Raw genomic sequence first — 72,089 nt, 5'->3', positions numbered from 1 at the left:
TCAAACAAACTAACAACTGCATCAGACCAAAATCCGGAAACTACTGCTACTAAACGGGCCGGCATTGTGGCCTTAGACCCGTTCCTACTGGAAGGAAACTCATCTCACACTGCTGAAGTCCCGCAGACTCCACCCCAGTTGGTGGCTGACAGATTCCCGAACTGTCAACACCAAATAACACCTAATTAATAATTGGGTTCTAACACATAACTAAAAATACATGCTTTGGATAATTACTACATTACCCCTAGCTTGGCTTTCCCAAGCCCAAGGCCCAATCCATAGGCCCAAAGTAAACTAGGGATCAAAGTCCATCATATGGCCCAATTGATCAGTCCAGTCCAACATGTATCATTCTAGGGCCCAATATCATACAACCATCTAGGCCCCAACTATGGCCCATCTATGGCCCAATTTTCCAAATTGGGCCCAATCCTTCATATGGGCCTTACCCTAACGCCCAACTAATTACTCTAGTCCATTTGATTATTCTCGGATGGCCCAATACAAAGCCCAAGTGAAATTAGGGTTTCACATCAAATGATAACTAAGGTTAAGTGTTTCTTACTTAACCCACTAAGGACTTAACACACTAGGGACTTAATCAATTAAGGATTTAATCCATTAAGTCCATTATTGCTTAGATTAATTTCTGCCAAAGTTTATTATTTAATATTCCAAGTTATTACATAATTCTCGTGTGTCTCGATTAATTCCTCAAAATTAGGGTTTTGATGGCATTAAGGTTTCCAACCCAAATACTAGCCCATTTATTAATTTATTGGCCTTTTATGTCAATTAGGGCCTTATGGGCCTATTAATCCCACTAAAATATTATTAAGCCCATTAGGGTTTTATTGGGTCCAATAGAGTCCATTAAGCTTCATTAGGCCCATTAGAGCTCCTTTGAGCCCATTAGGGTTTCACTAAGCCCAAACGAATCAATCACAAGAGGCAAATCGCACCGCCACCCGACACGACGGTCGGTGGCGGCAGCCACCACCTCACGGTGGTGGTTATGGTTTCTTTCTCATTATTCCATTTTCTTTTACAATTTACAAGGAACTCACTAAAAACACACACACACACACTATACTAAATGAACACACACCCGCAACCCCCCTTATGGTGGTCGGTGGTGGAACACAGTGGCAGCCACCAGCTCACGGTGGTGGTGGTGCCTTGAACCTAGAATTCCGGCCAAACACACACTAAGGAAATAAACACACACACAAAATTAACCCATACATCAGCATACACAACCGCTATATCGGTCCTTGAGGTGGCAACCACCATGGTCGACTGCCATGGTGGTTCTTCACAGCAACCATTCGACATAACCTACACACAAACACGATGGAACGGTGATTCACACACCATGATAGCATACGAACCACACACACCCATATCTCCTTCTTGAAAAAGAATCCAACCATCCACCTGGTGGCTAAATGCGACGACACCGATTTGAGAAGGCGACACCAGCAATGGCTAACGGTGGCGAACAAAGGTGGCGAAGGGCACTGACTTCGTATTCTTCACAAAAGCATTGCAGCGGCGGAGACGATCACAGTCGAGCTCAACAATGCAAACGACGGTTGATGGCGTCGGTTCCAGCTTCATCGACGACTGTGCAAGGCAGCAACAACGAGTACAGCGGCAACTCGGTGGTTTACGCTACCGGTTCTTGTTCCCAACCTTGGTGGTCGGAGGTAGCAGCGGCGCCGGAGATTGAAGATGTGAATGGTGGCGGCTGGAGGGAGGTATAAGGTGGGGTGATGGCTGCACATGATCTCTAGGGTTTTTGTGTATAATCGGGTTTATATACCCGGTTCCTTACAAACTTACTCCCATGTTTACACATACAGTCCCTCCTTCTCTATTTTCTTTTAAGATAAATCCCAAATAATTACCATGGAGTCCCTAACTCGAAAAATTCTTTATAATAATTCGGAAATCATATTTTTAACCCCCTAAACTTTCAATTATTTATCTTAGGCTTATGATTCGTTCATTAATTTATTTATTTATCTAATAAATAAACAGGGTTTTACACATAAATCACTAAAAACCGAGATATACTTTATGTTAAATGATACTAACATAAAATATGCTACTACATACAAAGTATACCAAGAAAAATAGCTAAGTGGCTTAATAATACATACTTTGGGCTAAAAACTCATTTTTTTAGACATAAATGTTAAAAATACAAAGTTGAAGGGCCCAAAATGAAATATTTCGAAATCTGATGGGTGAGATGAGTCAAAACAGTTTCCATAATGTATTTTCTGAAAATATACTCTTTTGGTGGATTAAAAACATAAATTTCAAGCTTAATGGGCTAAAAATGACAATTTCGGCCCAATAGGGCCCATTATGCGAAATTTTCTGTTTTGGAGGGCCAAAACTGTTTTTCTGTAAAACAGTGGACTACTAGTGTTACAAGTACTTTTCAAAGGTTTAAAATGCTTTTCAAATTTAAAAAGGACCAAAGTTGCAAAATTTTTCCAATTGGGGCCAAAATTGTAAAAACTGCGAAAAAGAAGGGTTATAACCGAGAAAACTGCAATTTCAGGGACTTAAACTGTTTTCAATGAAAAATATGATGAAAAATATTAATTTCAATAATTTTTGGTGTTAAAATGTCAAGAAAAACGATTTAAGGACCAAACTGGAGAGTTATTTAATTAGAGGGTGGAAAAAGTAAATTTTACAAACAATGAGGGGCTGAAAACAGAAAACATTCAAGGCTAATTCAATACACACAACTTGATCAAATATTGTCACCGCGACTACCAACACAATACACAACAATACCAAAAATCGTTGTTAAACGAATTGATTCGGTCTCGAATCAATAATAATCCGAAACTACTAACACAACGATAACTCGACTCATACACGAAAACATTTGGTAATTCAATACACACGAGAGAGTGCACAGACGTCTACGCACCATCCTTGGGCCCCAAAGTGTAAAATCTTGTTTGTTGGGCCTGGCTAGCCCAATGACCTGATCTTATGGCCCGAAGACTTCTACCTTACGAGTTGTTGGGTCTTACATGATCTAACACAGTGTAAAAGGACTTTCAATGGCATTTATATTATTGGTCCCCAAGGGTCCTATGGTATTGCTAGTAAAGTCGGTATTTTATGCGAGGCGGGTCAAGGGCCCCTCGTACCTTTTTTTTCCCCAACCGGTTAATGGAGTCATCGGGGTCTTCGTGTCCTCTTTCGCTTCGAATGTGGGATTACTCGAAGTCAGGGCAGTCGGATAACGTGATTAGTACGGACGACGCCTATGGGGTCGTTAGTATAGTTATAAACGGGTCGTTTGTGTGACGCGTGTTTATAGCAATTAATCATGCGCAAAAATAATCCGATGTCGCCTGGGATTAATGACTTCACGCGCTGCAACGGTTTTATCGTTAACTTCATGGAATTCAAAGAATTAGGAAAACATCGGGTTTTCCTAGGGTTTTTCAATACACACGTTTTTCAAAATGCACACAATTTTGATGAACATATTTCTTACAACTATAGAAACAAACAAGCATACCTATGGATCTTCACAAACGTTTTCAAAAGCTCTTTTCAGAAAATATCGGATTTTCTGGTGGTTTTCAAAATGATACAAAACATTGCGTTTCAAATACCGCTTATGAACTCACCAACACTTCACATGTTGACGTTTTTCAAAATACTTGTATTCTTAGGTAAACAGTGATTCAAAGGAAAAATGTACCCAGTGATGGCTTGCAGTTTACTTATTAACGAGTCGAACAATTTATTTTTGGGAATGTAATGTTTAAACAATGTACTTCATGTAAACTTTATCGGTTGTACTATATTAATGCATGGTGATGAATGTTGTTATGTTCCATATATATTCAATGTTATGGTATTCAATTAAGTCACGACAGCCCTCGGACGTTTCCGCCGTCTGGTTCGGGGGTGTGACACGATGATTATGTGACAGGTGCATTGAAGCCTCCTCAATCAATTTGTTGCTATCTATGTACCTGATGAAGTGATCCAAAAGATACGTTCTTTGTTATTCTCTCTGAAGATTTTCAAGCTGAAAGTGCTGATTTTCAAGAAGCCTCCTCACCCAACGTGCGTTCAAAGTCAAGTTTTAAAGAAATGCCCCACATTCAAGATGATGTCACTCACTTAGAAGATTCATATGCTCATCTTCAAGTTGTGAAGAAATCGAAGATGAATGCTAAAGTCAAGCTAAGAGTGAAGATCTAGAAGAAATGCAGGCTACAATCCTAGGGGGATTTTGTTAGATAAAAAAGAAAAGAAATCTATAAACCAAGGGGGAGATTGTTGGTCAAAAACATGGTTTTTACTTTTGGTTTTCTAAGAATTTATTGTTTTGGTCTTGGGCCGAAAATAATATTTGGTTTATTTGTAGCTTGGACCGAAAACACATTTTTTTTGGTCTAGCATTGGGTTTGGGCCTTGAGTTTGCGGTATGTATATATATATATATATATATATATATATATATATATATATATATATATATATATATATATATATATATATAAATGTAAGGGTGATGAGTCTAGAGGAGCATTCATTCACATCTTATGCTAGAGAGAGAAAGTAGAGAGAAGAAGTATGTGTGTGTCAATCTCATGTGTATGGAGCATCATTGAATATTCATCAATACATCATAGATTTATCAAGTTCCTCTTTTTCTTCTTCATTTGATCTTGCATCATCCGCTTGAGTGGGATTCTGCACGATCAAGCGGATTGGATTGATACATCAAGCATATTTTCGGACTTACAATTGGTATCAAGCGGATCGGATTGATACATCAAGAAAATTTTAGGACTTACACTTGCTTTCAGAGCTTGGATGAGCGTTTTTGCACTTTTTCTTAAAGGATTTTATGTTTTTGGATAACTTTTGTAAAGATATAGGGGGTTTGATCTTCGTGTTTTTCATGAAAATCAGTTTTTTATTGAGTTTGGAGCTAAAAAGGTGTAAAAATTACGTTTTTTGGTCGTAACCAGCAAGGGGTGTCGGCGGTTTGCGGTCAGCAGCTAGGGTTTGCGAGGGTTTGCAGCTGGAAACTCATTTGCGGTCCGACGCATTTACAGCTAAAGCGTTTACATCCGTGATACGTTCTCGGCTTCAGACAGTTTGTGGTTGTGCACATGTTCAGTCTGAGTTCTAGCACATGTTCGGTCCTCGTTTGCAGCCATTAGCGAATATTCAAAAGTCTGCGACGTGCAAGGATTCGAAATCGCGCCTCTTGCATACTCAACCCACTCCCTTACCAATTGATCTAGCAAGCCATATGCTTAACATCATGCCTGGTTAAATCATATAACTTCGCTTTTTCGATTCTAATTTCGGAATTTTGACAATTTTAGCCCAAAAAAATCATTTTTTTGAATTTTTAAATTTCGTTTTCAACTCAAAACTTGGACTTTTAATGTAACAACGTGATTTTTTTTAAAACAATTTTTTTTTTCATTTTTGCAAACATCAAAAACCAACATTTAACATTCTGAAATCATATGTGTCACAAATCTCGTTGTAAAAAAATACATCCCATGATCATAAAACAGTTTCTTCGTCAGTGTGTACAATCACGTCGACGCCTTCCCACGGTCCTCGCTAATTCCTGAAACACATAACACAAAAACTGTAAGCATAAATGCTTAGTGAGTTCCCCAAAATACTACTTACGCACATACACCTTTCCAGGCCCTGACCTTCCAGTCCATGTGTCTCAGAGGACTTCCGTCCCGACTCGGTAAACCTTCTGGTCCTACCTGCGTCAACCTTATGGTCCACATCACAACGCCTTCTGGCCCATATCATATATGCCTTCCGGCCCATAACATAATGCCTTCCGGCCCATATCAAACATAGCATACATAGCACATACAAACAATTAACTTATCATATACAACACATAAAACTCATAACATATCTGACCTTCCGGTCAGACAATAAAACTCTTCCAGGTACAGTATAGTGACAAAACTCACCTCATGGAAAGTCTAGAATCTCGCGTACTCGTTATCTCCAAATCCCAACGAAGACTCAACCTCGCTTAATCATAACAAATATTATTTTAATTAATATAGACTTCCACAACTAGACTTTACCCCTTATCATCATTCCTTAGAGGGTAAAAGACCATTTTACCCTTCCTTAACTCAAAGTCCACATGTTGACCAAAACCCTAAAAGTCAACAAAAATCCACCATACAGTACGCGGGGCGTACAGATTGATGTACGCAGGGCGTACATCGCCAACCCACAAGTCGGGGTCTCCACGCTGCGCGTACTGGGAGTTACGCCCAACGTAACCTTCAGTCAACACACTCTTCATTTAAGCATCTTTTCCCATAAAGTCGAAACCTTTAAGCCTTGGCATGGCTGTAAAGGCTCCTACACTCCTTAACATCTTTCTATTCCAACTCAAGGATCTAGATCTCATGCATGGTTAAGCATTCATGTCCAAGATTACATTTTTATGAGTCTACAACTCAAATAGACCAGAAATATGATGGATCTAAGCTAATGGAGACCATTTGCTCACAAAGTCTCCACCTTTAGGACCAAAACCCTAGAAAATGGTACTTAAAGCATATCACAAGAACTATATGTCAAGATCCGAACTTTTTACCATAGAATGAAGCTCCAACCTCTGCAAAGCCCGGATCTACCCTTGAACACGAACTTCTAGCCTTCCCAATGAACTCTTCTTCTTCTTTGCTACCTTGAAATGGAACCACCAAGCTTAGAACACTCACAAATGGACTTGGAACGAATAAGCACTCTCTTAGGGTTTATTTCTGAGGGATGGTGGCTGAGGAGTCAAGCCAACACATTCCTTTTATAGCCAACCAAAATAATTAGGGTTTTTGTGTCTGGACCAGTTACGCCCAACGTACCCAAGGGTGAACGCGTTTAAATGAAGCGCACGAGTACGCGCAACGTACTCCTTGTACGCCCAGCGTAGTCGCCCAACATGCAAAACCCTAAATGGAAACAATTCAAAGATGAAGGGCTAAAAAGAAGGGTACCTGGATTTCGGGCTGTTACAATTCTCCCCCACTAGAACCAGACTTCATCCCTGAAGTCTCACACTGAAAACAATTCCGAATACTGATCCCGCATCTCAGACTCGGACTCCCAGGTCAGCTCGGACCCCTTCCGATGTTTCCACTGCACTTGTACCAAGGGTACTTCCTTGTTCCTCAGAACCTTAACCTTTCAATCCCTGATCGCCACTAGTCTGTCAACATAGTTCAGGCCTGCATCCACCTAAATATCATCTAATGGAACCACTGTCGACTCGTCGGCAATACATTTCCTCAACTGCGAGACATGAAAGGTGTCGTGGATCTGTCCCAACTCAGCAGGTAGATCCAACTGGTAGGCTACCCTACCTACCCTAGCGATTACCCTGAAAGGTCCAATATATCGGGGTCCCAACTTGCCCCTCTTCCTGAATCGTATCACTCCTTTCAAAGGAGAGACCTTTAGGAGCACAAGGTCACCAACCTGAAACTCGAGCTCAGACCGACGCCTGTCTGCATAACTCTTCTAGCGACTCTGCGCGGTCAACAATCTCTACCTGACCTGCTGTATCTGCTCGGTCATCTGAAGTACAATCTCCGTGCTACCCATTACCCGTTGCCCCACCTCTCCCCAGCAGATGGGGGTGCGACACCTCCTCCCATACAACAACTCAAAGGTGGCATCCCAATGCTCGAATAATGGATGTTCTTGTACGAAAACTCTGCTAAGGGTAAATAGGTGTCCCAACTCCCTCCAAAATCCAAAACACATGCTCGGAGCATATCCTCAAGCGTCGGAATCGTCCGCTCGCTCTGTCCGTCCGTCTGCGGGTGGTATGCGGTACTGAAATGCAGCCTCGTACCCAACTCCTGATGAAACTTCTTCTAAAACCTAGAAGTAAATCGTAACATCGGAACCCCATGCCGCGATACCACCTCCCTCACATATAACTCTGCTAACTTCTCCACAAAAGAGCTCTCACTAATGGCTACAAAATGAGCGCTCTTCGTCAATCTATCCACAATCACCCAAATTGCATCGACCCCCCTCGCAGTCCTTGGCAATTTGGTGATAAAATCCATGGTAATCTGTTCCCATTTCCATTCGGGAATCTCCAGTGGTTACAATTTACCGTGCGGACGCTGGTGCTCGGCCTTGACCTGAAGATAAGTCAGGCACCTCTCGATGAGCCATGGAACATCCCTCTTCATACAGGGCCACCAATACTCCTTCTTTAGGTCCAAATACATCTTAGTATCCCCGGGATGGATCGAGAATTTCGATCGATGCGCTTCCTCCATCAAAATAGTACGCGTACCGCCCACAAACGGTACCCAAATCCGACCGTGAAATGTCATAAGTCCCCGACCATCCGTAACGAATTCCGATACCTGACCGACAACCCGCTCCCTCTTCTGGTTTTCTGGTCTCGCAGCCTCAGCCTAGGCTCCTCGGATGGTGTCCAAAATCGGAGTCATCACTGTCATCCTCATACAAACGTCTTAGATCGGGGTGCTTTCCGCCCTACGGCTCAACGCATCAGCCACTACATTAACCTTGCCCGGGTGGTACAGGATCTCACAATCATAATCCTTCACCACATCCAACCATCTCCTCTGACGCATATTCAGATTTGGCTGATCCATCAAGTACTTCAGACTCTTGTCGTCTGTGTATATGGTACATCGAACCCCATAAAGATAGTGTCGCCAGATCTTGAGGGAAAACACCATGGCCCCCAATTCCAGGTCATGGGTGGGATATCTCGACTCATGAGGCTTCAGCTGCCTCGAAGCATATGCTATAACGTGTCCCCTCTGCATAAGCAATGCCCCTAATCCAGATATAGATGCATCACAGTATACCACAAAATCCTCCATCCCTTCCGGGAGTGCAAGCACCGGGGCCTCGCACAATTTATGACGAAGGGTCTCGAATGAGGACTGCTGCTCCGGACCCCATGAAAATGCAACACCCTTCCGAGTCATCTTAGTAAGTGGCACGGCGATCTTGGAGAAATCCCTGATAAACCTTCGATAATAGCCGGCCAATCCCAGAAAGCTCCTAATCTCAGCGGGCGATCTCGGCACTTCCCATCTCATCACCGCCTCGATCTTGGCTGGATCGACCAATATTCCCTTCTGGTTAACAAGGTGTCCTAGGAACTGGACCTCTCGTAACCAGAAATTACACTTGGAGAATTTGGCGTACTGCCTCTCTGATCTCAATACTCCAAGAATCTCCCTCAAATGATCCTCATGCTGCTCCCTAGACCTCAAATATACCAAAATATCATCAATAAATACGATCACCGACCGATCCAGCATCGGCCTGCACACCCTATTCATAAGATCCATGAATGCAGTCAGGGCATTGGTGAGCCCAAAAGGCATCACCACAAACTCGTAATGCCCGTAATGAGTTCTGAATGCAGTCTTCTGGATATCTTCATCCCGAACCCTCATCTGATGATAACCCGATCTCAAGTCTATCTTAGAGAACCAAGATGCCCCCTACAACTGATCGAACAGATCATCGATCCTAGGTAACGGATACAGGTTTTTAACCGTCAACTTGTTCAACTCCAGGTAATCGATACATAACCGGTGTGAACCATCCTTTTTCTTGACAAATAGAATCGGCACTCCCCAAGGTGAGCTACTCGGTTGAATAAACCCCTTTCCCAACAGCTCCTGAAGCTGCGAGGATAACTCCTGCATTTCTGGTGGAGCAAGGCAATAAGGCGCCTTGGCGATGCGCGCCGCTCCCGGAACCAGATCAATACGGAACTCCACTTGCGTTTCCGGAGGTACACCTAGTAGTTCTTCGGGGAACACATCCGAAAACTCGCACACTACTGGAACCTCGTCAACCAAATTTGGCCTCCCTGCAGCTACTCGAGAGTCCATCACATAGGCTATGAATCCACTACAGCCCTGCTACAAACTCTGTCTTGCGCTGGCAGCCGAACAAAACGCTGACCCACACCGGGTCCCCTCGCTATACACAGTAAGCACTCCCCCACTAGGGTCTCGTATAGTCACCAGCTGTCTCTCGCAGTCAATGACTGCCCCAAACTTACTCAACCAGTCCATGCCCACGATGATGCAGACATCTCCCATCGCTATAGGAACCAAGTCTATAGGGAACTTGACACCAAAAATCTCGAGCACACATCCTCGAATCACATCAATGGCGTATACTGCTTTCTCATCAGCTATGGAAACCCGCAGGGGTCGACTCATCACCTCCCAATCAATACCGATGTGCTGACGAAAAGCGAAAGATACAAAAGACCGACTCGCACCAGAGTCAAATAATACCAAGGCAGGTACAGAATTCACGAGAAAAGTACCTACGCATATCATAATATAAGCACAATATCTCAGCATAAAAGTAAATACACGAAAGAATACATACCAGCCACGACATCAGGCACCGTGCAGACCTCCTCCGCAGTCAACTGGAAAGCTCACTCACGAGCCTTCGGAGCCTCGGCTTTCACCGGCCAAGTCTCGGTAAGCCTAGCAGTAGGCGCAGATCCCTGGTGAAGCTGAGGGCACTTGGCCTTCCGATGGCCGGTCTGGTTGCAATGAAAGCAAACCATAAATCCCTTGGGGAAATCCCTAGCGATGTGCCCCTCCTTGCCACACTTGTAGCAAGCACCTGATCGACATGCCCCCTCATGACCCTTGCCGCACTTTCCGCAAGTCCGGCCCTTCTGACCTCCCCTCCTCGAATCGGCAGATTTGGTTCGCTTGGCTACCGGCTGGGACTGAGCCAGCCGCCGATCTACCCGCTGAGACTCGGCCTCCTCCCTGGCCTAAGTCTCCAACTCGATCTCTCTCTTCCTGGAATTTTCCAAGAGCTCAACAACGGTCTGGTATAACGAGTTCGATACGAACTCCCGAATATCCCTCCTCAATACACCCAAATATCGGCTCATCCGAGCCTGCTCAGTGGACACCTACTCAGGGCAGAACATCGCCCTCTCATGAAACTTCCGAGTGATCACAGTAACCGAATCATTACCCTGCTTGAGGGTCAAGAACTCCTGAACCAACCTTTCCCTCTCCACCGGGGGAACACACTCATCTCTGAATATAGAAGTAAATCTCTCCCAAGTCGCGGCTGAAATCTCCGCAAGAGTGAAGTTCGCCTTCACGAACTTCCACCAATCCTTTACTCCCAGGCGGAGCTGATTCAAAGCGAATCGTACCCTCAGATGCGCCAGACATGAACATGTGTAGAAGCATCCCTCAATATCAACAATCCATCTCATCGCAAGCATCGGATCCTGCATCCTGTCAAACTCAGGTGGCTTTGTGTTGCTGAACTCCCGGAATAGCAACGAGTCACCTCCCTGTGGTCTGGCAGCGGCCACAGCTGCGATAGCTGCAGCGGCTGCGGCGTATCGCTCATCAAAAGTCTCCATCGGTGTGGTCTTGATAGACCCAAACATCTCCGGAATCTCAGCCCGAATCGCCGCAGCCACCTCCTCGTGAATCATCTGACGAAGCTCCTCGTCACTCACACCGCTCGTACCAGGTCTATGGTGTGGTCCAACCATAATGCCTCTAAAATACAACATAAAAATATCAGAGACTCCATCGAGCATAATCGCACTCGATAACGCTACCCTACTCGGCCTCTGATACCCAAGGATTCTTACTTGAGTTGCCCACTGACCCGGTGTCTTCGGTAGTACAGGCCCAATACTACCGACTACACTGCATCAGCATTCACCCCGAGTCCTCCTCCCCGGACCCCGGATCATGAGTACTCTATTCTTGCTATGCACTGGCTACCTACTCGCTCTCAAAGCATCTCAGAGCAGCAGGTTCCCCTAGACTAAGGCATCACAAATCAGACCACTCTAGTCCTAATATGAATACCTAGTCTACTAGCATGCGTATCATATCATAACATATCACATAACACATATTGTAAGGGTATTTTGGGGATTTTACCGTTCAGGCGCTGGCTGACCGTACACACTGCTTCTCCTTTGGTTATTACGAAATCTCTTATCAAATTTTTATTGCTTTATTAATTAAAAAATTTCCTCAAATCCCCGGTTAGAGTTTACTTACGCCCGAAGGTGCATCCGAATCCATCAAACCAAGGCTCTGATACCAACTTGTAACAACGTGAATTTTTTTAAAACAATTTTTTTTTTCATTCTTGCAAACATCAAAAACCAACATTTAATATTCTGAAATCATATGCGTAAAAAATGTCATTGTAACAAAATACATCCCATGATCATAAAACAGTTTCTTTGTCAGTGTGTAGAATCACACCGACGCCTTCCCACGGTCCTCGCTAGTACCTGAAACACATAACACAACAACTATAAGCATAAATGCTTAGTGAGTTCCCCAAAATACTACTTATGCACAAATTTCCAGACCCTGACCTTCCGGTCCATGTGTCTCAGGGGACTTCCGTCCCGAATCGGTAAACCTTCCGGTCCTACCTGCGTCAACTTTATTGTCCACATCACAATGCCTTTCGGCCCATATCATATATGCCTTCCGGCCCATATCAAACATAGCATACATAGCACATACAAACGATTAACTTATCATATACAGCACATACAACTCATAACATATCGGACCTTCCGGTCACACAATAGAACCCTTCCGGGTACAGTATAGTGAGAAAACTCACCTTGTGGAAAGTCTAGAATCTTGCGTACTCGTTATCTCCAAATCCCAACGAAGACTCAACCTCGCCTAATCATAATGAATGGTATTTTAATTAATACAGACTTCCACAACTAGACTTTAACCCTTTATCATCATTCCTTAGAGGGTAAAAGACCATTTTATCCTTCCTTGACTCAAAGTCCAAATGTTGACCAAAACCCTGAAAGTCAACAAAAGTCCACCTTACATTACGCGGGGCGTACAGATTGATGTACGCGGGGCTTACATCGCCAGCCCACAAATCGAGGTCTCCACCCATTACGCTGCGCGTACTTGGAGTTACGCCCAACATAACCTTCAGTTCAACACACTCTTCATTTCTGGTCTTAATCGGTTATGTCATTACTTCAACTTCTAGATCTAGCTTTATTTAAGCATCTTTACCCATAAAGTCGAAACCTTTAAGCCTTGGCATGGCTGTAAAGGCTCCGACACTCCTTAACATCTTTCTATTCCAACTCAAGGATCTAGATCTCATGCATGGTTAAACATTCACGTCCAAGATTACATTTTTATGAGTTTACAACTCAAATAGACCAGAAATATGATGGAACTAAGCTAATGGAGACCATATGCTCATAAAGTCTCCGCCTTTGGGACCAAAACCCTATAAAATGGTAGTTAAAGCATATCACAAGAATTATATGTCAAGATCTGAACTTTTTACCTTAGAATGAAGCTCCAACCTCTGCAAAGCCCGGATCTACCCTTGAACACCAACTTCTAGCCTTCCCAATGAACTCTTCTTCTTCTTTGCTACCTTGAAATGGCACCACCAAGCTTAAAACACTCACAAATGGACTTGGAACGAATAAGCACTCTCTTAGGGTTTCTTTCTAAGGGATGGTGGTTGAGGAGTCAAGCCAACACATTCCTTCTATAGCCAACCAAAATAATTAGGGTTTTTGTGTCTGGACCGGTTACACCCAACGTAACCTTGGGTATGCCCAGCATACCCGAGGGTGAACGCGTTTAAATGAAGCGCACGAGTACGCGCATTGTACTCCTTGTACGCCCAGCGTACTCGCCCAACATGCAAAACCCTAAATGGCAACAATTCAAAGATGAAGGGCTAAAAAGAAAGGTACCTGGATTTCGGGCTGTTACATTTAATTTTTTAGTATCATATTTGACTTTGGACCTTAAAAATTAACTTTTACTTTCAAGTTTGACCTTTGACTTTTAACTTTGACTTTTTCGTTTAACTTTTAAATTTTCAAGTTTAGCCTTTCAGTTTGACTTTTTAAGTTTGTCTTTTCAAAATTGACTTTTTGAACTTGACTTTTAAGGTTGACTTTATCGGTTTATAGTCAAAGGGCATTTTTGATAAACAATGAGTTCCTCAAACATCCTGGTCAATGAAGTTTCATGTTCTTAATCTTGTTAATCTACAATTAAATTTCTTCGTGAACAAAATGATTTGCTAAAAATGAAAAAATGAGGACCTTAAATATGAAGGATATACACTTAGGAAGGCCCAAAAAACCTTTAAAAACACAACTAGAGGCTAAAACAAAGGATTTTAGATAACTTCAAGAAGAATAGAGCAATAAATGTGAAAATTATAACTATTTTAAGAGACAACTTGCTAGCTTAACTATCGAACTTGATGTATTGAAAGCTAAATATAATAATGATGAATTCACATTTAAGAAATTCCATGTGTAGAGTGAGGTAGTTGCATTTATGATCAACAAACAACTAAGATTTAAATATAATCAGAATAAAGGTCTAGGATATAATAGTGTTCCACCTCCCTTTTATGATAACTATAACCCATTCCTTGAGACCAATGAGGAAGAAATGCATGCTCAGTATGGCCAATGAGAACATAACTAATTCTAGTTCTACAAATTCTAATGATTGTCAAACCAATGTCTCCTTGAACTCTGAATCTATTGCTTCTACTTCATGTGCAGGTAAAATAGTAGAGGATGAGGACAAGGAGAACATAACTAGTTCTAGTTCTGCAAATTCTAATGATTGTCAAACCAATGTCTCCTTGAACTCTTAATTTGTTGCTTCAAACTCAGTTACTTCTAATCAACCTGCTATTGGTAAAAATAGGCCACCAATTCAAGCTAAACAGAGTGCCTGTTGCAAGTGTGCTTGTGGGAACAATTAGGGACACGGCAAGAGCATGCCACCAGGGTCAGGAAGAAACAACTCCTACGTGAAGAAATAAACATGTTTTCACTGTGGAACACCTGGATACATTGCCATAAATTGTCCTGATTGCGCATACATTCCCTATTACACACATAGATGGCGGGACACGTCAAGAGGGAGATACCCTAAAAAAGACCATCGAGGCCACGTTCAAACAATGGCTACTGGAATGCCAAGAAGGACAAGAATCAAACTCCCAAGGGCAAGAAGTGAATGTTGGCCAAGAAGCAAAGCACAAGATATGCTCTAATGAAGCCAAGACCGGTTACGTCAAATCCATCTCGATGACCGACTTCGAGTTCAAAAGCAAGTACTGAGCCACCCATCCGATCGAACAAGAAATGGGTTAAACCCGAATACAGATGGGTTCTAAAGGTTCATTATCCTAAATCACCTAATGATTATAACATTTCTTCATATTCGGTTTGTGATAAGTAGGATATGTCATGGGATAGAGTACCTTGCATAAAGGACAAAGGTCAACCCAGTTTCAAAATGGATTGGGTTCCAAAGACCAATTAATCCTGCAATTTGTGCTGGAGCAACTATGCATGCATATCATCAGACTTCAGTTTTGTTGATAGTGGTTGTTCGAAGCACATGATAGGGGACATATTTCAACTTTACAACATTCAGAACTGTGTTTGAGAGTATGTGTCCTTTGCGGGAAGGGAAAAAAGGAGAGGATCACAAATGGGGCTTGTTGATAGTGGTTGTTCGAAGCACGTGAAGAATTTTTGGATCTGTTCTGAGATTGAAATATGCGTGCTGTTCTCAAACCTTCTGGATGAAAATTCATTTAATGACTTACAGTTTGAGTTTTCTTCTCAATACTCATTACTTTTTCTTAAAATGATCCGTTTTGAAGACAATCTTTGTTTGTAGGTATTGTTTGGGAAGTGATATCAAGCAAGTGATAACAAGCAACTTTAACGTGTGTAAAGTACCGAATCTGAATTAACTAGGCTCTGTGTTCAATGCGTTGGTAGGCACAAAAGATTCAAAAGGACTAAACATGGATTAACAACAGAAAGGACTTGAGTTTGTGGACCTAGTTAGTTCTGTTTGATCTGACAATATGACGCTCGGATAGATTGAACAGTGAGATATACTTGGGAACTTCCAGGATACACTAAAGTATGATGTATCTAGAATTTTAGATTAACTTTTCCTCGATGTATGGTCTCATGTCCTTAATTCTGGTAACAATATGGAGACTGAGGAATTTCGTAAAGTAGGTATGTAGAAAATTATTTTCTTGCTTTCTTTTTGTCAGTCATATGTTGCCTCCTCTCCGTGATTGGAAGAGATCTGACATGGACTGCAACATATCCAACTCTATCTATATGCATCTCCTTCTATATGCAATTCTTTATGTCTGTTATTCATATGTTGTCTCCTTTGCGTGATTAGAGCTTATCCAACCTAGAACACAACATATGCAACATTCTATTTTTCAATCCCTCTAATTCAGTTAGTGATATGTTAATCCCTCTGCGTGATTGGAAGATATCCGACCTAGGAATACGACATATGCATTTCTAATTCTATCTTCTTCCTTAATAATTGTCTGCTCATCTAAAGTAAGGAGTACTTTGGAAGCTCTTGATTACTGGGGTATATCAGGAAGTAGGAAACACATTCTAGTACAACTAAAATTGAATATTTAATAGGTTGTCTGTAGATCTCGTTGCTAAATTTAGGTGAACAACAATATTCTTGGTCGTCATCAGCCAAATGGTCCCTTAGGAATATTAAATAGATACATAGGGTCAAAAGTCTTGTCACTTATAATCCATCAAATAATGTCACAATCTTTCATGTTTAAGTGGACCACAATACCGACGATTGACCAGATCTATTCTTGAAGGTGAAGCTATTGAAAAACATGTTAAGGTTGTCTCAAAACTTTGATCCCAAAATTATAAAATTTGAAATGGTGGAAAGCTTTTAAAGTCATTTTATTTATTATTAATTATTTTATATTTTCTAAAAATTAAAAAATTAAAAAAAATAATAAATAAATATATTACTTTGAATTTAGTTTTTTAGATTTTATTTTATTTTAATCTTTTTTAATTTTGGTTTTTTATGTCTTCAAAAAAATTTCACTTTCCTTATAAATTTGTTTACAGCTGCAAACTCCTCTTCCTGTATTCTCTGAACTTCTGATTTTGATTCATCATCAGTTTGTGTTTTTTTCTGAAATTTAACCCTGATTCATCATGGTATAATGATTGTGAAGCCCACAATGCAAAATCTAACTTAATTCGATCGTATTTTGCATGTTATTGTTGCAAAAATGTGTTCGTCATCGATCTAGAAACGTTTACCACCATAGACATGTTTACAACCGTAAACTTGTTTACAGCCATAAACTCGTTTACAGCTATATACTTATTTTTCATATGAATATTTTTTTAACTTAAGGCCAAATCAAATTGTAATTGAGAAAAATTTATCTTTAATTGCTTAAATTCTTGATTTTCTCACTTGGCTTGTTTTGTTGTGGATGAAATGGCTAACTTGAATTTTTTGGCAAGTCACAACATTGCTGCTTATCTGTCCGATCCTCCAGCACGACATCAAGAGTTTAGGTCCATGATTCATGGACTTAGAAATTGCAGACTTGCTCATGCTTATCAAATGAATCCAATCATTTATCAGGAGTTGGTAATGTAGTTTTGGGACAAGGCTTCATTTAATGAAGGAGAAAATAGAGAAAGCATAGTGGAATCCCTTATACAAGAATGAAAGATTGCGGTGTCTGAACAGATTATACACAAAGTGCTTAAATTCAAGGACCAGCCAGGATTTCCAACTCAAATTCCTGTTGAAAAGATTGAAGAGATTCTTGATAGAATGGGATACGAGTGAGTGTTTCGTCCCACAATGAAGAAGCTTTTGCCTTCGTATTAGCATTTTGTGCTCACTCCTTTGTAATTTGCATCTCTGTCAGGAAAACAAGTGCTGATGAAATATCTCTTCTGAACACTGGCGCCATAGCTGCTTTAATCGTGGATCTTGAATTCAAATTTTCAAGATATGTGTTGAATGAAATGAAGAACAATCTACAAGGGAAATGGAAAGATAAATTTTTGATGTATCCAATATTCCTTCAGATGGTCTTTGACAGTAAATATCCAGATTTAGAAAGGAAAGGTGATTCCTTGGACTAGAAATCTCTGGGTGCAAACACATTTGGTTTAATGAAGCAAAATCGTAAATGTACAAAATTAGTGTTTTGAGGAAAGCACTCGCTGGAGAAGTTTGGTCAGTTTGCTGAGATTGATGAAGCTTCTGAATCAGAAAGTTGCTCTAATGATGAAGATGATGATGTTACTATTTCTGATCATGAAGAAGATATTGTTCTTCCTATTGCAATTATTGCAGAACAACATGTGCCAATAACCAGTGAAGATGACAATGATGATGATGAGGATGATGAAGTTGATGATGAGATGGGTCAAGAGGATGATGTCTTAGTTTTTGATGATGAAGAGGATGAGGATGATGGAACTGAAATGGTTCAAGGTGATGATTTATCAGGCTATGAAAATGATGATTTGAGCTTTGATTTCAAGCGGAGTATTGATTTCGAGCCAAGCAATGATGACCTTAATTCGTTTTTTGATGACATCAATGATGTTGTAAATCCTTCAACGGAGATAGGGGAGATGTTAACGATCCTAAAGTGCCACCTCCAACAACTGATCAGATGGTCAAGGTTATTGCTAATCTGGATTCTTGTGCAAGGATTCCTCCCCAAGCAGATGCTACTCCAGCCATTACACAATCTAAGGGTGATCTTCATGAGACACCAACCTCCCAACCTCTACTTAAAAGGAGAAGAGCCGATCCAAGTCCGGGAGTGCTTATCACGGAACAATCTCAAGATATTGAACAATCTGTTGCAGCCGATACTGCAACCCAAACAACCCACTCTGACAGCCAAACAGTGCATGAGGACCCCAACACTGCTCGCTCACTTTTTGAAACCGGGAGTTCTTCATCTCCTGGTGGCTCATCAACTACCCAACCTGCACATAATGCCGCCTCGGAGAGGTGTAACAGCCCGGAATTTCAGGTATTGTTATAATTATGTTTTTGGGGTGTTTTAGAGGGCACTCGGCGAGTTGGAGCCTAGACTCGCCGAGTAGGATCGCAGACCTGGTCGCGGGTTAGCGACTGGACTCGACGAGTCCAGATATGGACTCGGCGAGTCTGTGTTGTTTAGCGAAATCCCTAGCCGTTCAGATTTGGGACATATTTAAGGGACTTATTGGCCGTCAATGTTCACTTTAGCCTTCTGAGAGAAACCCTAATTCGATTGTATGCATCTGGAGCAAGGTTGAAGACCATTGTTGATTTTGGAAGAGTTGTTGTGCAAGGAAGAGAAGGCTTGGTGAAGGGAACAACAAGAGAAGCCACGTTCTGAGGATTGGGGACACAGAGAGCACATTATTCAGGTAATAATTCGAATTACATTCTTCTATGTTGATGTGTATATGGATTTAGGGTTTATGGAACCCTTTTCTGGATAGATTGAATGTTACCCTTGTTCCCCAAGCGATTGTAACCCTGTACTAGGACCTTTAGAGGTCCAGAATGTCCCATGCCTGAGCATTTCGGGAATCAATAGAGGTTTCAGATTGGAATCCTTATGCCTTAGGTCAAAATGTAAATTATAAGTCTTGGGGTGTAGCATGAGTGCCTAAATGAAGACCTTACGTGATGGACCAGCCTAGGAGGACCAGACCTATGAATGGTCGGAACAATTCTGACCTTAGGAAGCAGTTTGATCGACTGCATGGCATGGACTCGCCGAGTCCGAGGAACAGACTCGGCGAGTAGCTTGAAGACTAACTGGGACTCGTCGATCTGTTCTTCAGACTCGGCGAGTGGAGTCGGGGTGGCCCCGCGATTCTTCCAGGAGTAACTCGTCGGGTCATGGAGGATACTCGACGAGTAGAAGGGAATCTTAGAGGATTGGAGGACGTCTAGACTCGCCGAGTCGCCATAGTACTCGCTGAGTCCGGTCAAGTTGACCGTTGACCGTTGACCAGAGTTGACCTATGTCGGACTTCTTAGGGATAGTCAAACTTAGAGATAAAAGTGTTAATAAGAGATACATGATGTTATAGGGAGATTGTAGCTCGGCGGATCGAGTACGAGTGATTTCAGGAGTTGCTAGCTTTCAGTATCCACGAGGTGAGTCTTCTCACTATACTGTACCCGGAAGGGTTTGACTGTGTGACCGGAAGGTCGGATATGATATGTGATATATGTGCTATATGTGGTAAGTTAATTGTTATGCGTGCTGTGTATGTTTATATGGGCCGGAAGGCAATGTGTTATGGGCCGGAAGGCAATACGTTATGGGCCGGAAGGCGATTATGTTATGGGCCGGAAGGCGTTGTGTTGTGGACCGGAAGGTCAGGGCCTGGAAAGGCGTATATGTGTAAGTTGTATATTGGGGAACTCACTAAGCATTTATGCTTACAGTTTTTATGTATGTGTTTCAGGTACTAGCGAGGACCGTGGGAAGGCGCCGACGTGATGTGTACACACTGATTGATGTTTTGAGATCTTGGGAATTCTATGATTTGTATTTCGACATAAAACTTGGAATAATTATATTTAGTTTGAATAAAAACACTTTATTTGAAATGAAAATTTTGCTTGAAAATTTGCGTTGTTACAATTGGTATCAGAGCCTTGGTTTGAGGGATTCGGGTGCACCTTCGGGTGTAACTGAACTCAAACCGAGGATTTGAGGAAAATTTTTAAAAAATAAAGGCATAAACTTTTATAAATGATAGTGTGGTAAACAAGAAAGAAGCAGTGTGTACGATCAGTCAGCGCCCGAACGGTAAAGATCCCCAGATTACCTTACAATGTTATGTTATGAAATGAATTATGAATTGTTATGCATGCTAGAAGACTAGGTATTCATGATAGGACTAGAGTGGCCTGATTTGTGATGCCTTAGTCTAGGGAGTTTGTCGATATGAGATATTTGATAGCGTGCAGGTAGATAGTGCATATCAAAAGTAGAGTACTCACTATTCGGGGTTTGGGGAGGAAGATTTGGGACGAATGCTGATACGGTGTGGTCGGTAGTATTGGGCCCGTACTACCGAAGACACCGGGTCGGTGGGAGACCCAAGTAAGAATCCCAGGATATCGGAGACTGAGTAGGGTTGCGTTATCGAGTGCAATTGTACTTGATGGAGTCTCTGATAATTTTATGTTTAGACCACGCCACGGGGCGAGTTCGAGCGGTGTGAGCGACGAGGAGATTCATCAGCTGATTCAGGAGGAGGTAGCTGCAGCGATCCGGGCTGAGATCCCGGAGATGTTTGGGTCTATTAAGACCACCCTGATGGAGACGTTTGAAGAGCGGTACGCCGCACTGACTGAAGCTGCAGCCGCTGCCGCTACCGCAGCTGTGGCCGCTGCCAGGCCACAGGGGGGCGACTCGTTGCTATTCCGGGAATTCAGCAACACGAAACCCCCTGAGTTCGATGGGATGCAGGATCCGATTGCTGCGATGAGGTGGATCGCCGATATTGAAGGGAGCTTCTACACTTGTTCATGCCCGGAGCACCTGAGGGTACGGTTCGCTTTGAACCAGCTCCGTCTGGGAGCGAAGGATTGGTGGAAGTTCGTGACGACGAACTTCACTTTGGCGGAGATTACAGCAGTGACATGGGAGAGGTTTACTACCATGTTCAGGGACGAGTACTTTCCCCCAGTGGAGAGGGAACGATTGGTTCAGGAGTTCTTAACCCTTAAGCAAGGTACTGATTCGGTTGTGGTGGTCACACGAAAGTTTCATGAGAGGGCGATGTTCTGCCCCGAGCTGGTGTCTACAGGGCAGTTGCGGATGAGCCGGTACTTGGGTGATTCGAGGATGCGTGCTAGAGATTTTCGGGGTTGAGTTTCCAATTGACCTGATTCCTATTGTGATGGGGGATGTTTGTGTCATCGTGGGCATGGACTGGTTGAGCCGATTCAGCGCTGTCATCGACTGTGAGTGTCAGCTGATGACTATACGAGACCCTAGTGGGGGAGTTCTTACGGTGTACGGCGAGGGTACCCGTTCGAGATCAACTTTTTTGTTCGGCCGCTAGGGCGAGGCAATGTCTACAGCAGGGATGTAAGGGCTTTGTGGCGTATGTGATGGATACGCGAGAGGCTTCGGAGAGACCGAGGTCAGTGGAGGAGGTCCCAGTGGTGCGTGAGTTTCCGGATGTTTTCCCTGAGGAGCTGCCGGGAGTACCTCCTGCGAGGCAACTAGAGTTTGGTATCGATCTGATTCCGGGGGTCGCGCCTATTGCGAAGGTGCCTTATCGTCTCGCACCTCCAGAGATGCAAGAGTTGTCCTCGCAACTCCAGGAGTTGCTGGGGAAGGGATTCATTCGGCCGAGCAGCTCGCCATGGGGAGCACCTATTCTGTTCGTCAAGAAGAAGGATGGTTCACACCGGATGTGCATTGATTACCGGGAGTTGAACAAAGTGACGGTCAAGAACCGTTACCCGTTACTGAGGATCGATGATTTATTCGATCAGTTGCAAGGGGCATCTTGGTTTTCTAAGATTGACCTGAGGTCAGGGTACCATCAGGTGAGAGTGCGGGATGAGGACGTCCAGAAGACAGCATTTAGGACGCGATATGGGCATTATGAGTTTGTGGTGATGCCTTTCGGGCTCACCAATGCCCCAGTGTTCATGGACCTCATGAACAGGGTATGCAGGCCAATGTTGGATCGGTCAGTGATTGTATTTATCGACGACATCCTAGTGTATTCGAGATCTAGAGAGCAGCATGAGGAACATTTGCGGGAGGTCCTTGAGGTATTGAGGTCGGAGAAGCTCTATGCAAAGTTCTCCAAATGTGACTTTTGGTTGCGGGAGGTCCAATTTCTTGGATATGTTGTTAATCAAGAAGGGATATTGGTCGATCCGGCCAAGGTTGAGGCTGTGATGAGTTGGGAGGTGCCGAAGTCACCCTCTGAGATCAGAAGTTTCCTTGGGTTGGCAGGGTACTATCGGAGATTTATTAAGGACTTCTCCAAGATCGCAGTGCCGCTCACCAGATTGACCAGGAAGGGTGTTGCATTCTCATGGGGACCCGAGCAACAGACTTCCTTTGAGACACTTCGCCAGAGACTGTGCGAAGCCCCGGTATTAGCTCTCCCGGAAGGGATGGAAGATTTTGTTGTATATTGCGACGCATCGATTTCGGGACTGGGTGCAGTATTGATGCAGAGAGGTCATGTGATAGCTTATGCATCGAGACAGCTAAAGCCTCATGAGGCGAGATATCCCACGCATGATTTAGAGTTAGGGGCAGTAGTGTTCGCTCTCAAGATTTGGCGTCACTACCTGTATGGGGTTCGACGTACGATATACACGGACCATAAGAGTTTGAAGTATTTGATGGATCAACCCAACCTAAATATGCGTCAGAGGAGGTGGTTGGATGTGGTCAAGGATTATGATTGTGAAATCCTGTACCACCCGGGCAAGGCTAATGTGGTAGCCGATGCATTGAGCCGCAGGGCGGAAAGCACTCCATTGCGAGATGTATGTCTGAGACTGACTGTGATGAATCCAGTATTGGATGCTATTCGTGGGGCACAGGCCGAGGCCGTGAGATCCGAGATGCAGAAGAAAGAGCGGGTCGTGGGGTTAATTTCATAGTTCGTTAAGGATGGACGAGGACTTCTGAAGTTTCAGGGTCGGATTTGGGTACCGTTCGTGGGCGGTACGCGTATTACTTTGATGGAAGAGGCTCATAGATCGAAATTCTCGATCCATCCCGGTGCTACGAAGATGTATTTGGATTTGAGGAAGGAATATTGGTGGTCCTGTATGAAGAGAGACGTCGCCTGGTTCGTTGAGAGGTGCTTGACCTGCCGTAGAGTTAAGGCCGAGCACCAGAGACCGCATAGCAAGTTACAGCCATTGGAGATTCCTGAGTGGAAGTGGGAACAAATTACTATGGATTTCATCACCAAATTGCCGAGAACTGCCAAGGGAGTCGATGCAATTTGGGTGATTGTGGATAGGTTGACGAAGAGTGCACACTTCCTTGCCATCAGCGAGAGTTCATCAGCGGAGAAGTTGGCGGAGTTATATGTGAGAGAAGTAGTATCTCGGCATGGAGTGCCGATCTCAATTGTTTCGGACCGTGATGTACGCTACACTTCCAGGTTCTGGAAGAAATTCCATGAGGAGCTGGGTACTAAACTGCATTTTAGTACCGCATACCATCCCCAGACAGACGGTCAGAGCGAGCGGACGATTCAGACACTGGAGGACATGCTTCGAGCATGTGTGTTAGATTTCGGGGGTAGCTGGGATGCGTATTTACCCTTGGCAGAGTTTTCCTACAACAACAGCCATCATTCGAGCATTGGTATGCCACCTTTTGAGTTGTTGTATGGTAGGAGGTGTCGGACCCCCATTTGCTGGGGAGAGGTGGGACAGAGAGTGATGGGCAGTATAGAGATCGTACTTCAGACGACAGAGCAGATTCAGCAGGTTAGACAGAGGTTATTGACCGCCCAGAGCCGACAGAAGAGTTATGCGGACAGACGCCGATCCGAACTTGAATTTCAAGTCGGCGACTTCGTTCTCCTGAAGGTCTCTCCTTGGCAAGGAGTAATTCGATTCAGGAAGAGGGGCAAGCTGGGACCCCGGTATATTGGGCCATTTCGCGTGATCGCAAGGATAGGCCGGGTAGCCTATCGTTTGGAGTTGCCAGCGGAGTTGGGGCAGATCCACGACACTTTTCATGTGTCGCAATTGAGGAATTGCATAGCCGATGAGTCAGCAGTGGTTCCATTAGAGGATATTCAGGTAGATGCGAGCCTGAATTACGCCGAGAGACCAGTGGCCATCAGGGATCGGAAGATCAAGGTTCTGAGGAACAAGGAGGTACCTCTGGTGTTGGTTCAGTGGCAACACCGGAAAGGATCGGAAATGACTTGGGAGCCGGAGCGTGAGATGCGGGAGCAGCATCCGGAGTTATTTTCAGAGTGAGACTTCGAGGGCGAAGTCTAGTCCTAGTGGGGGAGAGTTGTAACAGCCCGGAATTTCAGGTATTGTTATAATTATGTTTTTGGGGTGTTTTAGAGGGCACTCGGCGAGTTGGAGCCTAGATTCGCCGAGTAGGATCGCAGACCTGGTCGCGGGTTCGCGACTGGACTCGACAAGTCCAGATATGGACTCGGCGAGTCTGCGCTGTTTAGCGAAAACCTTAGCCGTTCAGATTTGGGACGTATTTAAGGGACTTATTGGCCGTCATTGTTCACTTTAGCCTTCTGAGAGAAACCCTAATTCGATTGTATGCATCTGGAGCAAGGTTGAAGACCATTATTGATTTTGGAAGAGTTGTTGTGCAAGGAAGAGAAGGCTTGGTGAAGGGAACAACAAAAGAAGCCACGTTCTGAGGATTAGGGACACAGAGAGCACATTATTCAGGTAATAATTCGAACTACATTCTTCTATGTTGATGTGTATATGGATTTAGGGTTTATGGAACCCTATTGTGGATAGATTGAATGTTACCCTTGTTCCCCAAGCGATTGTAACCCTGTATTAGGACCTTTAGAGGTCCAGAGTGTCCCATGCCTGAGCATTTCGGGAATCAATAGAGGTTTTGGATTGGAATCCTTATGCCTTAGGTCAAAATGTAAATTATAAGTCTTGGGGTGTAGCATGAGCACCTAAATGAAGACCTTACGTGATGGACCAGCCTAGGAGGACCAGACCTATGAATGGTCGGAACAATTCTGACCTTAGGAAGCAGTTTGATCAACTGCATGGCATGGACTCGCCGAGTCCGGGGAACAAACTCGGCGAGTAGCTTGAAGACTAACTGGGACTCGTCGAGCTGTTCTTCAGACTCGGCGAGTGGAGTCGGGGTGGCCCTAGTACTCGCCGAGTCCGGTCATGGAGGATACTCGACGAGTAAAAGGGAATCTTAGAGGATTGGAGGACGTCTGACTCGCCGAGTCGCCATAGTACTCGCCGAGTCCGGTCAAGTTGACCGTTGACCGTTGACCAGAGTTGACCTATGTCGGACTTCTTAGGGATAGTCAAACTTAGAGATAAAAGTGTTAATAAGAGATATATGATGTTATAGGGAGATTGTAGCTCGGCGGATCGAGTACGAGTGATTTCAGGAGTTGCTAGCTTTCAGTATCCATGAGGTGAGTCTTCTCACTATACTGTACCCGGAAGGGTTTGACTGTGTGACCGGAAGGTCGGATATGATATGTGATATATGTGCTATATGTGGTAAGTTAATTGTTATCCGTGCTGTGTATGTTTATATGGGCCGGAAGGCAATGTGTTATGGGCCGGAAGGCAATATGTTATGGGCCGGAAGGCAATACGTTATGGGTCGGAAGGCGATTATGTTATGGGCCGGAAGGCGTTGTGTTGTGCACCGGAAGGTCAGGGCCTGGAAAGGCGTATATGTGTAAGTTGTATATTGGGGAACTCACTAAGCATTTATGCTTACAGTTGTTATGTATGTGTTTCAGGTACTAGCGAGGACCGTGGGAAGGCGCCGACGTGATGCGTACACACTGATTGATGTTTTGAGATCTTGGGAATTCTATGATTTGTATTTCGACATAAAACTTGGAATAATTATATTTAGTTTGAATAAAAACACTTTATTTGAAATGAAAATTTTGTTTGAAAATTTGCGTTGTTACAAGAGGCTTGCAAGGTTTTTAGCTCAACAATATTCCGCCCTTGCACCCCGAGGCAAAGGAGTATCTATTTATGCGTGGAGGTATGGGGGAGTAGATCCATTAATTTCTAAGCTTTGTGCAGAGATTGGAATATTAAACCAAAAGATTATCAAGAAAGATATTTTGATAGGAACTCTAGACGTTAGAGTTTCTGATCTTGAAAATGAAAATCTTGAAAAATGAAAACAAATCTCAACTCTGCAGCTCAATCCCGGCGCCCTCTCTGTTGGATACTTTGATCTGAAGAATAAGTTGATTAGTGAATTTGGCGACAAATTCAAAACATCCAGCTGAGAAACTAGTGCGGTCGAGACTTCTCTTAATGCCCTTACCCAAGCATCTCAACAAGATCCAGTTGATGATCATCCACCTGTCAAAACTGTTGGGTTATGAGCATTCTAACACTCCTAAGTGTACATGCAACCCTAAATACCTTGGATCTATGTTTTCTCTATTATACATGCAAATATGAACATCCAAGGTATTATCCTAATCTAGCATACAAAACTTTGAATAACACAAGTTAGAATACATACCTCTTTGTTAGTGCTTGTCTTCATGAAGCTTGAGTGCCTAGTGCCCCAAGTGTGACACCTCAAATGGTTCACACTCATCAAAACACTTAGAATAACGTAGAGAGAATTCTACACTTCATGAAATCGGCTAGCCCTCTCTAGAATAATACTAGTGTCTCTAGTGGCCGATTTTTCTCAAGAATAAGATGCTTATATAGTTATACAACTAGGGTAAACCCTAATTGTCATGACTTTCCATTTCCTTGGATCCATGGGTTCAAATACACCATGGAGCATCATATGGGTTTTGGCCCAACTAGATAATCCATGGAGCATTAGCCTACTATACAAGTATGGATGATTTAGACAATCAACCCATATATTTAATTAGTCTTCTTTTGATCACTTAATTAATCCTAGATAATTTTTGATCAATACTAATTAAATAGTCTCATTATTCTTATTATTAATATACTAGAACTTATAATATATTAATAACCATAAGTGTCTTATTTCTCTCATTATAGTCTATCCAAGTGCATGATGGTATGCAACCCAAATGAACCATGCCGGGTCGGGTCAAGTGTTACCAATTATAGTTATGGACTTAGACATTAATCCAACAGTCTCCCACTTGGCTAAGTCTAAAACTATTATTGCGTATGACTTCAGGAACCAACTGGCAATCGTAGCTCTCAAAAGCTTCTGTCGAACTCTGACCTTGTAGATGAACTCTGATCTTGTCAATGACTTGTCCATTAGATAAGGGATCATATATTCCTCCATTCTAGATATCATATGGACTGAGACATGGATTATAATCATTCTCTCTGTCCATTTGTTGTTTCCCGATTTCCGATTTATGACGACTGACTAATTGAACAAATCAAATCAGTCCTGGCCCGGCCGAGCACTTCCATTTGTCACCATCAAATCATCGAGGGGCCCACAGATATCGCTTTTATCTCGAAGGTAAAAGGAATGGATAAACTTCAACTCATATGGCTTGTTCTACTACTTGTTGAATCATACACAAAGGCACGTTTTATAGCACCGAGTTACCAAATGCGGTTTCGTGCAATCAATGTACAACCAACTCATAGTAACAACTCATATCTCTAGGTTTGAAGAATATAAGATATTATCGTCTCATGATCACTCGTGATAAAATCCATGAAGTGATTCCAATGAGCGCGGGTTGAATCCAATACTCAGAACTTATGAGCACTCATGAGTGTTGTAGCCCTTTGTCCAACACCTTAGACCTCTACAAGCCAACCCATGAAAGTCTTAATTCATATCTACTTCCAACATATGACCGACTGTGGATGGTTTGAATAACTTAGTCATTCCGGAAGAATAACCTAGTTTATTCGGGAAGTCAAAACATGTAAAGTGAAACACAATAATAGTTGAATCCAATATGGTATCAAAACCTATGAACATAAATAAAACACCTTTTATTTATCACCATATGATTACACATTATTCATTGTATACTGTTTCAGCTATCAACTTTATTCTTGAATTTAAAACAATAGTTGTCCCATGCTCCAAGCATGTACACTATGTTTTCTAAACACTTGTCATTCCATACACCAAGTATGCATACTATGTTTGTCTATGATCTTTACTCTGTGAACTAGATCAATTGAACATAACTTCAATGATTCTCTTTTCACACGCCCAAATCCTTACTGCAAATGCAAGAATTCCAAATTCATGCCATTTACTGAAATCTGTTAGATTCTAAACTTATATGCATTGGTCCTCTTGTAATGATTATGCACAAAGTCATAAGGACTCGACAACAACCATTACAGTCCATTCCAAAGGAGATCAACTCCTTGGAAACATCCTTCTTGCATTAAGTTTCCTTAATCTTACACAGATTGAAATTTCTGACTTTGAAACATTTCCAAATTCATTTTGACTATCACTTCTGAATAAGAGTTGCCTCCTTACAGATTATGTCAATATGTTCCTTCCAGAATTATCACTATACTTCCAACTGTCCTTGAGCAACCAATCTTTGGTAAACCTTAGATTGTCCTCGACAATTGTTTAATCCTTTTAGTCATATCCAGTTCTAAACCTTTTCCCTTCTTAATGCCCCAGGCATTTGGAAACTTTTAGAAAGGATGAATATAGCACATGTAATCGATCCTATATCCGAAGCATATGGGACACGATTCATGATGTCTCACATAAAGACTAAACCAGTCTTTTGCTATAACATTTCCATTTCTATTTGCCAAGTTCTCATAATTCAGATTATGAAAAGGGATGCCGTAATCATAATCGAATTTTAGAATGCAAATAATGGACCCATATACAGAATTTCCTTATGTTGAGCCTTTCCAACATGAAATTCATATATATTTCCTTGACTAAATGATTAAAACCTCACGATCTAAGCTTATAGATTTGAGATGAAGTATAATTTCCTCTCCCTTAATTATAGAAAAACAACTTTTCCCAATTGAAACCTTTTGTTTTCTATAATTAACATTGCTAACTTGCAATCTTTATCATAATTATCATGCTCCCACTAACATGATGATTATTAGCATAACACTTATGCTCCCACTAGCTTTGACATGTACTCAAAAATCAGCTGGACTTCTAAAAATCAATACTTTATTGACTTTCTTACCAAAGTTCAGATTTCTGATACTAGATTGTTTTGATAAGACTTTATCAAAAACATACACCTTCCCTTAGATAGCACACTTGTGTGTCTAAACAATTATGAAGAGGGATGACGTAATCATAATGCTTAGCCCTTTTTGCCACTTCTCACAAGTCCAGGTTAGTGTGCCGGTAAACCACACACGCTCCACTAACGACTTTGAGAATGCAAATATCACAATTGCTATCTAACTAAAATCTACTTAGTGAAAGTGTTTCCTCACCATCATTTTCATGAATTGGAGAGAAACCTTATGACACTTAGATTTAATGGTGTATGTGTTCTTATCCATGTGAATTGTCAAAACCATAGTCACAAGACAAGGATAATAACAAATCCAAACTCATATGGACTGAACTCAATCTTAACTTCTTGCCACTTGGTAGCTCAAGGGCCTGCCATTGCTTCCAAGTTGTTGTGCAACCAATTGAGAACTCTAAGAACTCATATGCAAAGCCAACTTTAATTGGAATGGGCACAGACTATGTCAACACGATAGGTTATAAACCTCAAGTCGTGTGCTAAAGAAGAACTTTAGGTTTTATTCTTGATTAGTTCTTGAGACTTTCAAGACCTTTAAGACTCCCACTGTCCTCTTGACCTATAAGACTCCCTTGTCAAACATCCAAGAGATTGTGTGGATTCTAATCAAGACAAACACTTCACACAATTGGCCTTAGTTGGTCTTTATTTTATCCAAAACATCACAACTTCCCAATTTCAAATGTACAAGAGTAGAAAACTTTTACTCTTACATTTGACTTGTGTTTTTAAACCTTCTTAAAGACATGTCACTCAAATTACAATCTTGGAGTATGTGTCTAAGACTTGTATTGGAACAAAGTATGACTCATCTTCTTGATTTAACCACTTCAACAATTCAAGATCCCTTCTTCTTAGTCATAAGAATGCACTAAGACTTCCTTAGAGAACTAATTTTGATATGGTTTCTTAATCATTAAGCTGATCACCAAAACTGATACTAATGTACTCTCCCATCTTTTCAGATTTGAGAAACTTTTATCCTTTTGCCTAATTTGATTCTTCTTATTCGCTCTGCCTTACATTGAAACCTTTTCCAATGTCTCAGAGTTTCACTTAAGCTTGTAAGTATAATCATATTTACTGAGTTTTAGTAAACTATGACGAATAGTCTTATATCTTTTGTGGTGGACTTGATCAGTGCACATGCTATGTACTCGATCCCTTAGTCCATTACTTGACTCACATATCCATGTGAATAAGTAATTAGTCTTAATTTTCCAATACTTGAAAGTTCTCATTCATCATGCTATACAACTTGCATGATTCCAAGTCTCGGTCCAATTGAGACTTTGGATGATGAGAATCTTTCCTTATTTGGTAAATTTAGACATTACCACAAATGAAGGAATCAATTTCATATTTCCACTCTTGCTATTAATGGAATCATATAACCAACAATTTTTCCTCAAATGTCATTGTAAGGATATTTTAAAATAAATAAAATCAAAAATTTTCTTTTATTTTAAAACTATGCGGAAAAACTTATCCTTACAATCCATATGAAAACTTGTTGTTATCTATTCCTAAGTAATATCCCATAACTCCTAAGAAGTAGCTCAAGAATCCGATTTTCAAACTACGCGATAGAAATCCATCTATGCGATCAGATTCAGCATATTCTTTCTTTAAGTTCCTTTACTTTTCTTTGATTCTTAAAACATTACCATGTGACCCAGTCACATCATGTATCAGGAATCTCAGAATAGAAACTTAACAGAGTTAGATTAGTGGACTTTACCTGAAGTAGAGTCAACCTTATTGACTTTAACATCCTTAGGTAAATTTGGCAGCTTCGCAACTAATAACCCTTCCTTTGGCAATATAAACATATGGACCCTTTGATAATGGTACACGGGACTATCACAGACTTAGCTTTTCTCTTTACCATTTGGTCAACCGAGTTGACTATGGCCGATCCCTTTCCATTGGGAAGAGAATGCTTTTCTGGATTTCCTGTGTCACTATTGTCAATGTCCATCAAGTTTTAAGGAAGTTGATCTTAACAAATAGATAAGATCATTAAGGGTCTTGTCATAGTCTATTTCATAGGTGTTCCAAAAGAACTCACTATGTGACTTAGAAAGTAGTTAAACCTACAACTTTCTCAAGACTTTGACACCCAACTCTCCCAGCTTGTCAATATGTGACTACATCTCCAAGATGTGATCACACCAAGACCTTGCCATGCCAATAGTACTTGATTGACCTTAAACTTTTCAAGAACTTGTGGGATAGGGAGAATAATTGGAGGAGGTGAAAGAAGTATGATTTCCATGGAACATCATCTTCATTTAGGAACGCTTGTTTCAAGAGATTTGGGAAGATCATAAATGTCTAAACCAGACATCTTTTGGGAGATATTCAAGATAGTTGATTTTAAGGTCCTTAATATGACACCCAATATGAAATATTAAGGCTAGGACCCAACAAACTATTTTATAACTTAGAAGAGGTATGCCGTAATCCAAGCTATAAAACAATTTGAAGGTAGGTGAATGACGATTCACCAATTTCCACCAAGATAAAAGAAATGTATTATTAGGTTTTAATTGGATTTGAAACTCCTAGATCTTTTGAGATTCATTGAACTGTTCAATGGCATGTTTCAATCTCGAGTGTGCCCTTCAGGTTTTGTGACTGAGATGCCGAGGATCACAAAACAAGGTGTGAAGTAACCATGCAAATTACTTGGTACCCTTAAGTGTTTACCCCTCAATCGATGTGCCGGTTAACCACACACGCTCCATCGATACTATGATAAACATTAAGTTACCCTTTGCCTACCTTGTTAAATACGAGTTAGTGTGCCGGTTAACCACACACGCTCCACTAACCGACTTAAACAAAGTGAAAAGTGTAATTTCATGGATTAGCACCTTATTCACATTTTCCTAAGTAACTAAGATTGGGTATTATTAAGAGTTTAGTTACTTAGTATTTATCATTAATACTTTTAATGAAGGGAGAATTATAGTCCTGTCAAACCCGTTCGGCTAACGATCCTCCACCAGTCAAGCAAGCGGTGGGTGAGAGTATACACCCATTAAGTCGCCATTTTATAGGCAACAACCTTATACCCACCTTATAGACCGGCTTCGTGAATGAGGCGTACTAGCGGTAAGACCGACTTTACTCTTATACATATATATTATTAACTTATAATATTATAAAGTATAAGGGTTGAATTTTAACTTTTAAAATTCTAAGGGCTAACTTGGAATTAAAGTATTCATAAGAGAAAACTTTACAAATTCCAAAACTTGAGGGCAAGTTTTGAAACTTTTCAGAACTAATTAATTCCATAACTTATGTGTTTAAAGTAGTTTTAATCCAAAAACTCTTCAAGTTCCATAACTTATGGAAGACTTTAAACTAATAAAAGAATTAACTTTTCTTTATTTTATAACTTATGGAATTAATTAAGGTTACACTTTTTCTTTTATTATTAGTATTTTTTTTATTTAATGAAGAGACTCTTGGTCCTCCATAACTTGAGGACAAATTATGGAGTCATAACTCCAATTAATTAGAACTAGACTCTTCATTTTTGTAACCTTTGCCAATTTTATGAGTTTTATGAGTCTGTAATGTGACTCTTCATGTAACTTGAGGACAAGTTACACAAACACATTTTATACTCAACTCTTAGATTAAAATGGATTGAAAACAACTATTTCAATTAACTTTTCTATTAATCTAAGCAACTCATAAGAACAAGATAATTCAAATCAAACTTTTTACCTTTAAACTAATACAAAACATGAATCTATTGACAATTATCTTTGAAAATGGATTAGCATGAACATTACCACATTAAAAAACAAGTTTATAAGTTCAAAAACAACTTACGGTAATGTTCCGAGTCCATTTCTAGCCAAAAACCTCGAAAATATGCTGTCTGGGGTCCAACTCGTCGAGTGCATGAACATAACTCGGCGAGTTGGATGCATTTTGCCTTGGACTCGTCGAGTCCCTTCATGGACTCGGCGAGTCTGCTGAGTAGACAGCAACAAAACTCGATTTTTCAGCTTCTATTGCAAGTATAACAAGAAAACAAGCCTAGGCTCTGATACCACTGTTGGGTTATGAGCATTCTAACACTCCTAAGTGTACATGCAACCCTAAATACCTTGGATCTATGTTTTCTCTATTATACATGCAAATATGAACATCCAAGGTATTATCCTAATCTAGCATACAAAACTTTGAATAACACAAGTTAGAATACATACCTCTTTGTTAGTGCTTGTCTTCATGAAGCTTGAGTGCCTAGTGCCCCAAGTGTGACACCTCAAATGGTTCACACTCATCAAAACACTTAGAATAACTTAGAGAGAATTCTACACTTCATGAAATCGGCTAGCCCTCTCTAGAATAATACTAGTGTCTCTAGTGGCCGATTTTTCTCAAGAATAAGATGCTTATATAGTTATACAAATAGGGTAAACCCTAATTGTCATGACTTTCCATTTCCTTGGATCCATGGGTTCAAATACACCATGGAGCATCCATGGAGCATCATATGGGTTTTGGCCCAACTAGATAATCCATGGAGCATTAGCCCACTATACAAGTATGGATGATTTAGACAATCAACCCATATATTTAATTAGTCTTCTTTTGATCACTTAATTAATCCTAGATTAATTCTTGATCAATACTAATTAAATAGTCTCATTATTCTTATTATTAATATACTAGAACTTATAATATATTAATAACCATAAGTGTCTTATTTCTCTCATTATAGTCTATCCAAGTGCATGATGGTATGCAACCCAAATGGACTATGCCGGGTCGGGTCAAGTGTTACCAATTATAGTTATGGACTTAGACATTAATCCAACAAAAACCACTCGTATTGTTGACCGGTTTAAAGACGAACCCGCTCAAGCTACTTACAGAGTTACTCTGAAGCTATCCCAGAAGCGTGTCTCCACTAAAAGGAAATGGAAATGGCTCTTCATGAAGAATTCTGACAAGAATGTTCATGGAGACCAGCCTCAATTGACCATGACTGAGCTGGAAAAGAAGCGGTTCAGAACTAAATATGGAGACCAGTCAGGAATACTGATGTGGTCATTTCATGATAAATTAAATATTTGGGTGGTAACAAGAAATAGTGAAAACTAGGAACACTATAAGCACAAGAATGACTTTGGCTCTTGAAAAAGTAGATCTTACTGAACTTGCTAATGCTCCTTTTTTTCAACCCATCAAATGATCCTCGAGGGAGTAACTTCAAACTATTTTTAGAGAATCAAGTAAAGAGGAAGTTTGATGGAATGAACATAGCATAATCTTTTGTGAAGAAAGCCAAAGATATTCTTGACCCCAAAACCAACAAATCCATGAAAACTATGATGTGGCCTCCTATAAAGCATATGAAAGAAATCCCATTATTCAGCATTTCTGTGATGGATCTCTTCACGATATGGAATATTGTGTTTTCGATGAGGCCACAACCACTGTTGTAATCAAATTCACAACTAGTGTCTTTCGTGTCGTTACAACAAAGGTTCTCCTACAGTTTTGTGAACGTGATATTCACACTTTGGCTCAACATCAAATCATGGTCAAGAATGCGATTTTCGAGACTGCCGACAAAGATTTTACCAGCATGATCGTTGAGATTATTAACAAGAAGATGTGGTTGGGGGCCATGGGAAGATCTGTCGTGCAAATCATTGAGAAAGATTGAGTTCATGCTAGCCTCAAACCAAGGGGAAGACTGTTAGGTCATTTTTATTTGGTTTAAGCTAGGCATTATTTTGTATAGTCCGTGTTAGTATTTGTTCATGTATTTGTAAGGATTTATGGTTGGTTGGTGTTCGCAATTGGGTGATGTTTACAGCTGTAAACGTGTTTACAGCCACTGTTCCCTATATATAGTGTCAGTAGGTGTCAGATTGCTGTAGCATTTTACATTCTTATGTGTGTGTGTGTTTCGAGTCCATTGTACCTGACGTTTGCAGCCAATATAAACGTGTGCAATTTGGATCGTTCTTGCTTCTACTCCTTGCTTTATCATTTTGGCTTGTTCTTTGTGTTGATCGCTAGTTGGTTCTTAGTTTTTGGGGACTTATAATTGCTTATTTTTAATTTATTTTATGCTTTGTATTATAGCTTCCAGGTGATTCTGATTAAATTTCACTTCCTGGACTGCTGAACCTCTTTATGAGATATAACTTTTCTATGGTATTGACTTTTTCTCTTTGCTTCATTCTTAAAAAGATCTGTTCATTTATTGTTCATCTTTATGCTAGTAATACCCTTTAACCAAATTGCAGATAAAAGTGTTTTGGTTGTAAGGATGTCAAAGTTTAGATAAAGACAGACATGAGTACAACAAATATGGTAATTCATTAATATCGTTTTCATTTTTTGGTTTATCAGAAAATAGTTAAGCTATTAGAAGAAACTAACACAATATAAAAACCCCTCAATTACAAGTATAATTCATTCAAAGTCGTCTATTTTGTATTTGTGTTATGTTGGAGTTTTATGTGTTATTCTTATTGATGATCTCAATGAACATAAAGAACAACTTTTATATTATGATATGATGGCAATTTGAAAGTAAAAAGTTAGTAAAAGAAAACTTTAACATGAGTCAAAAAAAAAAAAAAAAAAGGATATCAACCACAATAAAGTCAATCTCGTTGAAAGAAACTGAAGACCTTGAAGGAATTGAAAATGGTAAGTTTTCAAATTTCAAAAGTTATATATTTTCTCTTATTATTATTATTATTATTATTATTATTATTATTATTATTATTATTATTGTTATTATAAATAAATATATATATATATATATATATATATATATATATATATATATATATATATATATATATAGTACTTTTGAAGTGCCAGGTGAACAGTACATGCTTTTCATTAGTGGAGATTTTTTTTATTTTTGTTTTTTCTGCCATTTTACTTTTTCATATTAAAAGAGGGAGGAGTGGATTAGTGTCGAGAACACGTGTTATGTCCCTCTTCCACCTCCCCGACTTCCAATCATATGTCTACACCTTTTCCATAATTTAAGAGTTCCTCGCTTTTGAACCTTCTTTCAATCGGTTTCTATCTGATGGTAGACCATTTCACCGTCTCTCTCACAACCTCGCAACTTATCAGCTTATGCTTCTGGATCGATGCCTCCCATTACCTTCTAATCGACCGATGAGGTTGACGCATAGTTTCCAACCGATTGATAATGGCCACTTTGAAGGACCTTACAGACCACAACAACCCCAGGCACCGATAACACCCCAGGCACTGACGACCAACCTGTTCTCTTCCACCAAAGAGTCACACTGCCCCCACTATAACGGCCGTCGCCAACATGGAAAATGTGGGAACCTGATTTCTTTTTGCTTCATCTCCCTTCTTTTCTCCCTTTTCTCACGAACGCTTTCTTCTTTCATTATCAGGTTTTCTTCTTCCCTTGTTGGTGTTTATTGTCGGACCGACCTACGTTTTTTTATCTGATTAGTACGATTTCCATTGAAACCTGTAACACAAAAGCGATGATGTTGATACACAGGTGGAGAAAAAATTCGGGGAAGCATTCTTCAAAACTAGACCTTACGTATTTTGTTTGTTTTGTTCCTCGAGGTTCGTTGTTTCGTCAACTGATTGTTGTTCTTGATTAATTTCTTTCTTTTTAGAATATTGCTCTGTTTGTTCAAAGCCTAGATCGATTGGATACCATCTCCAAAAAGGAAACGATACCATACCACGTGTTCGATGAAATGCTCAAGAGAAGCATCCTACTATATTTTCCATATTAATAATCCTACGAATGTTTATATGAATCTTTGAGTGATATTTCAATAAAATTGTATTTGTAATGTTTTATTTTTAATTTTTTATCACAAGTTTTAAAAACTTAGTCATATAGTTTGGTTTATATGAATCACATGTCTTAATAATCCAACAAATCATCTCAAGTTCTTGCATAATGGTTGGATTTCAAGGCTTCTAGGGTAGATGAGAGTGGGACCCATGGATTGCAGATGGGGTTTCTTGATATGCTAAAGTTTCTTGTATCAGAGATACTTAAAGCAACTAGAAAAGATATTGAAATCTTGCAAGTTGATGAATATGGCAGCTTGGTTTTTGCAAACTGCTTTGAAGTTATTGGTTGGATATAAGGAGGAGTTATTGCATGTCTTTCCAATCACTCTTGGATGCAAAGGGGATTTCGTAGACATGAATGTTTGTAAGTTCCAAATCTGGTTGTGTATCAATCAGATCTATTTGATGGTGCGAAATCCCAATCAAACGGATGATGCCAGATCAAAATAGAAGAGAAGAAGAAGAATATGAATCTTGTATGATTTGATTAGAATTAAGTTCCTTACAAGATTCCCACACTCAAATACTCTCTAGTTTCTCTCTCTAAAACACCTTGGATTACACACATTTAAGCTCCTCATTTTGTACACTGACATTCACTCCTCACCCTATATATAGTATCACCAGCCGTACACCTGTGTACGGCCGCACACAGGGTGTACGGCCATACACACAAGTACGGCCGTACACAACTACAAAATTACAGAAAAATACATTTTCTTAGAAAAGCAAAGTATAAACCAATATTTTATACCTAACAATCTTCAATTTCAGCTTCACCTAGCTTCTAGGGTTGAAAGATTGAATGTTGAAACAATAGTCTTCATTTCTTGCTGCTTCGAATGAGAATTTTTCGATGATTACAGACAAAACATTGGCTCAGAAACTCTCGATACAGTCTCCATGAGTCTAATCTACATCTGAATTCACTTTTCAAGACAAAACAAAACTAAAAGAAAACTTAGCACAAAGTATTTTTGGATTTTTCATATTTTCCGAAAAAAAAAAATAGAAACAAAAATATTTTTTGATTTTAGATTTTTCTGAACAAGAAATAAAACATAAATAACACTATTTTTATGATTTTATAATTTTTTGATTTTTGTTTGATTTTTGATTTTTCTGATTTTTTTTATATTTTTAAAATTTTTTTAATTCTCCCCCTAAATTTGTGCATACAGGAAACTCTGAACAAATTTAATAAAAACAAAAATATTTGGGATCAAACTTGTCAGGCAATCCACTGTCGTTTATCAGTACATGCCTGTATGTCTGGATCTGGTCTATCACCGATATTGTGATCCACTTAAACACAAATGATGTTGAAAAATTGGATAGGTTATAAGTGACAAGACAGTGAGATCTATATTCTTAAATAGACATTTAGCTGAAAATGACCAAGGATATTTTTGTCCACTTAAATTAAGCAGTAAGATATATACAAACAACCTATTAAATAGATCAATTTTAGATGTACTAGATCATGTATCCCACTTCCCGACATACCCCAGTAATCAAGAACTTCCAAAGAACTCCTTACATTAGATGAGTATTCAATCATTAAGAGAGAAGTCAGATATAGAAGCGTATATGTTGTATCCCAAGTTGGATGTCTTCCAATCACACAGAGGGAAAAACATATGACTAACATAGATAAGGGTTAAAGAGGTAGTAAGTGCATATGTTGTATCCCAGGTCGGATCTTCCAATCACGCAGAGGGGACAACATATGGCTAATAGATAGAAAGAATTTCATAGATATGGATATTCATAGATATAAAGTTGCATATGTTGCATTCCACCCTGGATATATTCCAATCACGAAAAGGAAGCAACATATGACTGACAGATAGAAAGCAAGAAAATAATTTCCTACAGACCTATTTTATCAGAACCCACCAGTTGTCATATCAATACCGGAATTAAGGACATGAGTCCATACATCAAGGAAATTTTGAGCCACAGTTCTAGATAATGAACTTTTAGTGTATCTCGTAGGTTCTCATGTTTATCTCACTGCTCAATCTACCGGAGCATCGTATTGTGAATCCAAATGAAACTATCTAAGTCCATATTGTCTAGTCCTTTCAATTGTCAATCTATGTCTAGTCCTTTTGAATCCTTTGTGCCTACCAGCACATTAAACACAGAGTCTAGACAATTCAACTTTAGTGCATTTCACAAATTTTATATTGCCCTTTAGCACTAGACTTCATATCACTTCCAAAACAATACCTAGTAATGAAAAACTATAAGAAAATAAAAATTGTCTTCAAAACAAAACAGTGTAAGATACACTCAGGAGTATAGAGAAGAAAACTCAAACTGTAAGTCACCGATTAAATTTGCATCAAGAAGGTCTGAGAACAGCACGCATAATCTCAGAACAGATCCGGAAATTCTTCACATCGTTAAACACAAACCCCAATGTGTGACCCCTCCTTTCTTCCTTTCCCACAAAGGATGCATACTCTTAAATAAAGTTCTGAGTGTTGTACAGTTAAGAGATGCATCCTATCATGTTTCTGGAACAACCACAACCAACAAACCGAAGTCTGATGATATGCCTCCATAGCTGCTCTAGCACAGAGCGGGATCAGTTGGAATTTGGAACCCAGTCCATTTTAAAACTGGGTTGACCTTTATCATCAACACAAGGAACTCTCTCCCATGACATATCCTACTTATCACAAACAGAAGATGAAGATATATCAGAGTCATTCGGTGATTTGGGAGATTGAACCTTTGGTACCCATCTGTGGTTGGGTTTAACCCATTTCTTTTTCGAGCAGATGGGTGCCTCAGCACTTGATTTTGAACTTAAAGTCTACTACCGAGATGACTTTGTTTTTTTTTTCTCGACTGGCATTCCCTTCTTGACCTTGGGAGTTGGATTCTTGGCCTTGTGGGTTTAATTCTTAGCCTTTTGCACGTTCCAGTCACCATTGCGCGATTGTGACCTGGAAGGGTTTCTTTTGGAGTATGTCCCTCTTAGTACATTACGTCAACCATGTGCATAGTAGGGAACGTATGCACGATTTGGACAGTTTCGGACAATATGTCTAGGTGTTCCACAGTGAAAACATGTCATTTTCTTCAATGGGAAGTTGTTTCTTCCTACCCCTAGTTGTGTGACCTTGCCTTGTCTCTTATTGTTCCCACATGCACACATACAACAAGTCGTCGGTTTCGCTTGTTTTGCAGGCGTGTATTTCTCAAAAGCAGGTTTATTAGGAGTAACAAAATTAGAAGCAACAGATTCAAAGTTCAAGGAGTCATTGGTTTGCTCAATAGTGTTCTCCTTGTTCTCATCTTCTGCTACTTTACTTGCACAGGAAGTAGAAACATTAGTATTCTTCACCTCAACACCCTCAGTTGGCCTTGATTGTTCAGTCTTAACTGAAGTTGGAGCTGGTTCAGGGAGTGGGACAAATTGAGCAGGTGTCTCTTCCTCGTTGGTCCTAAAGGGTGGCTTATAGTTGTCATTAAAAGGAGGTGGTACATTGTGTTACCCTAACCCCTTAGCTTGATTATCTTTGAATGTTAATTGTTTTTCAATCATCAATGCAACTACCTCACTTGACACATCAAATTTCTTAAAGTTGAATTCAACATCTTTATATTTGGCTTTTAACGCATCAAGTTCGACAGTTACAGCATCAGAATCTTTCTTAAGATATCTATAGTGGACACACTTGTCACTATATTCTAGCTGTAATTTCTTATAATAACTTGTTTTGGCTTCTAATTGATCTTTCAATGGTTTCTGGCCTTTCCTAAGTTGGTACCCTTCGTATTTTAGTTCCTCATTCTCTCTACGTAGTAATTCGTTTGTTAACGTAAATTCTCCAAAGAAATTTCATTAACATTGATTTTTGAAGAACTCATTTTTATCAAAAATTTCCCTTTTCTAAAAATTCAAATTTCAACCTTAAAAGTCAAACCGGAAAGTTAAATTTAAAAATTTGAAAGTTGAATGAGAAAGTCAAAGGTCAAACTTGAAAAGTCAAAGTCAAAATTTTAAGTAAAAAAATTAATTTAGAAATTTAAAATTTAAGGTTAAAATTTTGGAAGAAAATAGAATTGAAAATTAAAAGAAATTGAAGTTTAGGGTTAAAAGTGTGAAATTTGCGAAACTAGAAGCGACTGGGAGTGCTTTTGAATTAAATTTCGAAGGAATGAAGTAAGTGACTTCCTTGTCTAATTGGTAAGATGCCTTTGTTGTAGAAGCAAGAGACCCGGGTTTGATCCCCAACGCCCCCAATTCCGTTTCCAATTTTTTAGATGAACACAGGTAAGCCACCAAGCCGCAAGCCGTAAACTCTGGAAACCCTAGTCGTAGATGCGTTTACGGCCGTAAACCCTTAAAAACGATGTTTTTACCCCCCTTTTGCTCCAAAACTCGATCAAAAACTCGTTTTTATCAAAAATACAAAGAACAAACCCTCCTTATTTTTAAGAGATCCATCCAAAAACGCAAAAATATTTGAAAAACAAAATCAAGTTTGTTTCATATCTGGCCAAAATGATTGATACAATCCTTGCTTTGATACCACTTGTAAGTCCCAAATTTGCTTGTGTATCAATCATTTCCGTTTGATTGTGCGGAATCCCAATCAAATGGATGATGCCAGATCAAAATAGAAGAGAATAAGAAAAAGAAGAAGATTATGAATCTTGTATGATTTGATTAGAATTAAGTTCCTTAAAAGATTCCCACACTCAAATACTCTCTTCTTCTCTCTAGTTTCTCTCTCTAAAACACCTTGGATTACACACACTAAGCTCCTGATTTCGTACACTTACATACACTCCTCACCATATATATAGTTTTACCAGCCATACACCTGTGTACGACCACACAAAGGGTGTACGACCGTACAACCATTAATTTATAGAAAAATAAATTTTCTTAGATATTATGACTAGCATGCCGGCTTGGAAGCTGCTCCTGAAACATTGTACAACGAATGAATAACAACGATTTTCAAAAATTTATTATAGGTAGATATTATGAGTAGCATGCGTGTATTATTTGTTGCATGCCATATACCATATAAGAATTGACATTCACATTGTATATGAAAAATGAAATAATTTGATTATGGGACATACCATCTAATCAATACCGTGATTGTGGTTCCTTTTTGGAAAATTTTAAAGCTCAAATGACTTTGTTTTCTGGCTGCTATAAAGTAATTACAAACTATTCACTTTCAGCGAAAATATTGCTTTGTAATACTTCCGTCTAACTTTAGACATGAATTTATACATGTTTAGTGATTAGTATATAAAGCATTTAAAAAACCTTGAAAGTGATGTGTTTGAGTTAGAGGTACATTGTGATTTCAGCCCATTGATTGTGACTTGGAAAAAAGTTGTGAATGGTGGGGAACCTCACCTACGTGGTTGCATAGGAGCTCTGGAAGCTCGCTGCATAATAAATGGCTTCAAGGATTATTCACTAACTAGGTAGCTTCTCAACAATCTTGTACTCATTTTACAAATTTGCCCTCAGTTATACCTTTTTAAACATGATTAAATTATGCATATCTAAAACGTGGTTTTATTATTATTATTATTCGATGGTTATATTAAAGCTTCCAAATTTCAAACAATTCCCGTAAATAATCCATGGTACTTTGTAGGGTTATTTTTATTACAAGGATGAGGGTATTTTGTCTTTTTGCCCAAATTGACATTATTATTTGGTTTAATGATTTCAACAGGGGATGAGTCTAAGAGGAAGACAAATGAAGAATTTGGAAGAGAAATAATGGTGGGAATTAACCCAACCCTATTTTAATTTGATGTTAGTGTCAAGGAAATTAAACCATGGTCGACTAGACTTCTCCCTTGAAGACAAGTTAGTTTAATGCGGAGATGACTTAATTTGGTAACGTTTATATATTATTGTTTTCTTTCTCTTTTAAACTTTTATGTAATGAAATTTAGTGTGAACTAGGTTCCACACTATAAAAGGAGTTGCAAAGAAGCTATGTCTAATGAGATTTGTGTTGGACAGGGTATAAAGACTTTAACAGGTGTGCTTTTGGGATGGTGGCAGGTGCTTCTTCCTCTAATTTACCCTTTTTCTTTTTGAAACCCACCTTAAGTTATCTACAAATGTAATTTGTATTTCTGCTATGGTAATGTAATTTTTCAGTGGAATTGGAGCTTGAAAGAATTGTAATCTATCATGTTTTTGTTTCAAAAGAAATGCAATGAAATCCAATTCCAATCCCGCAAAGCGGGATTCTTCCCTAGCTTATAACATGTAAGTCCCCAAAATTGTTTGTGTATCAATCAGATCCAATTGATGGTGCGGAACCCAATCAATTGGATGATGTCAGATCATATAAAAGAGAAGGAGAAGAAGAAGATGATGAATCTATTGATGTATTCAATATGAATAATGCTCCTCACAATAGATTCTCTCACACACACACTTCTTTTCTCTAGCTTTCTCTCTCTTCTAGACTTCTATCTCTTTACCGTACACTCCCACATGCACTCCTCTATTCATATGGACAGCCAGCCATACACATGTTTACAGCCACACACCCTGTGTACGGCCGTACACAGGGTGTGCGGCCGTACACACAAACCGCAAACCTATACATCATTACATAAAAATATATTTTCCTAGAAAAGCAAAGTATAAACCATAATATTTGACCTAAAAATCTCCCCCTTGGTTTATAGATTTCTTTTCTAACCGGCCCAACAAACTCCCCATAAAAAGTAGCTGGCTTTTCTTGTTAATCTTCGTTGGGAGCTTGGCTTCAACATTAATCTTCAGATTTCTTCACAGCATCAAGATGAACATATGTATCTTCTATGAATGACTTCATCTTGAGCGGTTGGGCATTTCTTCAAGAATTTGACATTTAACGCACATTGGGTGAGGAGGCTTGTTGTATTGATTCTTGAAAGATAGCGCTTTCAGCATGAGAATCTTCAGAGAGAATAGAGAGAACGAATCTTTTGGATCACTTCAGCAGGTTCATAGATAGCAGTAGATTGATCGAGGAGGCTTCAATGCAATCTGTCACATTGATCGAGGAGGCTTCAATGCAATCTGGCATTGATAGATTGAATGTTTAAAGAATAGTCTTCATTTCTTGCTCCTTCGAATGCAAATTCTTCGATGCTCACAGATGAAGCCTTGGCTCAGAAATCTTTAACACAAACTTCATGAGTCTTATCTATACCTGAAATCACTTTTCAAGACGAAACAAAACTAAAGAAAAATTAACACACAAAATAAAAATAAAAATAGAAACAAAAATATTTTTGGATTTTCTGATTTTTCTGAAAAAGAAATAACACTATTTTTGGATTTTTAATTTTCTGATTTTTGTTTGATTTTTGAATTATTTTTAATTCTCGCCCTAAAACTTATGCATAGAGGAAAACTATGAACAAATTTAACAAAAATAAAATGATATCTAACTTTAAGAATGATTTGGGATCAAAGTTTTTAGACAACCTTTATCCGCTTGTCAGTACCTTCTATCTTCACGTCTTTGTTTGGTCAATCGTCGGTATTGTTGTACACTTAAACACGAAAAATTGTGACAAAATTAGGACATACTGTAAGTGACAAGACAATGTGATCCTAAGTTCCTCGATATTATATATGATCCTAAGTTTCTAGATACTATATCTTAAGGACCATTTAGCTGAAGACGACCAGGGATATTGTTGTCCACCTAAATTGAGCAGCGAGATCTATAGACAATCTTTGAGTGTTCAATTTTAATTGTACTGTAACATGTTTCCCGCTTCCAGATATGCCCCAGTAATCAAAGACTTCCAGAGTACTCCTTACATCGGGTGAGCAGACAATCATTAGGAGAGAAGATAGCTTCAGATTATTATCACTTATAGTTTTAGAGGGATTGAGAAGTAGAAGGTTGCATATGATGTGTACCAAGTCGGATTCTTAGTCACACAAAGGAGACAACATATGGCTAACAGATAAGAAGAATTTCATACATATAATATGCAGAGAAATAGATTTGCATATGTTGCAGTCCAGGTCGGATCTCTTCCAATCACGTAGAGGAGGCAACATATGACTAACAGTAAGAAAGAAAGAAAATAATTTTCTATAGACCTAATTCATCTGAATTTACCAGTCGCCCCATCAATACCGGAATTAAGGACAGAATCCGCACATCGAGGAAAAGTTAAACCACGGTTCCAAATACGGGATCATTTAATGTGACGAGTAGATTCCCATATATATCTCCCTGCTCAACCTATCCAAGCATCGTATTGTCAGGCTAAACGGAACTATCTAGGTCAAGATTTATCAAGTCTCTAGATTCCTTAAGTTCATCTGCACCTAGTCAAGTCCGTTAAATTCTTCGTGCCTATCGATGCATCAAACCAGAGCATAGACCCTTCAACTTTGGGTACGTTACGCAGACTCAGATTGCCCGTTATCACTCACTTCCCAAAACATCTCCATCAAGAACATTCCATAACCAACATTTTATTATTATTATTATTATTATTTATTTATTTAAATTTTTTAATTTTTGTTTTTTTTTATTTCTCCCCCTAAATTTGTGCATATGAGAGAAACGAAAGTAAATGCGCAAATTTAAACTATCCTAAAACAAAAATTAGTCTTTAAAGCGAATCAGCTTAAGAAAAACTCAGGAGTATAGAGAAGAAAACTCAAACGTAAGTCACTGATTGAATTTGCATCCAGAAGGTCTGAGAACAGCACGCGTAATCTCAAAACAGATCCAAAAATTCTTCATGTCATTAAGCACAAACCCCGTGAGTGATCACTTCCTTTCTTCCCTTCCCGCAAGGACACATACTCTTAAACAATGTTCTGAGTGTTGTACAGTTGAGAGATGCCTCCTATCATGTGCTTGCAGCAACCACTATCAACAAACCGAAGTCTAATGATATGCCTCCATAGCTGCTCCAGCACAGAGCGGGATCAGTTGGTCTTTGGAACCCAGTCCATTTTGTAACTGGTTCGACCTTTGTCATCCTTCCACGATACTCTCTCCCATGACATATCCTGTTTATCACAAACAGAAGATGAAGAAATATTAGAGTCGTTAGAAGATTATGGAGAGTGAGCCTTTGGAACCTATTTGTAGTTGGGTTTGACCTATTTCTTTTTCTATCCGATGGGTGCCTTGGCACTTGATTTGGGACTTGATGTCGGCCGTTGAGATGACTTTTATTTTGGCTTCATGGGAGCATCACTTGGATTTGGCTTCATGGCCAACTTTCCCTTCTTGTTCTTGGGAGTTTGATTCTTGGCCTTGTGGGCATTCTAGTCACCATGGTCTGAACGTGACCTTGAGGGGTTTCTTTTAGAAAATCTCCCTCTTGGCACGTTCTGCCAGCCTTGTGCATAGTAGGGAACGTATGCGCGATTAGGACAATTTCTGGCAATGTGTCCAGGTGTTCCACAGTGAAAACATGTCTTTTTCTTTACTGTGGAGTTGTTTCTTCCTGCCCCTGGTGGCGTATCTTTGACTTGTCTCTTTCTTTTCCCACATGCACAGTTGCAATAGGCATTGTGTTTAGCTTGAAATGGTGGCATGTATTTACCAACAGCAGGTTGATCAGAAGCAGTTGAGTTCGAAGCAACAAATTCAGAGTTCAAGGAGATGTTGATTTGTTCAATGATGTTCTCCTTGTTCTCATCTTCTGCTACTTTACCTGCACAAGAAGTAGAATCATTAGTATCATTCAGCTTAGCACCCTCAGTTGGCCCTAATTGTTCAGTCTTAAATGAATCTAGAGCAGGGGTTTGGCCATACTGAGCAGGCATTTCTTCCTCATTGGTCTCAAGGGGTGGGTTATAGTTGTGATTAAAAGGAGGGGGCACACTGTGATACCCTAGACCCTTGGTTTGGTTATCTTTAAAACTCAATTGATTTTCTACTAAGGACTCGACTGTCTTACTTGATGCAGTATAATTTTTGAAACTAACATTTGTTTCTCCACACTTTATTTTCAAAGCATCAAGTTCTTCAGTTACAGTAGCAAGTTTGCGTTTAATGTGATCATAATTGTGCTTTTAAAGGTTTCTAATTGTGCTTTTAAAGGTTTCTGACTTTTCCTTAGAGTATAGCCTACGTATTTAAGGTCCTCATTTTCTCTTTTTAATAAATCGATTTGATCGCGAAGAAATTTAATCGTAGCTTTACAAGATGGAGTACATAAAACTTCATTTACCGGAATTGATGTGGAACTCATTTTCCTTTTTATTTATTTATTTTTATAATATATTTTTTTTAATTTTTTTATATATATTTTAATTGCCCTTTGACTTAAAAACCGAGAAAGTCAACCTTAAATGTCAAATTTAAAAAGTCAAACTCAAAAGTCAAACTTGAAAAGTCAAACTTAAATGTCAAACCGAAAAGCCAAATTTGAAAAATTAAAAGTCAAACGAGAAAGTCAAAAATTTAAAGTCAAATGTCAACTTTTAAAAGTCAAAGTCAAAATTTTAAGGTCAAAGATAAAAATAAAATCAAAAACTTAAAAACCAAAAAAAATTTTGGGTTGAAAAAGGTTTTTAAAAATAAAATTTTGAATTTTTGGTAATGAAAATGTCAAAATTTGAAAGTTGGAACCGAGAAAACTAGCTTATGTTTTAAAAAACCGAAGAAATGTCACAAAATAATGGTGGGATGAGATGGTAAGGCGTTTGGTTGTTGGACTAAGGGACCCGGGTTCGAATCCCGGTAGCCCCAATACTCCCCCTATTTTTTTAAATGTGCGCGTCGAACACTTAAGCTGAGCGCACACGCGAGAAACTCTCCGAGCCGCACACCTTCAACAGATTGGCGAAAAAAACGACGTTCTTCATCCTTTTTTGCTCTAAAACTCGATCAAAATCTCGTTTTCATGAAAAATGCAAAGAAGTAACCCCCGTATTTTTGCGAGGTCTATCCAAAAATGCTATTCTCTTTTCAAAATAAGATCAAATGAGCTCCAGATCTGACAAAATTGATTGATACAACCAAGCTCCGATACCAATTATAAGTCCCCAAAATTGCTTGTGTATCAATCAGATCCAACTGATGGTGCGGAATCCCAATCAATTGGATGATGTCAGCTCATATAGAAGAGAAGGTGAAGAAGAAGATGATGAATCTATTGATGTATTCAATATGAATGATGCTCCTTACAATAGATTCTCTCACACACACACTTCTTTTCTCTAGCTTTCTCTCTCTTCTAGACTTCTATCTCTTTACCGTACACTCCCACATGCACTCCTCTATTTATATGGACCTCCAGCCATACACATGTGTACAGCCGCACACCCTGTGTACGGCCGTACACACAAACCGCAAACATATATAGCATTACATAAAAATATATTTTCCTATAAAAGCAAAATATAAACCATAATATTTGACCCATCATAACAAAAGAAAACTTGTATTTCAGATTTTGCAAACAAACTTAAATTTGCACCCACAATATCGATTGAAAGGTACATTTCTTCTCATGATTTTATATTGAGTTCTTGGTGTGTTGTTTTAATATCGACTTTTTTAGATAGCAAAAACTTATGAATTGAATAGCATTTTGCAAGTGGATAACATTTGGAAGTGAGCTTGGTAATTATGTTTTTTGAACAATAATTTGGCTGTTTTGAACAGCTTAGTAAGTTGCGTGTATTAGTCTAATATTTGATGTAATAAGACACTATTTGATGTTTTCATTTACTACTTTTTATTTACTGTTTTGGTAGTTTTTTTTTTAGCTGTGACAGCTTTAATATTGCAATTTTTCTAACAATGTTAGATAAAAATTTTGTTGTTTTGACAGCTTTAATATTGTAAGTTTTTGTAACAATGTTTGACAGAATTTTGGCTATCTTAATAACTCTAATGGTGCATTTTTTTTTTACTAAATTAGTCCAGTGGACTCGATTAAAATGAGCCTAAAAAACGCAAACTATAAATTTAAACCGGAGCCAAATCGTTAGTAACGGTTTTGTTTGGTTCGATTTTAAAATTTCAACGGTTTGGTTTCGGTTAGACCTAAAAACCAAAAACAATGGACCCGTCCCGATTTTCTCAGTAAAACTATGTTTTTTTAAGTATAAAAGAACCCGGTTTTCAAAACCGGGTCGTATAATTGATTTAACCGGGTAATATAAAGTTTTTTTTGTAGTAGTATATGAAAGTCAACTTAAACTATTTTGATTTTTTCTTGTAAACGATGTGGTAGCCTCTCTCTTGAACCTTATCTGTATTTTATCTATTTTAATTATACTTCAATCCCACGATTCAACGCTACGAAGATATACAGCTAGATCCCTGTATCTCTTGAATAATACAACAATTTATTTGCAAAAACAATCAAATTCATTCTAAACAAAACAGCATAACATGACTCGTCCCATATCCACTTTTTCACATAAATTCGTGCATTCACATTAAAGGAGACCAAAATAACAAGAGTTAAACACTTCAACATAAAGTGTGTTCTAATATTGAGGTGCATCACACGAGCATAATTAACTGCAATTAGTAGAAAGTCTTGAATTTTTAACCTTAACAACGACCTTATTTTTTAACAGTACACAGTCGTCTCTGAAAGACGAGGCCCTATCTTCATCGATTCTCCCCATCCCAACACTGCAACTTCTGGGCACACCTTTCCTTGAGGCACATGGTTGTAATCGGTGGTTTTGCTTTTGTATCATGTAGCGTTCGAGATCGGCCATACTAATGTGAGTGCTGCTGGTGGAATTAGCCCTGACTAGTTCTTCCGGCTGTTGATGGCGACTGTGATCGTCAGGTAGCATGGTGGTGCTGAAACTCCGGGGAAGCTGCATGGTTGTACGATTAGCCTCTTCAAGGATCATCACAGGGCGACTATATGTGTTGCTGAAATTGGTGATGCCTTTAATGTAAATATCTTTGGCTTTACATAGAGCTCTTATTGGCGTCTTGATGATCCAAACAATTGTTATTGGTTTCCTTTGAGATGTCGCTTTGCTTTTCATGATCTTTTTCTTGTTTCTTAGATATTGAAACAGATATCTGATTAGGTCCGTTAGGAACTTTCTTCCTTTTGACTGAATCGGTCGATGATTTGCATGTATGGATTTGAAAAACGGTGCAAAAGGAAAGAAATATATATAGCTGCGAAACCAAGTTGATTGAAACTTTCAAAGGAGAGTGATTGAAAGTTATGTGTTTTGACTTTTACATTTTTTTTCTTATCAAGTGGATATCAACTCAATCTAAATTTATTAAATATAAGTTTTTATTTATTTATATCACATGGCAATATGATATTTTTTTATTACTAAAGGCAATATAATTATTTTAATTCAGTTTATTGATATATATTAATTAAAACAAATAATAAATAATGTCTAGTTACACATTAAAAAAATTACAAAATTATATATATATATATATATATATATATATATATATATATATATATATATAGGTTCAATAAACAAATATTATTAACTAATAACCAAGGAATCAATCGTAATCGTCTTAAATCATAATAATCAATGGCCAAAGATTGATATACACTTGTATATTAGATGCACATACACCAAATTATACCATAAACCCTCCTTTTTACCAAAACGCACCTCTTGTTTTCGTTAAAAAAAAAGTAAGGTATGTTTTTTATCGAAAAAAAACCGAATATACCGTTGTTCATGAATTTCCGTTCTCTTTCTATAAAGATCTATATTGATATATAAAACATAAACTATTTTTTTCGAATAAAACTCACTTCGTCTTGTTGTTTTTTTCAATATTTAAGTTTATTTTTATCAAAAAAAACCTAGTTATACCAAAAATATCAATCTTTTGTCCTCTGATAATTAACACCAGCAACGATTAAAAAATGAAAAAGAAAAAAATCTATCAATTCAGATTCGCATTGTGAATCTAAACTGTAAATATTTTAATTTTAACATTCACAATATGAATCTGACTTAATATGTAACGCTTGATATGTCACGTAAATGTTAATTAACTATACTCATTCATTTGGACTCTTGGACCCGAGTACGTTGGGCGTACATATGGTATGACAGGCATACTCCAATGCATGCATGAGGCGAGGTGTCCCCCTAATACGCTAGGCGTATGTCAGTCATGGACAATCCCTGATTTTTAGGGTTTGCACCCTATTTAAACACATTAAGTCCCCCAAACCCTCACCCTATCCGCCCTAATCATTCTTTAAGCTATACCTCAAAACCCTAATCCATTTCCCAAAGAGATTGACCTTTGAGTGTATGTTTTGGTGTGTGTGGTGCATATTGAAGAAAAAGAAAACTTATAGATAAGCATTGAACAAAAGGGAGCTTGTAGATCCAGAGACTAATCACTCTTTCCAGCTTGTTAGAGTGAGAGGACTTCACGATACGGTAGCCCGAGTGTGTCACACCCCCAAACCAGAACGGCGGAAACATTCGGGGGTGGAGGAAATCATGTTAAGTATCACAACACATACATTATAGTAATCAAAGTACAACAACCATTGCATTAATAATGTATAAGTTTTTACATAAATGTTAAAATATTTGATATTTGACATCAAAAGTAGATACAGAAAAAGACAAAAGACACAACACGATACTAGGTTGTCTTCTCAAAAGCTCCGGGAGTGTACCTGTATACTGGATTCCCTGAGAATACATGTTATTTTGAAAGAGATGATCAACATTTAAGCTGGTGAGTTCATAAGTATTAGTTTCTTTCATGGTTGCATTATATAACATACACGTTTTGAAATCGTGTATTGTAAATTATAAAAGGGAATAATATTATGAAATATTATGTAAAATTGAGTGTTGAGTTCTAACGGATAGTTTTTACTAGAATTGAAGTAAAGCTATGTTTAGAATCACTCATATTATATTGGAAGTCTTATGAGATTCCAATTAAAATATCAAATAGTGAAATTTAGCGAAAATATAAAATTTGAAATAAGTAAAATTTTATTATTGAAAGTTGTAGATCATCTCGTTAGAAACATGTAGGAGAAAACCTCGTCGAAATCCGAGTTATAACGAAGAAGTTATGACCAATCGAAGATCCGCGACAAAACCGGCACGACGCCGAATAACGTAAAAAGTGAGTTTTTGATAAACCACTTTTTAGCCTTAGTGATCTAAATGAAAGTCGTAGCATTCATTAAACCGAGAATTTCGATAAAAAGAATGCCAAAATCTGACTTCGTATGAGCAAGTTATGATTTTTCTAAGTTTCAGCTTTGCAGTAGACAACTAAAAACTCGAAGTTTAGATCGAGTGATTTTTAGCCGACACAACCTAAACAAGAATCGAAGGTCTCGACGATAGTAGTAAAATGGTAAAAAGTGTGACAAAAACGGATGTTGGATAAAAAAGTAATGAATTTTTAACGGATTTTCCTATCCCAGTCTGTTAAAAATAATCATATTAAAATTAAATTCAAAATTAGCCGACGAAGTCTAAACGAAAGTTGTATATTATATTCCCGCCTACGCGTGCATATAAAGAACGTAAAAAACCAAGTCCGTTTGAGATAGTTATGGATTTTAGAAGATTGGGGCACACTTTTCGAGAATTCTCGCATGAATAGTGTCGGCCACGTCACCGCTCTCGCGATCAGCCTCGTGTCCGACCAATCGATGCATGCCACTTTCGGATTCGACCAAAGTCGCAGCCAACAGGCGTCCAACGTGCCTCGCTCCGTCTCATGTCCAAACCTTGCACAAGTGGCCCATCGCATGCGTGTCGCGTGCCTTCGCATCCTACTGCCACCTGCCCTCGCTGTCTCACCCCTCTCGGCCGATGACTCCGGATCTCACCCTATAAATAGGAGGGTTGCGAACCCTCCCGAGTAAAATGGGAAATTATCCAGTTTTCACCCCCTTTTAATATCCTTATTATTTTCACATCCCTCGAAGCCCCGATATCATTTTTAACACCCGAAAACACGTCCCGAAGTGCCCGTGAAGCCCGGGAAATTTATCTTTTCGGTTTGAAGCTCTACCTTTGCATAAGCTGGTTTTTTAATAAATCTCCCGGTATTCAACGAATAAAGTCATATTTGGAGCCGAAATGTTGCTCAAATTACTATTTTAACCACCAATTATTTCAAGGTAAGTTTAACACATGTGAACAATTGTACGTTATGTGTTATATGTGCTATGCGCTTTTCAGTGTTATTATTCCGGATTATTTTTCCCGTGTTATTTTATTCGCTATTTTAATAGCAAAGTTATACCTTTGACCATGTGATCAGTGAAAGGACTTAGATTCACCGTGGTACTGGTATGTAGCTTCTGGCCATGTAGAGCATGTCTCGCAAGAGAATGATTTCGATTCTCTGGCATTAGTAGAAGGTTAGATAGGGCTAAAGGTATGTTGCCTCTGGCCATGTAGATCATTTCTCGCAAGACAATGACTTTTATTCTATGGCATTGGCAGAAGGTTATACAGGGCGTGAAAACCTAAAGTATACCATAATGTTTAAATCAGAAATTGTATGTCTTATGTGCCATTTGGGCCGAAGCGTTATATACCAAGTTTTGAAAATTGTTATGACTCATTGATTGTATGTCTTTAAATCAAATCCTCGATTGATATGGAAAGTTTGTCACATGATTCACATATACCTTTGTTGTTCCTTGTTCCTCTTTGCTTCTGCCATATTGAAGTGTGTGTGTGTGTGTATATATATATATATATATGGCATAACGTTATATTGTATCTATTATTGAACTCACTAGGCGTCAGCGCTTACACTCTCAATGTTTAACAATTGCAGGAGATAAGTAACCAGTATGATTATATAATGTTGGAAGATGTAGAATAGTTTTTACCATTACTTTTGTACTTCGGTTTATGTATGTATAAAATTACAATATCTTGGGTAGTTATGTAAAATATTAAAACATAGTCGGTTTGTATTCAATTTTTTATAGTCACTTTATCAATGTAAAATATTATTTTATAAACATGCACGTAGCATGTTTTGGAATAATAGCTGTTTCGATTATGAAAGTGTGGGTCTTTCAATAATGGTATCAGAGCAGTGGTTTAAGTGAACTAAATACCAAGGATTGGTATTTAGACTTAAATTGTTGAAAGTTCAATATATGAACTGGATTCATAGTAATTATATGGATACAAACCATAGGAAATACTTAATTGGGGTATTGGATAGTGATAAACCTAATATTCTAAGATATTAAGTTACTTCAAAATTTTCAGAGAATTAGTGTAAGTGAACCAAGAATTTTGAGAATTTCTAGACTTAAACATGAATTGTTAAGTGAAGATCATACGATATGTATCCGGTATACTTTAGGTTGAATACCTAATAGAGACAAGTACTAGTATATTAAGAGGAGATATGCCTTATATTCTAATATGTGCTAAATGATAAATGAATATAGCATGCCTTAGAGTGCTTATCTATAATTGCTATTATTTGAGAAAGTTTAAGGTATGTTGTGACCTTCGTTTAGAAAAGAAAATTTTTATGTTTAGAATTCTAAGAATTTTTGTATTAGAATTTCCATGAAACTTTTCGAAGTGATAAAGAGACTTATGATAGTTGACATCGATAAGTTTGTAGACAAACGATCGAGGGATATCGTAAAATAATATTTACTAAGTGAAATCGTAAATAGTGTATTAATACCAATAAAGTGGTGTTGTACATTCAAAGTATAAATTTGATGAAATAATAACATCTTTAGAAGAATGATGTACGTCTTAAAGACATTTGGACAAGATATATGTGTTGGTGCAAATCCATGAAATTGTTCCACCACTGTCCAGATTGAAGTAGTGATTGCTTAGAGAGTCCGAAGAACCGAAGATGATGATAAATACTTCAACAGTATTGAAATTAATGTGGTACAAGATTTATAAGAATTAAATAAAGATTAAAGGAAAGGCTAATGAAGTTTTCAGATTCAATAGGTCAAGACTTTGTGATATAGTATGTAGTTCGAATAGTAACCCTATAAAAGATGTGCAAACTTAGTATTTAATAGTGCAGAGTGATGATTGACTTCTATCACATCCTTATGGAAGTTGTATTGTGTTTTAAGCCGACTTTAACTTACAGGATTGGGATGGTGAATTGTGTCATTTAGTGGTAAAAGGTTAAGTAAGTCAATTGTTTAAGTAAGGTAGAATGCTTAGTTGAAGAAGCAATACAACCATAGTATTGTATGAGAAGAGATGTTGTAGTTAGGAATGACAATGAACCAAGTTACAGCTAGTAGAGCTTGCTGAGATGCAGCTATAATGCAGACTTCTTAGGATATACTCCTATGAAGTAGATTTAGACTTACTCAGATACAAGAATAACGATGTCATGGAAGGATAACGAAATGAACAAATGTGCATGGTGAATTACATAAGTTAGAAGATGATGCAAGTAGTTGAAAACCGTTTGTCTCTACACTGCTAGAGTAAATTTTGGGTGTAGTATGTCTTCTAGAGTAGACACTACCCGAGAAAGAATTTATAAGAAGAATTGGAGGTAAAATTCTATCGACCTATGAAAAAGTATTAGAATATGCTAGATCGAGCATATGCGTGAGAAAAATCTTAAAAGACGAGTATAAGTAATACAAGATATGTTTGATAGAAACGTGAAAACCCTAGTTGAGTCTAGGAGAAATTGTTGTATGTATTTGTTGAACACATTCATGTGTGATAAGTTGGTTTTTGATTTTGAATGGTGACTTGGAAAGAACTGCGAGACAATACTTGGGATGAGTATGAGTAGGTGTGAATGGTAGTAGAGGCCTATTCTATCGGAAGCACATGACTCATGCTTGGATCAGGGAAAGTCACAAGGTTACCAAGAAGCTAGTAAATGATTATGTTTTATTCATGAGTTTTGTTACCGTCGTTTCGGTAATGACTAAGAAGATAATTTTCGTTCCAATCTTAATGTCATAAAGAGTAGACTCCGATTAATATAAATCTACAAAGATAAAGTTGATTGGTTTAGAAAACCATGTATTGAGTAATGATGAAATTTTAGTCAAGAAAGGAGATGGTCGATAGAAATATAAGGATCTTCATTAAAGAATTGAGCAACCATTAACTAGAGATGTTACTTGTTATGAAGGCGATGAAGAATTTAGTTATTCATGGAAGGATTACAGTATGAAATCCGTGATTTCGTAATCAATCGGAATATTTTGTCATTTGACAAAACTGATGTGTATGTCCAAAAACACGAAATCGAGATATGTGGTGCTATTCTTTCTGTTCCGAAGCATCCACGTGTTGGTCAAAATCTTTGTGTTTTCTTTATTCCATCAGATCGATTTATTCGATCTGATTCTAATACAAGAGTTTGATTTGTTATGTGTCTTGTGCGTTATAAAATCAAAGGTCATTAGAATATGACCATTTAAGTTGTTATTATAGCAAAAGTAAAGACCTTATCTTAGGTTTAGTCTATAAACCAAGAAGGAGTAGGAGTCTGCAATGAGAATTGAGTTTTAACTTAAAGATTAGGATCGAAGGCCCAATAAAGAATGATGAGCGGGTGCAGGTTTGAGCACCGCTAGAACTAAGAAGTTTGAAGAGTTTGACAATCGTTTAGCAAACCAAAAGTTAAATATCATACATTTTAGATTACCACAGAGGAGGTAAGTTAGATTACCACAGAGAATGTGCAAATTTGAATTGCTTGTTACGCAATTATCCAATCATTTCATATAAATAACATAAGAAGTATATCATTACTTGCTGATAAGTCTGAAGGGATAGTGTCATGCGAATTGAAGGTTATAATATTCTTGCTAACCTAATTCCTATCACCTTGCTCAACTTTGATATTATTTTCGACATGGATTGGTTGTCAAAGAACCATGTAAACCTCTTGTGCTACGAAGAGATAGTATACATCCCTATAGAAGAAGAGGATTCTATTCATGTCTACGTTGAAAATAATAACTGCTTTCTTAAAAACTCGTAAATTTATATCGAAGGGATATTCTAATTATCCGACTAATGTAGTTGGTATCTCAAGAAAGGGGAAGAAAATTGTAAATGATGTTTCCATTATTAATGAAAATCTCGATGATCTTCCCGACGAATTGCCTGGACTACCCTGGATAGACAAGCAGAATTCCGAATTGACCTTATGACTAGTGCTACTCTAATTGCCAAAGACTGCCATATAGAATGATAGCATTTGGGTAATTGTGGACCAGCTGACTAAGAGTGCATATTTTCACGCCATACGTACAACAGTTCTCATGGAGAAATACACACAAGTTTACTTAGACGAAATCATTGCGAGACATGGAGTGCCACTAAAGATTATTTCTTATCGTGATACTCGCTTCACTTCTCACTTTTGGGAGAGTATGAAACGTGAATTAGGATCTCGAGTTGCTCTCAGCACAACTTATCATCCCCAGACAGATAATTAAATGGAGAGAACAATCTAAACAGTAGAAGATATGTCGCGTGCATATGTCTTGGAATTCGGTGGTAACTGGGACAAGTACTTGTTATTGTAGAATTTTCGTATAATAACAATTACCACACATCAATTAAAATACTACCATATGAAGCAATATATGGGCACAGATGTCGCACTCCATTATGTTGGCATGATGTAGGCCAAAAAATCCTTGGAAGCTCTGAAATGATTCAAGATGCCACCGACAACAATCAAATTATACGAGAAAGAATGAAAGCAGCCCAGGATCAACAAAAGACTTGTGTAGAAATGGAGGAGACAATCCATAGAATTCCAAGTGGGTGATATTGAAGGTAACCCCATGGAAAGGTAGTATGAAATTTGAGAAAGAAAGGAAAGCTATGTCCTAGATTTGTTGGTCCTTTCAAAATCATCCAGAGGATTGGTAAACAAGCATACTGCTTGGAATTGCTAGAAGATTTGGCTGATATACATGATATATTTCATGAAAGATATCTACATAAATGCTTGAGCGTATATGATGAAACGGTTCCATTATCTGAGGTGAAACTGGATAATAAGTTGAGTAGAAGATATAGTAAATAAAAGAACGATTAATCTACGTAATAAAGAAATGAAGTTGGTGCTTGTCAAGTGGAGACACCATCGAGGCCCAAATTATACTTGGGAAAATAAGAATGAGATAAGATTGAAATATCCTCAGTTATTTTAATCATTATGATTTCGGGGACGAAATTCTCAAAAGGAGGAGGTATTTGTAAAATACACGTTTTGAAATCGTGTATCGTAAATTATAAAAGAGAATAATATTATGAAATATTATGTGAAATTGAGTTTTGAATTCTAACGGATAGTTCTTACTATAATTGAAGCAAAACTATGTTTAGAATCACTCAGAAAATATTGGAAGTCTTATGAGATTCAGATTAAAATGCCAAATTGTGAAACTTAGTGAAAATATAAAATTTGAAATAAGTAGAATTTTATTATTTAATGTTGTAGATAATCTCGTTAGAAACATGTAGTCGAAATCCTCGTCGAAGTCCAAGTTATAACGAAGAAGCTATGACCAATCGAAGATCCGCGACAAACTGGCATGGCGTTGAATGACGTAAAAAGTGAGTTTTTGATAAACTACTTTTTAGCCTTAGTGATCTAAATGAAAGTTGTAGCATTCATGAAACCGATAAGTTCGATAAAAAGAACACCAAAATCTGACATCGTGTGAGGAAGTTATGATTTTTCTAAGTTTCAGCTTACCAGTAGACAACTAAAAACTCGAAGATTAGATCGAGTGATTTTTGGCCGACACAACCTAAATGAGAATCGAAGATCTCATCAATAGTAGTACAACGGTAAAATGTGTGACGAAAACGGATGTCGGATGATGAAGTTATGATTTTTTAACGAATTTTCCTGTTTCGGTCTGTTAAAAATAATAATATTAAAATTAAATTCAAAATTAGCTGACGAAGTCTAAACGAAAGTTGTAAATTATATTTCCGCGTACGCGTGCATATAAAGAACGTAAAAAATGGAGTCCGTATGAGAAAGTTATTCGTTTTAGAAGATTGGGGCACAATTTTCGAGAATTTCCACATGAATACTATCGGCCACGTCACCGCTCTTGCGATCAGCCTTGGTGTAACAACAACAAAATTCAGGTCAAAATTTAAAATTTTATAAAAACCGTAATTAAATATACTAAGTGGTAGATATTGTAACAAGGTTTTCATACATATAAAGAACACTAAAATCCGAGTTATAACGAAGAAGTTATGACCATTCTAAGTTTCCCGACAAAAACCGGCAATACGAAGTTACGTAAAAACGCAAAGTTTCAACAAAACACTTTTTGACCTTAGGTGTCTAAATGAAAGTCATAGATATCATCAAACCGTAACCGTACATAAAAAGAACGTCCGAATCTGACTTCGTATGAGGAAGTTGTGATTTTTCTAAGTTACAGATATAGCAGTAGACAGCTAAAAACTCGAAATAGAGATCGAGAGACTTTTGGCCAAAACAACCTAAATGAGAATCAAAGGGATCAACAATTCTAGCGCAACGGTAAAAAGTCTGACGAAAACGCACGTCGGATGAAGAAGTTATGGAACTTTAACGGACTTTTCCTGTCCCGACCTATTAAAAATATAATATTAAAAATAAAGTCAAAACTAGCCGACGAAGTCTAAACAAAAGTTGTAGATCGTCGTCTCACCTTCGCGTGGATATAAAGAACGTCGAAAACGGAGTTCGTATGAGAAAGATATAAATTTTTGAAGTTTGTTAATTAATTTAAATATAAATTAAATTAAATCCCGGTATTATCCGAAGGAGGAGTCACTGGTCCGATCCCTCGTACGCCCAGCGAACCGTCGTACGCCCAGCATACTCGGATGCTAGGCTCCGGTTCGTCCACGTCGCTCCAATGTTTCGACCGAGGATGCGCTCATACATGACGCATGAGTACGCAGCGCGTACTCTAGTACGCCCCGCGTAACGCAACCCCCTCAGACCCCTATAAATAGCATGCGAGGGTGCCGGCCAAAATTGCTAATTTCCTTCCTTTCTCGCGTCGAAGCTCTGCGTTTCAACCCTCGAAATCATCCCAAAGGCCCGGTTTTCATATCCAAGGTGGGAAGAAAGTTTTACACTCCCGAGACTCCCGAGATTTCCCGAGAATCTCGAGAGATCCGCTTTCCCGAGACGAAACTCTGCCCGGTTTTCCATCTTGCTATTTTCAAGCTTTCATGTGAGTTCATACCCCTTTCTAACACACTTTAAATACATTTTTAAATACTTTTATACTCTTTTAGGGGGGGGGGGGGGAATACAAGTAAACATACGGTTATTATCGTGTATTTTATAAAGTTTCACTTCACTTATATTATCAAATAAACCACTTGGAACTCATTACTATTATGGAAAACTCTTGTCATACTTTGTGTGCATTAGACTTATACGAAGCATATAATGATCTTTCATTGTTAAATCGTTTTATACATTCTAAAAAATTATGATTTTGCTTTGTCAAATATTTTGAAAAAGGATAAACTTTGCATACAAAACTATCACTTTAATATAAACTTAATTGAGAATCCATGAGACGCGTACATCTTCAAACGTTACTTTTCTTTATTAGAAAGTAATGCATCAGGTCCTGTCTATAACCAGAATCTCCCGCGACGAGAACGTGTCAAATGTGTATAGATCTATACGGGAAGTCATGATCCCGCGCCCTGACTGTTAGCTACAGTCCGTCTTTTGGGGTGACAGTTGTCATAGCACTGCGACGCCTGAAGAACGTCGTTACAGGCATATTATGTTTAGTATGGTTATAGAACTCATCGGATATACAATTATTATGATATTAAGTTTTGATGAACGAGTAGCTATTAAAACTATTCTTCATCCAACCGGTTCGATCTTCGCGTAGTTTTATTATATATAAAACTATGACACAACTTACGAGAAACGTCAGTTTCTTGCAATTTTCGGTCTTAGAGACTGCCATTTTGTGTGAGAAAAATAAGGGTTTTTCCTGCATACAAACCAAACAACCAATAGGAAAATAAGGGATTTTCCCGGTGCAAACATTTACAACTTATAACACGAATATTTATATGCATTTCATACTTTTATAAGAAAATAAGGGTTTTTCTTGGAAAACACAACAACTCGTATCTCAACCATTAGGGAAAATATGAGATTTTCTGGATCTAATGCATTCACTTTCAACACAACAAATCACAACTCTTTACATTTGAAATGCTTCGTTTTCTGGAAAACATACACCCATTTTGGAATGGCATCCAATTTTTCTAAACTACTTATGAACTCACCAACTTAATTGTTGACACTTTTTCTTTGAAATAACTTGTATTCTCAGGGAACCGCTAAGCAGGTTGGGAATCAACTTTTGGGATTAACGCGCTGGCGTTAATTACTTCTTTTGAATGATGTTTATGTATTTATCTTTTGAACATGTAATGAATACAATTATGTAAACATCTTGGAAACTTTAATATATATGGTGGTGTGTACTTTCCTTTCTATGAACTGTTATGATACTGAATATGACGTCCTCCGCCCCCGAACGTTTCCGCTGTTCTGGTTTGGGGGTGTGACAGATTGGTATCAGAGCATTGTTTATAGTGAATTAAGTATATCAAAACCATTTTTGGTATACAACTATAAACGCAATCGGGCAAAAACACTCTGAGTAAGAGTCATACTTTTAAAAATTAAATTTATTTAGTTTTTGTAAAGTAGGCATGCATTCATTTCATATTAATAACATGGTCAGTATCATAATTAAAACAATATAGAAGTATTATATATAAGTTGTGTAGTGCAGGTATGCCTTGGGACATGTAATCGGAACTGGGAAGAATGTAGCCTGATCAACTACATTTGTCCAAGGGCCGACTAACGTATGCCAAGGAACGTCTACAATGGACAACAAATTTAAAACTTACCAAAAGCATATCATTAAAGAATACTAAGGGAGTATTCGAGTGCCTTCAACCATTAAACTTAAGAGTAAATTCCATGTGCTTTAGCTTATAGTCCATTCTTAACCCTATTCTCGTATAGACTCAAATGGCTGGATTCCATCACCCCGGTAACCCCTACTACCCCAACCATGGTAATGGAGAAGGTATAGAGAATGATCCTAAAGAAGGAATGCAAGAAGAATCAGACTCAGATCCAGAGAACAATAACCTACCCTTAACGGCTCCAATTCAAAATCCCAATCCTCGACCGGAATTTCATGGCTCGACGCCCCTTTGGACAATTAACCTGAATAGGTGGAGCTGCGAACAGGATCAACCCCTTCCATTCAATGGAGACCGAAGCTTCTACAACCTAAGCGAGGGAGGCTCAGCAGACAGAGCCCTTCCTATATTGGTTCGTCGGATTTCCCGCATTGATGAACAAGGATGGACGACCATCCATCGAACTGAGAAAAATGATGCGAACACTGGAGTCAACACAGTTCGCATCCGACAGTTAGGATTAGCTCACGAGAGAATCGTAAATCGAAATGAAGCGTTGCAGAGAGAGCTAGCGGCAACTCAAACCGAAGTGATAGAACTTCGGGCACGCCAGGCAAGACATGAACAACGTATGCTCGAGATGGAGCGTCAGTTGGCAGAATCTAAGACCCATGTAGCCAGCTCATGTAACAAATAATACTTGTCTGACTTTCAAAATTTTGTCATAGCATAAGACCTCGGATAAAGTCCTTACTTTTCTTAACCTCGTAATCGGAGACCTTTAGATAGGTTAAATTTTCCTAACTACAAAATGTAATGCACCATGTTTTATAATATAATGTATTTCCTTTATTAAACCCTTTGCATACCTCTCCAATTCATGACCTTATCTACTCTCCTTATAAGTCGAACTCAAAACCCTATTCAGGGGTAAACCAAACTTCTGATATAACAAAACACTAATGCGCGGTTTTCGAATCATTAAAACTTATAGTTCTTCTTGTTATTTCCTTATCAGAATCATGTCACCAAAGAAAAACGATCAACCCATCAACCAAACACCAACTCTTCAGATTGATGCAGCTACCTTTCAAGCTGCAGTCTCGGCTGCTGTATCAGCTATTCTGACCCACCTTAATGCTAACAGCGCGAATGTTAGCGGGATTGTTAACAATAACTCCAATCCAAGTAACAATCAAATACCTCGACGGGCAACAAATTACCACGAAACCTCGAATCCCAAGACCAAGAATAACAAACGAAAGCTTTGGGCTAAAGCTAAAGGAAAACCACCCCAAGGGATGAGCAAAAGACGACAACATGTGGCAACCTTCGCAGCCACGACATCTGTACATCCTACTACCATCTCTTATGGTATACCAATTGTCCCTACACCAGCTAGGCAGTATGCCGGAAACCTACCGGAATGCAGTAAGTGCGGATTCCATCATCTACGTAGTTGTCGTCCGTTACACTGCTTTAAATGCAACAAGAACGGACATACTACAAATTGCTGCTGGACTCGGACCCAACACATTACCTCAAATACCAATGTCGAAATCTCTCGAATATGCCATCTATGCGGCGTAATGGGACACTTCAAGAGGGACTGTCCAACAGAGAAGGATGACGGCGAATCCGGAGGAGTTTGACCTCAGAATGGAAAGAAGCAACGAAAGAACCTACTATAGTATACGTTCACTTCCAATAGTCATTATTATGTATGTCTTTTTAAAACATGTTTAAAACTAGTGCAACTAGAGTCTTATCTCTTGTGGGATCCCGTCGGTATAGGGATGCTCGTACTGCGTATACTTACCTTTTGTAGTATACCTTATTCACAGCAATAGTCTTATAGTAGTCTAAAGTGCTGTAACTCTGTTGATGGTTGCACGGTTATGTTTTGTCTGTAAACATCTTTCGTTCAAATCTAGTGTCTTTAAGTTTCCTTATGATTCTGACATTATCATATGACTTGATTCAATTTGATCCTCAAAAAAAAAAAAAAAAAAAAAAAACAGCTTCATACGTACATCCCTTCCTCCGAAATTCTCTTTCTAGCAAAGCCGTCATTGTAGAATACCAAAGTACTCGTGCATAGAGCACTTATTGTTTCTCATCCTTTCCGAAGAAAAATTCAACGAACCGCCCTGAAGTACCACACATGTAGTACGTCAAGTTCAATCCAAAGACCCACAATTTCAAGCCTAATTATATACGGCTCATATACCTAAGACTATGATTGACGAACCTGGTATGGTTTCTACTTTCAAAACCCCGAAGTACTCATGTGAGGAATCATTACAACTTTCCCGTAGTATCCCCCAACAGATCATTTAGAAAAACCACGCTTACAACAAGTCAAATCCAAGCTCAGAAACTAGCATTGAATCCAACCATGAACTTCAAAACATGGCTGCCCTAATTCATCGAGTGAATATGCTAACACTTAGAAGAACATAAATAAATAAACCCAAAAACCGCACGATCCCGATCGGTCGCAGTGATAGGCGGAGAAATGAAGGTCCGCTGAAACACGCACATTAGGATCTAGATTCATAAAGGAACAAGAGGAACAAATGGACCATAAGCACTCACGCCTGCCTGCAAGTATTGGATTCCCAGTCAAGATGCGAATTTCGGGACGAAATTTTCTCTAACGGGGGGATAATGTAACAACAGCAAAATTCAGGTCAAAATTTAAAATTTTATAAAAACCGTAAATAAATATACTAAGTGGTAGATATTGTAACAAGGTTTTCATACATATAAAGAACACTAAAATCCGAGTTATAACGAAGAAGTTATGACCATTCTAAGTTTCCCGACAAAAACCGGCAATACGAAGTTACGTAAAAACGCAAAGTTTCAACAAAACACTTTTTGACCTTAGGTGTCTAAATGAAAGTCATAGATATCATCAAACCGTAACCGTACATAAAAAGAACGTCCGAATCTGACTTCGTATGAGGAAGTTGTGATTTTTCTAAGTTACAGATATAGCAGTAGACAGCTAAAAACTCGAAATAGAGATCGAGAGACTTTTGGCCAAAACAACCTAAATGAGAATCAAAGGGATCAACAATTCTAGCGCAACGGTAAAAAGTCTGACGAAAACGCACGTCGGATGAAGAAGTTATGGAACTTTAACGGACTTTTCCTGTTCCGACCTATTAAAAGTATAATATTAAAAATAAAGTCAAAACTAGCTGATGAAGTCTAAATGAAATTTGTAGATCGTAGTCTCACCTTCGCGTGGATATAAAGAACGTCGAAAAAGGAGTTCGTATGAGAAAGATATGAATTTTTGAAGTTTGTTAATTAATTTAAATATAAACTAAATTAAATCCCGGTATTATCCGAAGGAGGAGTCACCGGTCCGATCCCTCGTACGCCCAGCGAACCGTCGTACGCCCAGTGTACTCGGATGCTAGGCTCCGGTTCGTCCACGTCACTCCAATGTTTCGACCGAGGATGCGCTCATGCATGACGCATGAGTACGCAGCGCGTACTCTAGTACGCCCCGCGTAACGCAACCCCCTCAGACCCCTATAAATAGCATGCGAGGGTGCCGGCCAAAATTGCTAATTTCCTTCCTTTCTCGCATCGAAGCTCTGCGTTTCAACCCTCGGAATCATCCCAAAGGCCCGGTTTTCATATCCAAGGTGGGAAGAAAGTTTTACACTCCCGAGACTCCCGAGATTTCCCGAGAATCTCGAGAGATCCGCTTTCTCGATACGAAACTCTGCCCGGTTTTCCATCTTGCTATCTTCAAGCTTTCATGTGAGTTCATACCCCTTTCTAACACACTTTAAATACATTTTTAAATACTTTTATACTCTTTTAGGGGGGGGGGGGAATACAAGTAAACATACGGTTATTATCGTGTATTTTATAAAGTTTCACTCACTTATATTATCAAATAAACCACTTGGAACTCATTACTATTATGGAAAACTCTTGTCATACTTTGTGTGCATTAGACTTATACGAAGCATATAATGATCTTTCATTGTTAAATCGTTTTATACATTCTAAAAACTTATGATTTTGCTTTGTCAAATATTTTGAAAAAGGATAAACTTTGCATACAAAACTATCACTTTAATATAAACTTAATTGAGAATCCATGAGACGCGTACATCTTCAAACGTTACTTTTCTTTATTAGAAAGTAATGCATCAGGTCCTGTCTATAACCAGAATCTCCCGCGACGAGAACGTGTTAAATGTGTATAGATCTATACGGGAAGTCATGATCCCGCGCCCTGACTGTTAGCTACAGTCCGTCTTTTGGGGTGACAGTTGTCATAGCACTGCGACGCCTGAAGAACGTCGTTACAGGCATATTATGTTTAGTATGGTTATAGAACTCATCGGATATACAATTATTATGATATTAAGTTTTGATGAACGAGTAGCTATTAAAACTATTCTTCATCCAACCGGTTCGATCTTCGCGTAGTTTTATTATATATAAAACTATGACACAACTTACGAGAAACGTCAGTTTCTTGCAATTTTCGGTCTTAGAGACTGCCATTTTGTGTGAGAAAAATAAGGGTTTTTCCTGCATACAAACCAAACAACCAATAGGAAAATAAGGGATTTTCCCGGTGCAAACATTTACAACTTATAACACGAATATTTATATGTATTTCATACTTTTATAAGAAAATAAGGGTTTTTCTTGGAAAACACAACAACTCGTATCTCAACCATTAGGGAAAATATGGGATTTTCTGGATCTAATGCATTCACTTTCAACACAACAAATCACAACTCTTTACATTTGAAATGCTTCGTTTTCTGGAAAACATACACCCATTTTGGAATGGCATCCAATTTTTCTAAACTACTTATGAACTCACCAACTTAATTGTTGACACTTTTTCTTTGAAATAACTTGTATTCTCAGGGAACCGCTTAGCAGGTTGGGAATCAACTTTTGGGATTAACGCGCTGGCGTTAATTACTTCTTTTGAATGATGTTTATGTATTTATCTTTTGAACGTGTAATGAATACAATTATGTAAGCATCTTGGAAACTTTAATATATATGGTGGTGTGTACTTTCCTTTCTATGAACTATTATGATACTGAATATGACATCCTCTGCCCCCGAACGTTTCCGCCGTTCTGGTTTGGGGGTGTGACACTTGTGTCCGACAAGTCAACGCGTGCCGCTTCCAAATTCGACTAAAGTCGCAGCCACCCATCGTCCGACCTGCCTCGCTCCGTTTCACGTCCAAACCTCGCACAGGTGGCCCTTAGCATGCGCGTCGCGTGCCTTCGCCTCCTGCTGCCACCTGCCCTCGCTAACTCACCCCTTTCGGCCTGTGACTTTCGATCTCACCCTATAAATAGGAGGGTTGCGAACCCTCTCGAGTAAAATGCGAAATTAGCCATTTTCACCACGTTTTTATTATCTTTATTATTTTGACATCCCCCGAAGCCCCGATATCATTTTTAACACCCGAAACACGCCCCGAAGTGCCCGTGAAGCCCGAGAAATTTATCTTTTCGGTTTGAATCTCTACCTTTGTAGAGCCCGGTTTTCAATAAATCTCCCGGTTTTCAACGAATAAAGTCATATTTGGAGCCGAAATGTTGCTCAAATTACTATTTTAACCCCCGATTATTTCAAGGTGAGATTAACATATAGGAACAATTGTACGCTATGTGTTATATGTGTTATGTGCTTTTCATTGTTATTATTCCGGGTTATTTTTCCCGTGTTATTTTATTCGCTATTTTAATAGCAAAGTTATACCTTTGAGCATGTGATCAGTGAAAGGACTTAGATTCATCGTGGTACTAGTATGTAGCCTCTGGCCATATAGAGCATTTCTTGTAAGAGAATGACTTATATTCTATGTTATTGGTAGAAGATTAGATAGAGCTAAACGTATGAGGCTTGTGGCCATGTAGAGCATGTCTTGCAAGAGAATGGGTTTTATTCTATTGCATTGGTAGAAGGGTAGACAGGGCGTGAAAACCTGAAGTCTACCATAATGTTTAAATTAGAAATTGTATGTCTTCTATGCCATTTGGGCTGAATCGTTATAAATCAAGTTTTGAAAATTCTTATGCCTCACTGATTGTATATCTTTGAATAAAATCCTCAATTGATATGGAAAGTTTGTCACATGATTCACATATGCCTTTATTGTTCATTGTTCCTCTTTGCTTCTGCCATATTGAAGTATATATATGGCATAACGTTATATTGTATCTATTATTGAACTCACTAAGCATCACCGCTTACCCTCTCAATTTTTAACAATTACAGGAGATAAGTAACCAGTATGATTATATATTGTCAGAAGATGTAGAATAGTTTTTACTATTACTTTTGTACTTCAGATTATGTATGTATAAAATTACAATATCCTGGGTAGTTATGTAAAATATTAAAACATAGTCGGTTTGTATTCCATTTTTTGTAATCACTTTATCAATGTAAAATATTATTTTATAAATAAACATGTAGCATGTTTTGGAATAACAGTTGTTTCAATTATGAAAGTGTGAGTCTTTCACATTAGTTTTAAGAAAATGATTGAATATGTTTCAGAAAGTCCAATACTTTTTTCTTTACAGGTTAAAAGTAGTTTTAATAACATAAAACCGTTTTGTATACGTGTTATTGTACTTATAACATAGTATAACATAATTTTAACTTACCATAAAATTATAAAAAGAATGTTTTGTATATTGTTATATTTGATTTGTTTTAAACTGGTACTTTGTAGATGCACCCTTTTAATAAAACCCGGTACTTTGCAGATGTACCACGGTACTTTGTAGGTGTACCCCGGTACTTTGTAGATGTACACCATATATATAAAAAATCCATACTAAAAGTATTATAATATTTTTAGTTTAATTTTGTTTAGAAAAAGATTGAATTATCTCCTTATCTTGGCAAAAGTAGTTTAACCTTGTGTACTTATCTAGTAAAATAGATTTCTGGTTTGTTCATAAGTTAGACCCACTATAATTTATGCATTGTATCTGATTAGCATGATCTCTCATGAGTGTACCCCTTTGCGCAGCGTGATACAAAGGTAATGATACCGACTGAAGTAACCTTTTATACTCATATATGTATAATATATATAATAAAGATGGAAATGACCTTTGGAAAAATAACACCACCTTAAGCCCACATCCAAACAAGGAAAAGGAAATATGGCGATTCAATAGTCCTAAGCCCTTTAAATCTTATTTATATATTTTTACATATATAAACATGATTTTGACAATTACAAGTTTAAAGAGTTATAAAAACATTTAAAAGAGTTTAACGGTATTCTAAAAAGAGTTTATGTGACCTTTAAAAGAGTTAACATGACTTTAAGTCATTAAGGAAGTATTTGGTAAACCTTTATTGTAAAACTAATAATTAAAAACATAAGAACATCTTTTATGTGATTGATATCACATGTAATCATTAACACATTTAGCTTGTGTTCAGCTTGTATCCCCCCCTCTCCCCCATTAAAACATTTAGAAGCATTTAAAAGGTAGATTATATGGGTATGAACTCACCATATGTTGATGATTCGATTGAAGATATGATATAGGATGATAAGTTTCACGAGTGAAGTCCCGAAGCACAAATGGATGCTATTTAGCATATATTAACATACATAAGTATACAATTAGTGTTTATAACAACTAAAGTGTAAAGGAAACAACCTTAGGAAGTAGGGAACACTTACAATGAAGTGTTAGAACCGAAAATGGGAGGCCGAAAGATGATCACGGCTAAGAGTGAAGGTCTCATGGTCGTTGAGTTGATCACGGCCTAAGAACACTTAATGTGTTCACGACCCAATGATGAAGATTTGAAGGGTTCACGACCAAGTGTTCTTGATGAATGAAGAATACTTGAAGATCCTAAGCTAGTTTTATGACGATTCAAAGGCTTTTTGGGTGGGTATTTTTCGTGTTAACTAGTGAAATTAATGGGTTTCAGCCTAATATAAGAACATTAAAGGATCTTTTTGAAATGATAACAAGATCAAGAAATGATACCTGTTAGATCTTATGACGAACTAGTGATTATCATGTAAATATGATGAGAAATGATGAGCTTAATATGTTCTTGAGGAGGGAGGATGTTCTTGGCTGATGATACCTAAGAGAGAAATCCTTGGATTCAAGCCCATAATGAAAGAATAAGAAATAATAAGCCAATTATATATATATATATATATATATATATATATATATATATATATATATATATATATATATATATATATATATATAGGGAGGATTTCATGGCCGAGGGGTTCACAGCTTCGGTTCATGGCCGAAGGCGGTTTGCGAGGTTTCACGACGCGCAAAGGGTTGACGGTCGTGAACCGTTTGCGGTCTGAGGTGGTTTGCGGCCAGAATGTGTTCACGGTCTGAAGGTAAGAAAGAATGGTCTTCGGACTTCATGTTTTCACCTCTTAAACATATGACACATTGAATATAAGGTGTAAACATTTATAGAACATTAATCTAAACCATTTAAGATAGAATAAGATTTATGTTGACTTTAGTTGACCGTAGTTTGACATTACAAGTAGAAAATAACGGGATGTTACATTATCCCCCTGTTAGAGAGAATTTCGTCGCGAAATTAGAACTATAGCATTACAGAAAGACAAGGGAAAAAGATGTGGATACTTCTGTTGCATTTGATCCTCCTACTCCCAAGTGAATTCAGGTCTCTGCTTTGCATTCCAATGAATGTTCACTATCAAGATACAACATTGTTTTTTCCTCTGGGCTCTACTGCCTAGGACTCCTACAGATTCTCCCACACGGTTGAGGCTCTCGTTTACTTCGATCTAATCAAGTGGGACAACAAAATTCTCGTCAGACAAATAGTTTTAAAGATAAAGACATGGAAGGTAGGATGTCTGTTATTGAATTCTCGAGGTAGTCGGGGTCTATAAGCGACTAGATTAAATCTTGTAAGAATCTCGAAAGGTCATATGTACCTTGGATTTAGTATTCCACTCTTTCTGAAGTGTATCATGCCCTGCTAGGGTGAGACCTTCACATGAGGTGGTCATCAACCTGGAATTTCAAGGGTTTTCTCCTGTTGAAGTCGTAGCTTTTCTGTATGACTTTGGGAGCTTCACGTCGCTCCTAGATTTGTACTCTCTTCTCGGTAGTTTCTCGGACGATTTCCGGACCAGCGAAGGTGTTGTCGGTTTGTGAATGGTAGGTTACGCTAATGACTAGCTTAGTTTCCAGAGATTTCCAAAGTAACTGAATGAACTGG

Source organism: Lactuca saligna, chromosome 9 (genome assembly GCF_052625555.1).
Source record: "Lactuca saligna cultivar CGN05327 chromosome 9, ASM5262555v1, whole genome shotgun sequence".
Taxonomy (NCBI): domain Eukaryota; kingdom Viridiplantae; phylum Streptophyta; class Magnoliopsida; order Asterales; family Asteraceae; genus Lactuca; species Lactuca saligna.
This window is presented reverse-complemented; position numbering follows the sequence as displayed.